This window comes from Spermophilus citellus (assembly GCF_964194105.1).
Source record: "Spermophilus citellus genome assembly, contig: SCAFFOLD_142, whole genome shotgun sequence".
Lineage (NCBI taxonomy): Eukaryota > Metazoa > Chordata > Mammalia > Rodentia > Sciuridae > Spermophilus > Spermophilus citellus.
Window position 1 is genome coordinate 854,405 of NW_027672820.1, and position 57,021 is coordinate 911,425.

At 33.6% G+C, this 57,021-nt stretch overlaps 1 long non-coding RNA gene and 1 pseudogene across 2 annotated transcripts; both read right to left on the bottom strand.

Moving 5' to 3' along the window:
* Nucleotides 1-1,278: 1,278 nt before the first annotated feature.
* LOC308640550 (E3 ubiquitin-protein ligase SHPRH-like) lies at nucleotides 1,279-37,206 on the bottom strand (annotated as a pseudogene). The gene is made up of 20 exons (XR_014024366.1): nucleotides 37,081-37,206; nucleotides 34,864-35,082; nucleotides 32,430-32,508; nucleotides 31,368-31,518; nucleotides 30,589-30,697; nucleotides 29,714-29,970; nucleotides 27,755-28,411; nucleotides 26,184-26,435; nucleotides 25,299-25,377; nucleotides 20,159-20,322; nucleotides 19,800-20,056; nucleotides 18,502-18,623; nucleotides 12,172-12,260; nucleotides 10,204-10,296; nucleotides 6,813-6,920; nucleotides 5,706-5,848; nucleotides 4,741-4,914; nucleotides 4,389-4,451; nucleotides 3,162-3,387; nucleotides 1,279-1,437 (listed from the first exon to the last, which is right to left on the bottom strand). The product of XR_014024366.1 is annotated as an E3 ubiquitin-protein ligase SHPRH-like (transcript).
* A 692-nt stretch (nucleotides 37,207-37,898) lies between these two features.
* LOC308640553 lies at nucleotides 37,899-48,448 on the bottom strand. Its single transcript, XR_014020300.1, has 3 exons — nucleotides 48,239-48,448; nucleotides 44,901-45,095; nucleotides 37,899-38,039 (listed from the first exon to the last, which is right to left on the bottom strand). It is a non-coding gene; the product is annotated as an uncharacterized lncRNA (long non-coding RNA).
* Nucleotides 48,449-57,021: the final 8,573 nt, after the last annotated feature.

Genomic DNA, 57,021 nt, shown 5'->3' on the forward strand with positions numbered 1-57,021 from the left:
TATAAAGGAGTAGAGATAATACCATGCATCTTATCTGATCATAGTGGAATGAAACTGAAAATCAACGATAAAAGAAGTAAGGAAAAATCATGCATCACTTGGAGAATGAACAATAGGTTACTGAATGATCAATGGGTTATAGAAGACATCAAGGAGGAAATTAAAAAATTCTTAGAGATAAATGAAAACACAGACACAACATATCGGAATCTATAGGACTCATTGAAAGCAGTTCTAAGAGGAAAATTCATTGCTTGGAGTTCATTCCTTAAAAAAAAAGAAAAAAACCAACAAATAAACGATATTATACTTCATCTCAAAATCCTAGAAAAAGAAGAGCAAAACAACAGCAAAAGAAGTAGAAGGCAAGAAATAATTAAAACCAGAGCTGAAATTAATGAAATCGAAACAAAAGAAACAATTGAAAATTTGACAAAATTAAAAGTTGGTTCTTTGAAAAAATAAATGAAATCAATAGACCCTTAGCCATGCTAACGAAGAGAAGAAGAGAGAGAACTCAAATTACTAGCATATGGGATGAAAAAGGCAATATCACAACAGACACTTCAGAAATACAAAAGATAATCAGAAATTATTTTGAATCCTTATACTTCAATAAAATAGAAGATAGTGAAGGCATCGATAAATTTCTTAAGTCATATGATCTGCCCAGATTGAGTCAGGAGGATATAGACAACCTAAACAGACCAATATCAATTGAGGAAATAGAAGAAATCATCAAAAGATTACCAACTAAGAAAAGCCCAGGACCGGATGGGTATACAGCAGAGTTTTACAAAACCTTTAAAGAGGAACTAATACCAATACTTTTCAAGCTATTTCAGGAAATAGAAAAAGAGGGAGAACTTCCAAATTCATTCTACGAGGCCAACATCACCCTGATTCCTAAACCACACAAAGACACTTCAAAGAAAGAAAACTACAGACCAATATCTCTAATGAACCTAGATGCAAAAATCCTCAATAAAATTCTGGCGAATCGGATACAAAAACATATCAAAAAAATTGTGCACCATGATCAAGTAGGATTCATCCCTGGGATGCAAGGCTGGTTCAATATACGGAAATCAATAAATGTTAACCATGTATCAAATGTAAAATTGCTAATGTTTGATCATTTTGACCTACAAAGCAACTTCATATTGTACAAACTGAATACAGATTAAATATATACTCAGAGATCACTGCTCTGATTATATCTCTTCTGTGGGTCTTAAGACTATTATGACATCAATTTGTTGTACCCTTTTCTGGGATTTACTCGCACTTTACCTCATGTGGTTCAATGATATGATGAACTGGTGGGTTTGGTTTTGGCTCCCTAGGATCTCGAACTCTTAGTCTTTCTGTAGCCATTGCAAGTTCATCAACAGCGGATACACAATTCCTTAGAGTCATCCAATATTCATGAAGCAACTGAAAGAAAAAAAAAGACGAAGATAGTGCTAAATCATATAATAAGATTGGTTAAAAATATCAAGATGTGCCTTGAGTAGAAAGCCCTCAATGAGACCTTAAGACATCATCATTGCTTCATTAAGTGTCTAAGGATAAAGAAATTCTTTTAGTTATCTAGAATAAGAAAGGATGACTGAATAATCTCCGTGACACTGTTTCTTCAAATTCTTAGGAACAGAATATTCAGATTTCTTGGTAGGACCAAAGGGCTTTATAGATCAAAATTAGACTGATAAAATCTACCTTTTTTTTTAAATTAAAAAATATTTTCATTATATTCACATATTCAAAACAATATCTATATATGGTAATAAGAAAAATAAAATATACAATTGAGTACCTCCCATTCAATTTAAGAAAAAAAAAATAATGCAAGTTCCTTGGAAAGCCTTAAATGTATCACTTTTCCCTTATATATTCCTCCTTCAATACCAAACAATGGAATAATCACTCTTCATTAAGAAGATTATTATTCCTGACTTTCCACCAAAATAATACTACAAATATGTATTCCTGAAATCTGGTTATATACATTTCTCAAATTAATAGAAATGACATCAATCAGTATAAAAATTTTGACATGCTTTTTGAGTAACATTTTGAGGTAAGATCCTGTTTGATGTGTTTAACAGTAGTTCATCCATTTACTTTTTTGTGAAACGGTTTATTCTACAAACTTATGAAGGAAATATACACAAAGATCTGAAGATATGCATGATAAGCAGTCCTCTGGACACAGAACATGAGGCCAAACTGGGCCCAAAGGAAAAAGTACAGCAAGTAGTCAGACACTGTATAATAATGTGTTCTTCCATGGCTTACCATAATTAACCATTAATGTGCTTTGCATTTATAGTAATAATGTGTGAGGAAAATTATTAAACTGATAATTGTTAAAAAAAAAAAACACAACCATTCCCCAACTTTTCAAATGCATGAACAGATATTTCAAATTTCTCTTTCTGTATAAAACTTTTCATTCTGCTTTAAAAATCAAGAACTTTAGATTAAAAAAAATAGATAACATGGAAATATAACATTATAAATAAATGAAACACTTTTCCTTTCCTTACTTACATCACCTGCAAAGTAAGATAATGAGTAGCAAATTCAATACAAAGAATAATTCAAAATTAATGAACTCTAGAATATCAAGTATGGAGTTTTAATATAATGAAATTATTAAAATATGTACACAAAAGACATATTTATACTTTATCCATAAGAATGGTTTGCAACCTTGTAGCTTGAAACACATCTACTATGTTTCCTAATATTCAAGGTTGATGCTGCTGCTGGTTATTCAGAGCAAAGCAAAAACAAAACAAAATGAAACAAAACAAAAAACATAAATCCCACTACTCTAGTTTCACAGAATAGCAGAAGAAGATCAAACCAAGAATAGAATGAAATACTTTTACAGCTAAATAAAAGGTTTCATACAAGTTTTAGTTTAATAATCTAGTAAGAAGAATTTAAGAGTTATTATTCTATATTATAATAATCACATCTTAGGGAAAGAGAAATTATGATTAACCTCCAGTCTCTAAAGCAAACTCAGAAAAACTGAGGAGAAGGAAAAAGAAAAGTAGCACATACTATTATTGTAGAGAAGAATTTTTAAGTTGGGAGCAAGTTTTAGGGTCTAGTTTAAAAGTTATAAATAGTTTTAAATACTGTACCTTATATTCCTTCTTCCATGCTTCAAAGAGATCCATTGAAGTACTTCCTTCATCAATGAATTCAACATCAAATCTATGTGATTTTGCAAAGGATAGTATTGCTTTCATAGAACGTTCTGTCTCACTTATTGCCCAAAGACCTCTGGTGGTGGTAGGTACTCGATCATCCACAAGTCCTTCTTCATCTTCTATCATCTCCTCAAATATTGCAGTCTGACCTTTGACTCTGAAAATATTAAACAAAAACAATAGCAACTATTGTCAATGGGTTGTAAGCATTATAGATCAGTAAAATTGGCAGAACGAATAGGGAAGCAAGGTCTGTAATTTTTCTATAACTCTCAATATCATATCTACAAGATCATGCTTGAATGTCTCTGGAAAAATAATAGCAACTCTAAAAATCCTGGAAGAATCAAGTTTGTCCAGTGTTTCTTGAGAATAACCTGGAATAATAAAAATGTCTCTAAATTTCAGGTTATAAGCTTCCCTCTGAGAATTAAAACATAAACTGACCTACCACTAATGACACAGTAAAAGAAGACACAAAACAAACCAATATGATCTAAAAATATATTGTCAATCACTTTTTTTTTGGGGGGGGGGCAATCAGAACTTATCCTTTCCTTAATTTTCCTGTTTAAAAAGGATAGATGGTTAAATTTGCTAATGCCAGGGCTAGATGTACTAAGGAGCTTAATCCCCAATACAAGAATAAAGGCTCTGCTGAAGAAAGGGTATTAATAATGAGAGTTAACATTTTAATAAGATACTTCCTAACCTATAAAAATGTACTAAGCACTTTGCTAAACAGTTATGTTCATTATATTTAATATTCATAAAATACAATGAAGGAAGAGTTGTGGGTATTTTCATTTCATGAATGAGTCTACTGAGGTCTAGAGAAATAATTTTCTCAAAATAGTGGGCAGGAATTTGAATTCAAATTCATTATACTCCACAGTTTGGAATCTTACCACCCCCCTCATCTGCCCCTCTATTAATTACACATTGCTACATGACATGAATACTAACAAGTAACATCTACCTAGGTAAAACTGAGCATCAACATGCTCAAAGGATCAAATGCTAAAGGTTTACTACATTGATTAAATAAAAGAAAAAATATAAGAAAAGTCATAGTAGAAATATAGCCTTATAACCAAATAGTAAATCTCATAAAATGTTTCAATTTTCTGATGGGTAATAATCAAACAGAAAACTTACGTGTTAGAAAATAGCTTCGATTCATACTCTGTGAACAATTCATCAGCCTTACAAAAGACACAACTGAAAAACAGATTATCAGAGAAATATTCAAAAACATAATAGGCGATCAGATAATTTCTAAAAGAAGCTTGGTATTTGTACTTCAATTTTTCTTTATTATCATTTTGTGCTATTTTAGAAAAAAATTAGATGGCTTTTAGTGCATGGTCCTTATTTTTCTTAATAACACATCTCCTTCTACTTTTGTCTGAATTAAAATGAACAATATTTTTATGATTCATTATTGTCTTAATAAACTCTAGCTTCATGGAACAATGTCATTTACTGTATGATTTCTTTAATTACTTACCAGTTCAGAGGAAGTCTGGTTGGTCGGAGGTGGCAGATTGTTGCAGACTCAATGACATTTCGAGATGGAGGTTTCTCCAGGTTTTTTACAGCTTCTCTTACAAGTTTCTGGAATTTATTCAGCTCTTCCATTTGGGTTGTAAGTAAGAACTGAAGACCTCTGCAGTCATGGAATCTGATTCCCATCACCAGCACCACATCAAACACAAAGACAGAATGAAAGGTCAATTTTCTTAAATTCAGAAAACAGTTGCCAGCAAAGTATTAAGACAATTGTGTGTAACATTTACCCGTCACACTTGGTTGAGATTTCTGTAGGAATATACTCAATGGTATCTACTAATACTCAAGATGTAAGAATGTTAGGTTGTCTATACAAAAGGTGCCAGAAAGGTTCTGCCCACAACAAACACTTCTCCCACATTAGAGGGACACATTTTTTGGATTAAAACCACTGAAGGTGTTTTTGATAAAGAGCAACTTTGGAAAGAATCATTAGATTAATAGGCCAACGTATCTCTGAAGACCTTAAAGAATTGTACGTGTTGACAGGAAGAAAGGGAGGAACAAGTCATTCCATAATATAAAACCGGGGCCACCATGGCACTTGATGCACTGTGAATCACACAGGGAAATCATGACATCAAGAATGAAATTTTCCAAAACAAAATTCTATTTCAGAATTTTGCTTGAATCTGGCTTTGGGTATATCCAAAGAAAATATTTTAAGAAGATTTTTAAAACACTATAAAAAGAGAGCATTTAAAAATGACTAAGATATGGGAAAAAAGGTCTCTATTTTAGACATAACTAATTTTTGTTTAAAATGTACTCCTAACAAAATGTAAAACCAGATGCTATAACCACAATATGTTCTGATATTTAAATGCATCTCCTAACACCAAATGATCTGAACAGCTGGGGTGATTACTCATATAATTATTCTATTTTATACCATTTTCTTACTTTTCTGACATAGAAAGCTTTCCAGTTTGTTGTTTGTAGTTGCTGTTTATTTCATTTCGTACTCGCTGAGCAAGTTCCTCGTCAATAGAAAATTCTATTGCTCTGTGGATTACATTCAGCTACCAAGGAGAATTAGAATGAATCTGTAAAAATCATAATATTGATTAATTAATTTTTTAAAAAATATTCATTATGTTTCCATCCCTGGAAAGGCTGATGTGAAAAATTCAAAGGAAGCAACAATAAATGCTATTCTCGAAGGAATTACAAAAGAGGAGACAAATATGCATAATCTATACACATTGGGTAAATGCCTCTTTTGAATATAGAAACATAACAACTGTTCCTTGACTACCCTGGATGAATGAGAATTTATACAATATACTTGTATAACAAAGCTGAGTTTAAAAAAAACACTTTACCAAAATGAAAATCAAGTATGTATTCTATATAAATGAAAAGGTCAGGGGTCTCTTTCTTAGCATAACAAAGAAAACCTTCATTCTACTCTTTGACCAATTGAACTAGATTCTGCTGAATAAATAATCTACAATGACTGTAGCTAACAAAATTATATGCCTGAATATCAAATAATTATTAGGAAAAATAAAATGTGGAACAACTGATTAAAGAATTGATAAGTAAAAATATATCTGTGTAGACTTCTCTTTTGACTTTGCTACTGATTTTATAATAGTGAAACTTTAGAAAGGAAAAATGGCACATAGTGTATGAGAAAAAGATCTGTGGTTCTAATACTCTAACATCTTAAAAGATTTTGGAAATACACATCTAAGATCAAAATGGGGTTATAGAATTCCTTACTTTCCCTAAAAGATAATGTCTTAGATACCAAGGTAAGAGAAAACCCACTAGAGATTAAAAGAAACAAAACAGAACCTCAAAATAACCGATTTATCTATGTATCAGTTCATTCAACAAAGACATACTAACTGTAAAATAAGGTATATGGAACAGTCAAGGTACAAAGTGCTAGGAGTTCCAAAGTGAATAAGAAAGTTCAAGTTTCTCCCTAAACAAAACATAAACCCAAATGATATCTGAAAACAAACACAAGCAAGAAACACTGCATTTTTGTAAGTGTACTTTTCTTTGGAGCTCTCGTATGGTCTGCTGCACAGGTTGTAAAGCTTGTTGGGCTTCGGCAACTTCTGTATTACACTTGCTCATATAATGCTCTCGTAGCTGTTTGGCCTGTGTTAAAAAAAGAAAATAGATAAAAACTAGGTCTCAAAAAAATAATAACTTACTATGGTGAATTTAATTTTCTTAAAAAAGTCCCAAAAGACTTTTCCCTCAAAAAATATTTTTTTTAATTAGAAAAAAAGGAGAGGGCATTAATATTTCAAAGTATGAGGCAAAGGACACTTTTCAGAATTATTTATCTGTTTTAATATTAAAGTTTCTTAGCTTCTACAGTTTAAAAATAAAACTTGAAAATATACAGTAGCAAAGATATTATGGAACTGAACTGTGTTACTCTCACATTCAAATGTTGAAGGACTAACTCTCAATGTGGTTGCATTTGGAGGAAGGCAAGGAAGTTTAAAGAAGGCCATAAGGCTGGGACCCTAATCCAATATGACCAGTGGTGTTCCTATGTCAAAAGAGAGATATACGAAGGATTTATAAGCCAGAAGAAAAGGTCATGCAAGGATGTAGTGAGAAGGAAGCCTCCTGAAAGCCAAAGAAAGGAGCATCAGGAAAAAAGAATCCCGCCAATATCTTGTTTTTTAACTTCCAATCTTCAGAACTAAGAAAACATAAAATTATGCTGATCAAGTTTTCCAATATGTGGAAAGAACCAATTTTGTAAAAATATTTTTTTAGTTGTAGATGGACTCAATACCTTTATTTTATTTACTTATTTATTTTATGTGGTGCCGAGAATCAAAGCCAGTGCCTCACACGTGCTGGGCAAGCACTCTACCACTGAGCCCCAGTCCCTGCCCAAGAACCAATTTTTTGTTTTGTCAATTTTTTCAATTATTTTTTTTGTTTCAATTTCAGCTCTGATTTTAATTATTTCCTACCTTCTGCTTTTGATGTTGATTTGTTGTTCTTTTTCTAGGGCTTTGAGATGTAATGTTAGGTCATTTACTTGTTGACTTTTTATTATTTTAATAAATGAGCTCAATGCAGAAACTTTCCTTTTAGTACTGGCTTCATAGTGTCCCAGAGGTTTTTTATATTCTATTGGTATTTTCATTTACCTAAGATTTTTAAATTTCATCCTTGATTTATTCTACTATCCATTCATCATTCAATAGTGTATTATTTAGTCTCCGTTTGTTAGAATAGCTTCTATTTTTTATTTTACCATTGGTTTCTAACAACTGAACAAAAAAGGTGAATGACCTCTACAATGAAAACTACAGAACACTAAAGAAAAAAAAAAAATAGAAGATCTTAGAAGACAGATCTCCCATGCTCTTGGATAGGCAGAATTAACACTGTCAAAGTAGCCATGCCATACTACCAAAATGATATACAGATTCAATGCAATTCCTATTAAAATCACAACAACATTCTTCATAGAAATAGAAAAAGCAATCATGAAATTCATTTGGAAAAATAAGGGGCCCAGAATAGCCAAAGCAATCCTCAGTAAGAAAAGTGAAGCAGAAGGCATCACAATACCAGAGCCTAAACTATACTACAGAGCTACAGTAGCAAAAACAGCATGGTATTGGCATCAAAATAGACACGTAAACCAATGGTTAGGGTTAGGGTTTGTCTTCTGTTCTATAACAGAAGACAAAGAGACAAACTCTCACAAATACAATTACCTCATACTAGACAAAGGTACCACAAACATTCACTGAAGAAAAGATAGCCTATAAAACAAATGGTGCTGGGAAAAATGAAAGTGATATGTAACAAAATGAAATTAAACTTAAATTTCTCACTCTGCATGAAACTCAACTCAAAGTGGATCAAAGACAGAGGCACTAGAAGAGAGACCCCATCTATCAGGAGAAAAACTAGGCCCAAATCTTCATCATGTTGGCTTAGAATCTGACTTCCTTAACAAGAACCCTAAAGCACAAGTAGAAAAATTAAGAATCAATAAATGGGATGGATTCAAACTAAAAAGTGTCTTCTCAGAAAAAGAAACAATAATGTGAAGAGAGAGCCTACAGAATGGGAGAAAATCTTTACCACATGCACCTCAGATAAAGCATTAATCTCTAGGATATATAAAGAATCAAAAAACTTAACACCAAAAAACCTAATAACCCAATCAATAATGGGTTAAGGAACTGAACAGACACTTCACAGAAGAAGAAATACAATCAATGAACAAATATCGATGAAAAAATGTTCAACATCTCTAGTAATTAGAGAAATGCAAATCAAAACTACACTATGATTTTACCTCACTCCAGTCAGAATGGCAATCATTAAGATACAGGCAACCATAAGGATGTGGGGAAAAATATACATTCATACATTGCTGATGGGACTGCAAATTGATGCAACTACACTCTGCAAAGCAGTATGGAGATTCCTCAGAAAACCTGGAATGGAACCACCATTTGACTCAGTTATCCAACTTCTTGGCTTATACCCAAAGAACTTAGAATTAGCATACTATAGTGATGTGGCTATGCCAAGTGTTTATAGCAGCTCAGTTCACAATAGCTAAACTATGGAACCAACCTAGATGCCCTTCAATAGATGAATGGATAAAGAAAACGTAATATTCATATATATTTGTGTGTGTGTGTGTGTGTGTGTGTGTGTGTGTGTGTGTGTGTATGAATGAAATCATGGCATTTGCCAGTAAATGGATAGTGTTGGAGAATATCATACTAAGTGAAAAGAGCCAATCAGAAAAAAACCATATGCAGATACTAATTCACAATACAGGAGTGAGGATGGTAGGGAAGAATAGAGTTACTTTAGGTAGAGGGGAGTGAAGGAAGGAAAGGGAATATGAGAATAGGAAGGTTAGTAGAATGAAACAGACACTATTACCTTACATGTGCATGACCACAGTGATTTTACAACATGAACAGTCAGAAAAATGAGAAATTATACCCGATTTATGTATGATAGATCAAAGTCCATAAATGCATTCTACTGTCATGTATAACTAATTAAAATAAATTAAAAAATTACAAGTAAAAAATAAAAAAAACGATAATATACAAAGTAGAGAAAGAACAAAAGTTTTATGTATACTATACTGTAGATGTCATGAGATCAAGTGTTCTTTATTTTTTGTCAATGTTCTTTCTATGACAAGCTTGTAAGAAAATTACCTTGTTACATAATCTGCAAGCAGATAAAGCAGAGAAGAAAAATAATTTGAAATTTTGCCATTCTCTGCCACATGCAGTTACTGTCATAAAATTTTTAACACTGAAGCAAAGGAAAAATGATTTCATTTATTTAAATGTTGCATGCCCTAGGAGTATCAACCAGATAGAGCAGAAAGTTTGAAGAAAAAAAAACTCAAAATACCAATTACCTCTTCTTCAAGCCTTCCATCTCGTAAGGTAGGAGGTATTCCTGGGTGCTTAGCTACCAACAATTCCGTCAAGTTATGGGTAGCATGAAGTCTCTATAAACACACAACAACACATAATGCAGTGTACCTACTATTTATATGGTAAACAGGTACTAATACCACATTAAGATCACATCATCTACTTTCCTTCTAAAAACAATCTGAGTACAATTTTTTTTTTCTGAGAAAAATTCTATCAGTCTTAAATAATAATGTCATTAATTTTATTTAATTAAAAAAAGTCTCAGCTGGGTGAGGTGGCATATGCCTGAGGCTGAGGCAAGAGGATCACAAGTTCAAAGCCAGCCTCAGCAACTTAGTGAGGCCCTAAGCAATTCAGTGAGACCCTGTATCTAAATAAAATTTTAAAAAGGGCTGGGAAATGGCTCAGTGGTTAAACTCCCCCCACCCCTGGATTTAATTCCTGGTACCAAAAAAAAAAGTTTCATGCAGTATAGCTATACATTTAGTAGAATATGTATTGCAAGTATTTTTTTTCCTATTATACATGCATTTGTCTATACATGGAAGTGTAAAATGTTCAGGAGAATAAAAAAGTCAACTGTACTAACTTGGTTCCTTTTCTCCTGAAAAATCATTCTGAATGAGTCTTGCAATTATAGTATGATAAAAATAAGGATAATGAAACACATAAGAAAACAGGGTTGTGACCTGTACATGTTGAGCTTAAGGGCTAAAAAGGAGAAGAGCTGGAAGTGAAGATGTTACAAAGATAAGAAGAAACTACATTATATGTTATACACTTCCCATGATTATATGGAGTCTAGGTCTAGTTAGACAAAGGCTCTGAGAAGAAATAAAAGTGAAGGCAGCTTCTAGCTGCTAAGTTCTCATTTCACTTGGGATGATAGCTAAAGGAAAACTGATTTGGTGCTGGTAATTGGAGACTTTAAAAAGGTTCATTCTGTCTGGCTCAGATTATAGGTGATGGTACAAATTTTTGTTAACTTCTTCCTCACTCTTTACTTTTATTTTTAAATTTTTTTATATATATACTTTTTAGTTGTCAATCGACCTTTATTTTATTTATTGATTCGTGGTGCTGAGAATCGAACCCAGTGACTCACATATGCTAGGCAAGTGCTCTGCCACTGAGCCACAATCCCAGCCCTACTTTTATTTTCTTTATTCAAGAGGAGAATATCTTTATATTTTCTCTTTCTCTTAAGAGGTAAACACACATTCTCAAGGCCCAGGTCCTGCTTTCTGTAATCTTATCCATGTGGAATATAAGTAGACTTTAATTTTTTCTTTCCCCCCTATACTCCACACATTTCTCCAAATGCCTCTCAGTGCATGGAATGTGAACACGTAAGTCCCAAGGTCTTTATTCTGTATGACAAAGAAGTCAATATGCCTAGGACTCAAGCCCAAATTTGCCATGATTAATAAAAGAGGTTTTTATTTCCCAGTTAACTAGATAAACTTGTCTAAGATTCACTGGACAGAACCAATAAAGAGAAATGAATGTAATAACTGAAATTCCAAATCCCCCTAAAAGGCCTCGAAAAATTAAAAGATTACTGGATAAGTTTTTAATATTGTCAGTTCCACTGAGGAGTGTAGCTCCTTTTCTTTCTTTTTTATTCACAAGTAAAGAGCCTGTGAATAAATATGTTGATGCTGATATGTGAAAATGATAAATCTGACCTACTCAGATTTATAATTTGAGCTATTTTTCTGATAGAAGTTATAGATTTTTCAGTCAGATTTCAGTCAAAAATTGGCCCAAGCAGATGGCATAGTAGTGATTCTCAAGCTTTCATATAAACAGAAATCACCTTGGTGCTCATTAAATGAAATGAATTGTGAGCTTCATCTATAATGATTATGACTTAAAACATTCAGAAACTTAATCTGTATAATAAATAAATAGAATATATGTTTGAAACCTTTAATTTTACTCACTTGGAGTGAATCTGTTTTGAGTTTTCCTTTGTGTTCCTCGGACGAACGCAACACTTCTCTGTATAGTTCTGCTGCCAGGGCATACTCACCTAAAGAATTAAAATATATTTAAAACAACAAAGTCACATACTTAATTCCCAGTGTCATCTGGTTATCTATCATCTAAAAACATCTATTTTAAAATATATAGTTTAATAATTATAATTTTGTGTGTGTGTTCTGGGGATTGAACCCAGAGCCTTGAGCATGCTAGGCAAGTGCTTTCCCACTAAGCCACATAACAGTCCTATAACACTTTTTTTTAACTAAAGGAAACTGGCATGAATGATAGTCCCAGTATTAAAAAAGAAAGAAAAACAAATGTATTCACAATGTTTTTAAAAATTACACTGATAAACAAACTCTGGATTAACATTTAATTTAAACAAATAATATTCTTCTTCTTAAGTTAGGGATGCCAATTAAAAGTCAATATGATTTGAAATTGAGGACAAATTTCTAGTAATAATGCATTTATAAACAAATATATCAAATACTATGATCAATCCACACATAATTTTCAGGAAAAACTATCCTCCTCTCGATACTGTTGTTTTCAGTATTAGGTCAAAATAATCTGCAATTAAACTTAAAAATCTTTCCAATTTTGGTCACTTAAGTCTGACATATATGTTAGCTTTCTTTTGTTTATAATCAGCAGCTCATTCAAATAATGAAATTCAAAAAGTATCTATAGAAGGATAGGATGGTAAAATATAGTCCATGGTTATATTTAACCTTCTGTATTTTTATAGGATCTATTAGGTAACAATAATTTTTACACTTCAATTTTTAAAAAATACTTTACGATGAGGAGATCAAATCTTGTGCATACTAGGCAGTTACTCTACCACTGAGCTACATCCCAGACTGATCTTCACAGTTTTAAGCAGTTAAAAAAAATCAAATTGTTAATATTTTGTGATGTATGAAAATTAAGTGCAATTAAATTTCAGGGTCCATGAATAAAGTTTTATTGGACCCCACTATACTCACTCACGTACTGTCCAAGGCTGCTTTTGCACTATAATAGTAAAGCTGAGTTCTCAAAGCCTACAATATTCACAGTCTGGCTCTTTACAGAAAAACTGTTGACATTAAAAGAAAAGATAAAACATTTCTGGTAGCTTGAATAAAAAAGTATAACTTATTTGCTGCTTGGGGATTTAGAATTGGTGAACTAAATACAATTAAAATGAAAATCTAAGTGGCAAAATGATAAAGTAGAAAAAAAGGTGGAAACTCTCCACCTGTTCCAGTTGTTTGCCAAGAATGTTTTTTCCCCTGATTATGACATATACTAGCATTTTTTGCCTAAAACTTTGAACTATTTTTATGTATATCATATATTTAGGATGTCTTCATAGCCACAAGCTTTTCTTTTTTTTTCTGACTTAGGCTTTTTAAAAAAGATTTTTTGTTTTTGTTCTTTTTAGTTACATATGACAATAGAGAGTATTTTGACATATTACATATATATACATGGAGTATAACTTCCCATTCTGTGGTTGTACATGATGTGGAGTTACACTGGTCATGTATTCATATATGAACATAGGCTAGCCACAAGCTTCCTATAGAGATATATATACTTCAATGATTTTTTTTTAGTTGGTTCTCTTTTTTTTGTTGTTGTTAAAGCTGATAAATATGTTTTAATTGTTGTAAAATATACATTGTTAATATAAAGTTTATCATTTTAACATGTTTTAAGTGAATAGTTCAGTGTATTATATACATACAAAGTGCTAAGCAAAACATTTGCTTTTAAGCTATTGCTTTATATCTAGTTCTAGCAGTTACTTAACATAAAGCTTTCCAAAACATTATTTTCATAGTACTGCAGAGTCTACCAATTTCTATTCCCTTCAATGAGCAAGACTATTTTTATAATAGTAAAGTCATATAGTGTAGGAGTAATCATTCTTTCAGTGAGGTTTTAATTTTATTTTTTTTATTTTTTAAGAGTCAATGGGTATACAGATTCAATTAGTATTGATAATATCATTTATGGTATTCTTCCTTCATAATTCTTTCTTCATAATTATACTTTTTAAAGAAGGTATAGTAGCTTTGTAACGTTGTGAACAACCAATAAAAAAAAATAGAAAAAAAAAGAAGGTATAGTGACCAGATTATAATATAATCTGCTAAATTTGAACTATCACTATAATACCTTTTGTTTATTAAAATGATATACTTTCTTTATGAAGAACATACATAACATGTCATACTCAATATATTATACAAATTTAAGTTGATTTTGAAAATATTCATAGCCACATGATGGCACTAACATTTCTTAGTAAACACACTAGAAGATTTCATACTGGTCAAGTTCATTTTCTCTAAAAAATATTTGTAGAAAGCACATTATGGGAATAACATCTGATGTTAAATACGATAGTCAATGAGAACCTAAGAAAATGCATTATATATTACTATGTATGACTGCATATAATACACGCAAATCTTTCTAGAATTTGAAATTGATTTTACATTTTTTTCACATTTTAAAAAGTGAAATCTTCGCTGACATCTCTATATTAGAAAAGTCTAAATCATGTCAGTTAAATATGAAATGCTCTTTTAAAAAAGGTTATTGTTTACAACATACTATTAAGTAATACAAACTAAAAGCAGAAAATTTGTTATAATTCAGTTTATCATAATAAATTCAATGGATATATCCTATGTTAATGAACTTTCTGATAGGGATTTCTCTTAATAATTAGCATTAATATGTTATAATTTCATACAAAGAAAAACAAGGAACTCCAGAGAGAATGCAGTAAAAACTGAAAGGAGTAGTAGTGTCATTTCTGTCTAGCAACAGTACTGTATTTCGAGGAGCAGGATACAACTACATACTGATCTTGCTAAATCCTGACTGTTTGAAATGATCAGATGAAGAACCTTTTTTTTTTTCTTTTTATAGCCCTAAGTTCACAGCAGGGAAAGGCAATAATAAAATCTGAGAGGGAGCCAAGCAAAAAGGCAAAGAGAGGAAATTCATTCACTAAGTTTTTTAATTATAATAACATAGAATAAGGAAAGTAATTTTAAAATGAAGATGGGAAAGCTGAAATTTATTTTTACTACCGTAACAATCTGTAAGTACTATATCATTTGCATTTAAAAAAAATTTGGCTGTGAGTTTCAACCTACTATAGACAGCATAATATTGAAATTTATAAATATTCTTTTTATAAGGAAGGTGAGATGTTAGCATAATAATAAATTATTGCTTGGTTTGAAATAAAAAGTCCAGGGCTCACTCTGTGAGTGATTAACTATAATGCTGAGAAAGCAACTAAGGTTATCTGAATGTTTTCTTAAGTAAAATGAAGATAATACTCTAATCATTGAGCAATTATAAGAATCAAATAGCATATATATGTGTGTGTATGTGTGTGTGTGTGTGTATTAATTAATTGGCAAATATAATGTGTAATATGATTTGCGTGTAGAAAAACAATCACTTCTCAGATGTGATGCCAGATTTTGATGATCTAAAAATATTTTAAACAGTACATTGATTATTCATATATTTTCAAAGATGAGCACACATAACTCCTCATCTGTGATAGTCATGAAATTTGAAAGTTTTAATTATAATTATTCAGGTAACTTGGCACTGGGAAAAGCTAGTATTAGATATAACACATATTTTCCCTATTTTTGACTATTTATTTCAAAGTTGATGTAAAGCAAAGTTTATTGTTTTTCAAAACAATTCTTTTAAAATAATGAATTGCCTTATTTACTCTTTCCCCATGAATTTTAAGGCAGAGATGATTTTAGATAGATGGCTGAAATACCAAATAGCCACAGGACAAAATTAGCAATTGAGCTGGCAATACTGATGATGATAATGATTAAGAATTACTAGAGAAAATACAAACTTGCAGTCACTTGATAAATTTAAGATTTTCTAGTCAATGTCCAAGAAGGAAGATTTGCTACGAAGGTGTATGTGTTAATCTATTAGGTCCAAAGTTTTTAATTCTGCAAATATCTCAATGAAATCAACATAAGTGCTTTCAATTAGGTTGGAAGTCATATTGTAGAGGTTATAGATCCTTTATATTTCACACATATGAATGCTCTAATCGTTCACCTATCACTTTTCTCAAAAGAATATAACTCTAAAATCATTTACTTCAAAAGTTACCATAATGGAATATGTGTTGCTCAATTTAAGTTTTTAGGGGTGTCCCACATCTGGACAATGGGACTTAATGGGTTGAGAACAATACTTTCTGAGAGAGGCAATGTAGGTCATACTATTTATGTTTTACTATATTATCTATATTTTACTGAGTAAACTAAGGTTCAGAAATTTTGAAAAATATGCCCAAGTTCACAGATTACAATTGCAGCAGATAAGAAGCCACATCTTTTTCAATTCTTGTCTAGAGCTGTTTCTATACAGCTTTGGAGAGTCCTTCTAATTCTACCCAAGAATGCAAGATAACAAGAAACATTTATCCAGGTGTGGTGGCACATGCAGCAGCTTGGAAGGCTGAGGCAGGAGGATCACAAATTAGAGGCCAGCCTCAATAATTTAGTAGTGAGGCTCTAGGCAACTTAGGGAGACCCTGTCTCCAAAAAAAAAAACAAAAGGCAGGAGATGTAGCTCAGTGGTAAAATGCCCCTGGGATAAATCCCTAGGACCAAAAGAAAAATAAAGGTAATAATAGACACTTTCACAGCTCTGTTTCCATTATGCAGAAGAACTAATAACTAAGGACAGGCTAATCAAATAGGGTTAGAACATTACCTGTATTCTATAGAAATTACAAATTTCTCTGCATGATTTATTTCTTACTGGGTAAATGAGAGTAATGGTAAATTTTCTCTGTGACTCAATAGACTAGGGTATGAGAACCCTCACATTTAACACAAAAGGTTACTGGTGGAAAGTTGAATGAACTAACATTAATCATGAAATACCTTAAAACAAACTTTAACACTATGCTGAAGTTGTTCTCCATTCATCAGCTGGTGATAAGTCCAAGACACCTGGCCCCTCACTTCTAGTGCCGGGTGGAAATGGCATACAGAACTGAGCCCTAAGAATACTACACACACACACGTATGGTGTACATATATGTATGTGTATATGTATATATGTTGTACACTTATGATACATATATACCTATGGTAAAGTTTAATTTATAAATTAGGAAACATAAAAGATTGATAACTAATAAAAAATAGAACTATAACACTATATAACAAGAATAAATTTTTTTAACGTTTAGTGCTACAAATTTCCATTTAATTACTTATTTGTTACATCTCACAAACCTTGATATTTTATTTTCATTCACTTCAAAATACATCCTAGTCTAGCTTTTGATTTATCTTTACTCTAAGGATTATTCAGAAGTTGTTATTTAGTTTCCGAATATTTAAAGACTTTCTAGTTATTTTTCTCTTACTGATAACTAATTTAATTCCTCTGTGGTCACAGAGTATGCACGAAAGATTTTGAATCCTTGGCTTATTTACTTGTTTTACAGCCCCAAAAATGGCTGACCTTGGTAAGCATTCTATGTATACCCAAAAAGAATATGTGCAACTCTTTGGTTGGGTAAAGTGTTAAATAAGTCTTCATTAGGTCAACTGAATAACAGTTTTGTCTATGTACTTATTTTTTATCTACACTCTGGTAAACGTTTAGAGAAAGATGCTGAAATCCTTAACTACAATTATGGATTTGTCTATTTCTCACTGCAGTTCTATTATATGCATTGTGTCAGTGTGTGCGCATGCGCACATATTGGTCACCTTCTGAACGAATTTAAGATCCAAAACATCTGACACTTTATATACCACCATCATTCCTTGCAGGCATATATTTATGGGAAAAACAAATTTATAAATAAATTTTGAATTTATTTATAAATTTTAAAATCAATATACAATACTCCTATGAATGTGTCAAAATTTAACCAGTCTTCTATTTCTAGACATTTTGATTGTTTTTAATTGTTCACTATAAAAGACTAAGATTATCAACTTATGGCCATATCTTTTTTCATATCTGAATTTCTGTACAAAAAAACAAGAAAAAACTTGCAAAAGTGGAACTGTTCAGACAAAACACTTGTAAATGTTTAAAATTTATGAACCATCCTGCATAACTGCTCTCTGTAACTTAAATGAGAACATTTAAATTACAATCAGTAGTATGTATTTTTTGGGGGGTGGTGGGTTCTGTATAATTAAACTTCCTCAGAAGGTATCTGAAAAATCAGAAATAACAAAGCAATCACCTTCTACCTTTAATAATGTGGATGCCCGCTAAGCCATTGAGGGCACAAACTAGTTGCCGATGTGCTTCTTCACACTCGGTTCCACATTTCTTCTGCAAAGATGTCAGTATCTCTTCCATTGTCATCGTGCTTAAAGAAAAGGCAGATTGTTAAAAGCTAGAAATGAAATCCCAACTATTAATTCAGTGGGAGAGTTACATCATGCAAGATGAATATCACAGGACTCTTACAAAGAGTCTATATGATACCATTACAGCATTTTTCTCTTTAGCTCCATTTTACCATTATAGCTTGTTAATTTAATTATTTTGTACTCTAAAAGCAGACTCTCTTCTATCTGATCCCATCATTCTTTAAAATTTTCCCTATTTAGTCAAGGGAGAAAGGAACTAGAAAAATATTCCTCAAATACAAAATAGAATATGATATATTTGAATGCTAGGCGCCGTGGCATACATCTGTATCCCAGTGGCTCAGAAGTCTGAGACAGGAGGATCATGAGTTGAAAGCCAGCCTCAGCAACTTAGCAAGGCCCTAGGCAATTCAGTGGCACCCTATCTCTAAAATTAATTAATCTCCTTATATCTTTTAGCATGTAATTTAAAAAAATCCTTCAAGAATAAGGTCAAATGTCACTTCCACCAGAAAGCTATTGAATTTTCACCATGCAATAAAATTGTTTCCATAGGGCTTTGTATGTATTTTTTATGATATTTATCATATATGCCTTATATTGAAGATTCTATAATCTTTGATACTTTCCCTATTTGTCTATAATTTACTTAAAGGCAAGAACAAAATCTCATCCTCTTTATGCCAGTGCTAAAAATAGGCCATTTCTGAAGTACAGTCTGATTTGCAAAAATATTGCTGGGGTGACAGAGTATTATGGACAGAAATTCCTTAATGATTTTGGAAGGAAAAAAAATCAAAGAGCTAGCACAATTATAAAGAAACTATTCAATGGCAGTGTAATTCCCTGATGTGGGGAAACTAAGAAATACAATTAAAACAAAAGCCTTTTAAATCTGGAGTACTGCCAAAAGAACTCCAATTAAAAAAACAACAACAACTAAAAAAATCCCAACAATGGTCCTAATTCTAAAATAAATTTTAAAAAACATAAAATCATTTTTATTAGATTCTCATTCAAAAATAAGACTTCATACAGAGAAAAACCACTATATGACTAAAAATAACTTGACAACTCAATTTTAAGTCCCTGAATAAAACTGTGGTAACTGCTTAAATATTGTCTGTTTTACAATCTCATAAACCACAGGATAAGGAAATTGATAATAAAACCTTTTTTGCAGTGGCAAGAACTCTCCACGAACAGCCTGTGGATGGCAGCAGGCCTGTCTGAGCCTCAGCAATGGATACAGAATGGAGGTGACAGTCCTTCTGTCCAGGCTGCTGAGCTTTAGGGCCCAGTCGGAAATCTTCCTGAGTTTTACCAAGGCATCCTGGCAGCACACTTCATGCTGACGGTGGTAGAAATGTCTTTCCACTGGAGAAAAGTGGAGACAGTGTATTTCTTCGGTCTGAGGTGGTATCTGGATCTGTAATGAGGAGTTAAAATAAAAAGACTTTACCTGAAAATTAAACTTTTCATCCCAACTCCATTTTTGTTTAACTAATACCCTTAACTGATGAAAACATACTTGGTCAATCACATCTTTCTTTGCAGACCTCCACAGTATCTTGGCAATAAAGCTGTAGAGGAGCTGAGGATTCTTCTTGCAGTAAGGACGATAGAGGAGGTGAACCCACCAGTGTTTGACACAGTAAGGTTCAATACCAAGAAAGACCACTAAACCAAAAAGATCTAAAAAGAAAAAAGCCAAAATCACACTAAGAATAACTTTTAAATACTTTTTTGTTACTATTTTAAATAAGTACTCTCATAGACATTACAAAGCTCAAAGTATTTTCTATGAATTAAAACACATAGGTGACATAGAGAATACTCTTATCTAAAATTCCTCCTAATCTCAGAGAAAAGCCTAAGACTATAATAAAAATATAGATGAGACTTACTCAGTAATTCATAGCAACATCTATAGAATAAAAATGTTAAATAAAGAAAAATAAATAAACCATAGTACCCTCATAAAACAACTATTGTTCTTTTCTGATCTAGCAAGCCTTCCATTCTGAGCTTTAGTGCATGGTCATTCTTATATATCTCCTGACTGGGCACATTCAATATTGTATTGTATTTTCCCCTACTTAATATATCCTAATAAGCAGTTTTCCACTTATCTATTTGTGATGAATATTTTAACATATAAAAACTGCTTAGGATAAAATATCAGGTGTGTGGCAGGGGAACTAACAAAAATTATGCAATCAATGAGTGCAAATATAAAAATATTTATATAGAAAATACTAAAGGTGGTTTTGTCTTCAAATGAAGAGTATGAGTGAGTGTAATTTGCTTTATGCTTCTGTTCTGTTTTATAAATATGGATAGATAGATACATATATACACACATATATATGTATACATGCACATACATATATTTTTAACAAGGAGCATGTACTCTCTTCAAAGGACATTAAAATTATCTTTAAAAAAAATGCTATAACCCTTCCTATAATATCTTTTTGAAGATAAACAACAAATATTTAAGTTGAATCAAGTTACTTTCATGGTTTTTGGGAATGAGTAACATCTGAAAGAATTGATATATCACCTGTCTATATGCAGAAATCTAGATTTATATTTTAGCTCAAATCAATCCCATTACCCATGTGCTACTCCTTCTTTTTTACTTATTTATTCTAATTTGTTATATATGACAGCAGAATGCATTTCAATTCAGACTACACATATAGAGTACAATTTTTCATGGCTCTGGTTGTACACAAAGTAGAGTCACACCATTCATGTCTTCACACATGTACTTGGGGGTAATGATGTCCATCTCATTCCACCGTCTTTCCTACCTCCGTCTTTCCTACCTCCGTTCAACCTCCCTTTCCCTCCTTCCCCCCCTTTTCCCTATCTAAAGTTCCTCCATTCCTCCCATGCACCCCCACCATACCCATTATGGATCAGCATCCTCCTATCATAGAAAACATTCGGCATTTGGTTTTTTGGGATTGGCTAACTTCACTTAGCATTATATCCTCCAACTCCATCCATTTAGCTGCAAATGCCATGATTTTATTCTTTTTTAATGCTGAGTAATATTCCATTGTGTATATATACCATAGTTTATTTACCCATTCATCTACTGAAGGGCTCTGGGTTGGTTCCACAATTTAGCTATTGTGAATTGTGCTGCTATAAACGTTGATGTGGCTGCATTACTACTGTATATTATTTTTGAGTCCTTTGGGTATAGACCGAGGAGTAGGATAGCTGGGTCAAACTGTGGTTCCATTTCAAATTTTCCAAGGAATCACCATACTGCTTTCCATATTGGTTGTACCAATTTGCAGTCCCACCAGCAATATATGAGTGTGCTTTTCTCCCCACATCCTTACCAACACTTATTGCTGTTTGTATTCTTAATAGCTGCCATTCTGACTGAAACGAGATGAAATCTTAGAGTAGTTTTGGTTTACATTTTTCTAATTGCTAGAGATGTTGCTACTCCTTCTTTGTGGTCTAAAAAAGTGTCTCGGATTCTACTTGCCACGATCAAATTTGCAATCTATTACCCAAATATGCCTTTCTTCTAGTATTATTCAGAAGTAAATATTGTCTCCATCTGTGGATTTACACATCAGAAATCTCAGCATCTCCTTATCTATCATCAAGTCTTGTTTTTTTCCTTATCTACTGCTCATTATTTCTTAAGAACAACCCTAGTCTAAATCCAAAGTGCTAGCATAACTTGTCTAGGTTATTTATTATAGCCAATCAACTGACATCCTAATATTCATTCTGCCAGTCTTCTAAACCATTCTCCACATTGCAACTAGTGTTCTTTTGAAATACAAACTAGCCACAAAAGTCCCTAAACCACTGTGTTGAATTCTTTCAATAGCTCCTCCTTTTCTTAAGAAAAATAAATGAGTAAAGTTCTTTATTATGGCTTACAAAGTTTTCTACCATTCCATCTATACCCACCTACTCAGCATCTTAATACATGTTTCCCCCTGTTTGTATTCTAGCCACATTGATCCTCTTTTGGTCTCCTGCTACCTTATGATCTTCACATATTTTTTCTTCCTGTTCCTCTACAACAGAGAATTCTTCCTTTGCCTCTAAACCTAGCTTATGTTTTGGATCTCAGATCAGTTGTTACTCCCTTCTGCATCCTTAGCACGTGATATCTTCTTTATAAAACCTGTGTTAGTTAGAATTTTGTAATTTTCTCATTGGTGAAAGTTATCTTGATTACAGTTTAATTTTTGTGTAAGTATTTAATAAACATATCTTCCCATCTAAAGTATAAGCTCAATAATATGGGAGACTTTGCCTGTTTATGTTCACCATGATACGTCACAGAAACTAAATGAAATGATAAATGCACTACAAAGAACTTATTCAAAAGTCAACAGTTTCAAAGAAACTAAAATAAATAAATGACTACATAAGTCAAAAATAAAAACAAAAGCAAAAGTGGAAGTAGCTATCATTCACTGAATATTTAACATCTGCCAGGTACTGCGTACTAAGTGCTTTATATTCTTTATTATAATTTGTATGGAAAACACATTATTTTACAAATGAGGACAATAAAGATTTGACTGTTTAATCAATTTGTTTATAAACATATAATTAATAAGTCATGATGTGAACCTAGGTTTAGATATTCCCAAGCTTTGAAGTGTAGGCAGTTTTCTTGCCTACTTGACTTTGCAAGTAGATTGACAGTATTTCAGCTGGCTATCAGCCACACAGTAAAGGCCTGGCAAATTATGGAATGAAAACACTTTACCTTCATTTCCTTGTTCAATATGTGGCCAATTTGAGATTTGTTAAGATTTCTTAGTTATTGCTAATTAATAGATCATTAAGTATAATTTATCTCTATGAGTTTAGGTTTTCAACTGAGGCAGACGTGAAAGGGTGCAATTTTGCTCCCCAAGGGATACGTGGCAACATCTGAAGACATTTGTTATGATTAGATGTAAGGTGTCCCCCAAAAGCTCATGTGTGAGTCAATGCAAAAGGGTTTAGAGGTGGAATGACTGGGTTAAGAGAGCCTTAACCCAATCAGTGTGCAAATACTACTCTAAGCAGGAAGTGGTTGGAGGAGGTGGATTCCTAGGGATGTGTCTTTGGGGTTTATGTTCTGTTGAGCAGAATTTTCTATTCCTCTCTCTCTGATATAACATAGTAAGTCACGGGCAAACTAACAATCTCAATATAACGACTAAAAAAAAAAATACGATTTTTAGAATATATCAAGTTAAAGAAGCTATAGAGTATGAAAGCAAAGAGGAAAGACAAGCAAAATTCCAGAAAGTTTCAAAAAAGCTGCTTTTTTTTAGGTGACTTGGGTCATGAGGATATTTTGGGTATAATTATTTTATTGTGGAAATAAGAGAGTCATGGGTATGTACGTAAGCAAAAACTTTCCAAATTTTACATTTTAAGCAGTTTTATTATGTCATTTATACCTCAATAAAATTCAAAATACTAAAAAAAAAACCCACTTTTTTTTCCAGGTCATAGTAATAGAAGTTTTTTTAGCACAATAAAAAGTTATACAGTTCAAATCAAATGCAACATATGAAACCCTGAATTTTCAGAAAGATAAGTTTGTTTTAGTCAGCCTTTTTGCTGCTGTGACTAAAAGCCCTGACAAGAACAACTTTAGAGGAGGAAAGGTTAATTTGAGGGCTCACTGTTTCAGAGGTCTAAGTCCATAGGTGGAAGACTGTGGCAGAGGGAAGCAGGTCACATGATGACCGGGAAGCATAGAGAGGCTCTGTTTTCCAGATACAAAATATATACCCCAAAGGCACTCCCACAATGATCCACCTCCTTTAGCCACCTCCTACCTGCTTTCAATTACCTCTCAGTTAATTCCATCCTGGGATTAATCCACTGACTGGGTTAAGGCTCTTATAACCCCAGCATTTCCTCTAAACCTTTTTGCATAGTTTCACACATGAGATTTTGGGGAAGACCAAAATCAAAACACTAAACCATAACAAAAATGAATAAATATTACTGGACTCTAGGTATATTTAAATTTTATATTTTTACTACATTTTAATGATAACTTTTTAGGAAATTTCTTATATAAAATAACATTTACTTAAAATTTCAAATTTAAATATTCACAACTTGAATAAAGACTTCAATAATGTGGTGGTTTTCTATGAACAAACAGGAGTGAGATTACAATGTGTGTGTGGAAGGGAAGAAACAGAAGAATGGTTGAGGGGATAATAGTATATGAATATACCATGGCAGTATAAAGCTATTAGTATTTTGTAACTTTTACAATTAGTATAACTTTAATCTCACTACTTATGAATTCAGACAATGAACATTATGGTTCCTATTTTAACAAGGCAGCCAAATGCAATTAATTTTTATCCCTGCTTTCTTTTTGGTCAGATCCTTTCTATTTTCTACCTACCATTATGGAACTCACTTCAGACCAGTATCTATATTTGTAATGTAAGTACAATAGTTGCAATAAAGCAATTTCTTTAAAAACAGAAAAATAACCCAAGTTCTATTTGAAAGATATATGCTTGAAGCTATTAGGAGTGAACTCTAAATACACATTCACTTAAAGTATAGATTTTAACAAAACTTAGGCATGATAATATTTTCCCCCTCAAAAACAGTTTTCAAATATATGTAAAAAGTGTGATATACACTACCCTCCAATCCTCTCTGCACTGGAGTGCCACTGATGCACCACCGATTAATTCCACTCAAACGCTGGGCCATTTCTGCAGCCTGGTGAGAGAGAAATAGGAAAGAAAAAGAAAGGAAAAAAGTCACAGGAACAACGCAGAAGTCAGGCATACATTTACTCATGAACATAGTAAAGCTATACTTCAGGTGGGACACACTGGCTTTTATTTAACAATTATCATGCTCAATGTTGAATGTCATCAATGGGTCATCTTCCAATACAGTTGTTGTCTTGAATGGAAGGTTGCCAGGTGCCACCCTAAACTGCAGGGGTAGTTTAAGTATGCAGAGAATAAAAAATCTTAAGACTAATACATCTCTTACACTACACTCCAAATGTAAACCTCTGTGGTAGGGGAACATTATACATAAATTCAGCTCAGGTTAAAGACTGGTCAAAGGGAGCAGACAAAATAAAGATAAATGATAAAGGTGGAATCAAAACTCTGACCTCTGAAGTAGAATATTTTTGTAAATATCTGATCTCTTGACAAGTGAAACCAAACTGCCAAAGTCAACTTTGGCTTATCAGAACCAGTATGGTAGACTTTCCTGTCAGGAGAAATTCTTTAAAAAGTCCTTAAATACAGTTTAGTTGATTTGCATCAGATTGACATCTTATCCAAATATTTATGAATATTTTCATATAAAGCAATGACTCATGGAGTATTAAAATAATTCCAAAGGTTTCTAGCACATAAGAAAAAGAAATGTAGGATGTTTAACAGCAAACTCTCAACTAATATCAATACTGTGGGTTAACTATACATTAGGATTTAAACTTTTAAGTACACCTAATTCCGTTTCCCTTTCTTCCCCAGTCCTCAAATGATTTTGCAGACTCTTACTTTTACTGCAGGACATTCAACCATCTGGGCTTCATCAAGACAAATCCTCCACCACTCCACAGCTACTAGGGGGCTGGGAATGGCCAAATAGCGCTTCTGGTTCCGTAGGCGACGCCCATCCTCACTATTGCTATGTGGGATATCAACATAGTTTAGTTCTGAACGAAGAACATCATAGGTAATGATAACTATATCCTGCTCTGCCAAAAAATGAGGTTGTAAAAAGCCATGTTTCTTCACTCCTTGATATACCTAAAGAAACAATCAACACCAACACAGTTATTGCAGAAAAACTTGAAGACAAATGAAATGTTCATTTATTCATATCCTTACCAAGCCCTTTCTATTTGCCAAAGATCATACATGCTATGAGACAGATTTGAATACCTGTCTAAAGAAGGACACATTTCAGTGTAGTGGAAGACAAATAACATGAGCAATGTAAAAGGACCTATAACAAAAGTAAATGGGTTAGCATCACAGTGCTATTCTGTGGCTATTCTATTATATAATATTATATAATATATATTAAAATATAATATAATATATACTACATAACTATTCTGTGGCTGAGAAGTTAAAGTCAGAGAAATTAAAATTTGAGGTATACTTTGAAGAATATTTAGGAGTTCTTGCAGGTGGAAAAAGAAAAAGGAATAACATGATAGGTAGGTAGCAGGAAACAAGAGCTGTGTGAGAACATAATGGTATGAAAAAGTAAGAGCTATTATTTACAAAATGCCTTTAATGTTTCAGACACTATGCTAAGCATTATCTTCAAACTTCAATAACAATTCCATTAGTTGTTGTTCTTACTCCCATGCCACACATAGAAACATTAAGTGGTTTACTCAAAACTAAAAGAGGTAAGACTCAATCCAAAGTTTTCCCTATCCACACAGAACAGAGCTTCTCAATGGCAAAAACTGTGCTTTCTTTATTACTGTATTTTCTTCTATGCCTAGATACTGACTGAAATATAAAAAAGCTACAATATTTGCATGGAAAGAACAAAGGTAGAGAAGAGTACTTATTGTTAATAAACAAAATGACTATTTACTATTTGTCTGTACTTTATCATATCATTTAATCTTCATATCAGGTCTGTGACATACCATTTCAGAACTTAGTACAATTTTTGACATATAATAGATGCTCAATAAATATTTTCTGCATAGGTAAAAAAATCTTCAGAGAATGATTCCAGAGCTAAAAAGTCACAGATCAGACAGATAGCTGCAATTACATAATGCTGCCTCTGGGTTGTATTTCTCTCTGAAAGTATAAATGCTTAAACCAACTCTTTTTCATTTATATGGTCAAAAAAATTTTAAAAAGCTTTCACATTTTCATTCTCAAAGTGCTTCTGACTCTGGAGATTCTTAGGTCAGAAAGATAGTCCCCTGTTCTATATTTTATTTTCAGTTTCCTTTTAAAGCTTTGATTTAATATCACTATTATATACCAATAAGTTAATTTCAGGGATAAATTAAAAAAAAAAGATTACAAAAACTGTTACAAAGAACAAAAGTTTACATCTTTCTATCCCTCTTTAGCCCACACTGCCTCACCAAGACTCGAAGAGATGATGACCTCACATGCCGGTTTATCTCTTCCACCCACTGGTGACAGATGGAACTTGGAGAAATGATCAGAGTTGCCCTTGTTGATACTGGATCCATTGCAACAAGGCAGTGGGGGCAGTAAAACGGCTTAAACTTTACATTCTTCTCTTCATAATTCACACATTTTGCATGTTGCCACAGGTGGCATTTCAGGCACTGCACACGAGGTTTACGGTCTACCTCATCAAGTTCACCACAGATGCACTCAAAGCGATAATCAGAGGTATTATAGGGAATCACAATATTAGAATGTGGCATCTCATTATCAGTAAGGTTCAGAGATTGAGCATGGTCCTCTGTTTCTTGTTCTTGCTTGACTTCGGATACACATGTACTTTCAGACATAGTAATATCAGTAATTCCAGATTCACTAGAGGCTGGACGGTGACTTTGTGAATCAGGATTGACGTTAAGCTGACTTTTTTCTTTTTTTGATGGAATAGGCTTTTTCCTCAATTTGGTACAATTTTTCCTGGTTTTATAATAAAAATAGTAAGGATCATCATCATCATCAGAGGTGTTAGATGGCAAATATTCAGAATCTGTGTCCTTATTTCCTGATTTCCTGGATTCTTTCTGAAGTTTCCTTGGACTTCCTACTGTCTGTGAATAAAATATAATTTAATTATCTTATTTGAACACAGCTATATTTTTGAAATTAAACTCACAACTTCATGTACATTCTTTACAAAAAAATTCAGTGGCTAGTCTTTTTTCCTGAGGAGAAATCATTCCTGATAAATGGCTACTAATCTACTTTTCAGTAGTCTGCAGGGAACCAAGGAGGAGGATCTACTCCTGTACAGTACAATTTGCAAGGAATAAAGATCAGAAGAATAAAGAGAGCTATGACTTTTTGATATTAATCTCTTATAATATGTGTATATTTAAGTCGATAAAATGTACATATCCAAACTCAGGCAATTACAAAAGAACCAAGTTCTAAAAAAAGTAAGTTAATCTACTAAACACTAAAATTAAAAAATAAATTCCTTCTACCTTTCCATTTTCTGCCTGTGTCATCTTGCAATTATTTGGTCCCTGGTCTTAACAGGTCTCAGGATAGTAAAAAAAAAAAAATGATGCAATAGCAATGCCTTATAAGGGTGTATAATACATGGTAGGGGGAGTGTGACAAACAGGTAGGTGACAAGATAGTTCTGACACTGCTTGGAGGAAGCTAAGATCAAAGAGGAGTTAGGATACTTAACACAGAATCAATGGTATTAACTAGAGGACTTTTTTTTTTCTTTTTTCTGGTGGCAGCAGGACTGATAAAAGCAGTTAACTCCAGTCTTCTATACCACTTGGGGATAACACTATACACTATCTACTGTAGGAAACAAATTTTTTTCCTACTTTTTCTTTTATAGTAACCAAGCCGATGGCTTATTTTGACTTGTTATCATTAGTCTTTCACTCATTTGTTGGCAAATACTCTGTTTTCCTAAAATCACATTGAAATTGTTGGATCAATGAAATCAACTTTATAACCAAATGCAAAAATTATAAGATGATAACGTGGAAATGAGAATTTCATATAAAAGATTTGAAATGTATACAATGTAATATGTTAATTTTAGGTATCATAAGTATTTTTTAAAGTATGCACAAACATTTTAACCAATGACAGCAGCATGATGAGAAGAGAGAAATGATCCAAAACTCTGTATTATGTTTAATCAACAATTTTATAATTCACATCTACTTGAGTACTTGCGATGTGCTAAGAATTCTCCTCTAGATTTAATGATAACCAAAACCAAGTTTCTACTTTTTTTAACTAGCTTTTTTTTTTAATCTTTAGACTATGAGAGCTTCTTTGTCATTGTCAAGATGAGATTTGTCAACTTATTCTATAAGACATCACACAGACATATATGTATTTAATAAATGCTCTGGTACCTGTTTTTTTGTTTTATCACATATGTCCTCTTCCTTGTAATTCTTTCCCAATGTAAAAGTCCCAGAGAAACCATGGCCTTTAATCTGTTTCACAAGACCTTCAAAAATTAAACACTTCAGCATCCGTTTCAGAAGACTTCTGTTTCGCTGAACATCATATCTATATATAGAACTGACATACTTGTAGATGGAAAGGATTGAAACTCCTTTTTTCCCATTCATTTCTTTCACAGCTGCCAGGATCATTACCCGCGTAGCTAAATGCAAAAGAATATCCTAACTCAGTCAAAATAAATAAAGTGAAATGGGAAATAAAACTCAGTTCAGCTACATTAAGGACTGTGTTAAGAAAAATATAAATCAAAGATTTATTACTATACAGTAATACTCTGAAGAATATATAATAAAAAATTTATCTCAATATACTAAGAAAAAAATCACTGCAACAGAAATAATGTAGGGAAGAATTACTAAGGTTAATTTATTAGTCTTAAAATACAATAATCAATTCAAAATTATAAAAGAACAGAAAGTGTTGACTTTCTCATAATTACTTAGTATATGCTATCATTAGTTAGGGAAACACTCATTTGCTAACAAGAACCTAATATAGCTATCCTTGTGAATAAACAAAGCTGGGTTCAAATTGTATGCTAAAGAAATTTAAGCAAAAGAGACTAAGCAAGAACTACCTGGATCAAGTCGAACAAATTAATATTTTAAGTTTTTTTCTTAAGATACTGACTTGTAATTAAGCCCATTTATACAATGTATAAACAACTATAGAAACAATTATTCATAACAATTACAAGATATCTCTAAGAACTATTATGAAAATCACTTTAAGAAGGCATTTTAAGAAATATCATACTTACGGGGGCAATGAACTTTTTCTTTTGGTTCAAATTCCATATTCTGGGTTTCCATGGTTTTTACTTTTCCTCCAAAACAATGTGATGGGATGAAATAATTCACCACTTTTCCCTGATACAAACAACATTCAGTAGTCACATATTTGCTTCCAGTATTCTGAAGTGTTTATTAAAATTAATACTCCTTCCATTATGAAAATGCAAAACAGCTGAAAATAATTATAAAAGAAAGGGCTAAATACACTATTCATACATATAAACCTTATTTTTTATTTCAGAACCTACAATTAGCCATTATTTTTAAAAATATGTACATATTTCGGGACAAGGACTTAAGAGTTTATTTCATCTAACAATCTATTTACTAAGCTACCCATATCTTTTAACAAAGTTCTAATTATTAAAATCTAAAATTTACATATCTGAGATTTGATTAACTTTTTAAAATAGCAATTTTAAGATATTTAATGTTAATGTGGATCTTTGTAGTAGTAACAAAATATTTAAGGAGTCAGTAGTAGTTTCCTTGCCAACTGCTTGGATGCTTGGTAAGTGATCACATATCCTCTTCCTAGTTGGCCAACATCACTTGAGAAAACCCTGCCAGGTCACAAACATCCCATTCTCTGTGCCCACTTGAAGTTAACTAACCACTAATATAAATCATTAGCCACAGAGCGAACAGAAAGTGTTGATTTGAGTGCCAAGCATATGTTCAACAAATGATGCCTTTTGAGAACATATGTCCCTCACTTTCCAAAGCACTACAGTACTCCTCCTACCTCAGGAAGAGTGAGAGCATCTTGTTTGACATCTTGTCTAGTATGCGTCAGAATAAGAGCCAAAACCTCCACTGTCTTTCCAAGACCCATCTCATCTGCTAAGATTCCACCAAGCAACTGTGGCCCAGAATGTGGGTACTCATGGATGATGCTAAAGAGAAAAAAAAAAAAAAATCAAGCAAAATATATCATAGTAATGTATATAAAATTACACTTTCCTAATTAATGTTCCTAATGAGAACTGCGAGATGCATAAAAGCCTAAGTTTATTGAAGGTGTATTTGAGCATGTAACAATTCAAATTCATAGATCATAAATGTAAGAACTGTAAATAAATAAATAAAAATAATAATAGTAATAAAAACTGCCTGGGCTAACAAATAAGTTCACAGAAACAAAAGTGGTATTGGTAAATACTCATCATTTTTTCTTTTATAATTAAAAGGAAAACATGTCCTTTTGTGACCCTTATGAATCTGTGAATAAAAATAAAGGGCAATATCTACTGACTAATTATGTTAATGATTCCTAAAACTCTTATAAATCGATATATCTCATGACAAATCTAAAAACTGGCCCATAGTAAACAAAATAACTTTTATTAAAATAAAAATATCTCTTTAAATCTTGATAACTAAGTTCCTTATGTCTATTATGTTGTATTCATTTACTGAAAAATGACAAGTACTATTTATTCTACATATATCCTATCTATAAAAATGTCTAATAAGACCTTTTGGGTACTGCCAAAACTGAGAACATATGTTACTATTTCATATAGTTTTACATTTAATTATTTTTATTTTCATTTTTTGGAGGTACCATGGATTGAACTCAGGGGCACTTGGCCACTGCGCCATATCCTGGGCATATTTTGTATTTTATTTAGAAAAAGTGTCTCACTGAGATGTTTAGCACCTCACTTTTGCTGAAGCTGTCTTTGAACTTGCAATCTTCCTGCTTCAGGCTCCTGAGCCACAGGGATTACAGGTGTGTGCCACCATGCCAAGCTAGTTTTACATTTATTTTTAAATCAAGCACACAAATAAAATTTTGCCTTACCAGCCTGTGTAGGGATTATAGAAGAGTTTCAAACCATCAGATGTAACAATCTCTCGCCATAAGTAGTGCAGGGAACTATCTAAAATAAATAAATAAATAAATAAATAAATAAATAATCATAAGAATGAATCTGTTTCTCTTTCTGTTAGTAAGAAGTCCAGATACCCTAGGATACTCATTTTGGAGACCCATGGTGAGAAATCTCAATCAGGAAAAACTACTTAATTAATACATGGGTGAAAAACTAAGGATCCCTCCAAGCCTTTTTTTCTAATAGTATTCTTTAATTTTTTTGTTTTGAGCATAAATCCATATAAGCAAGTAATAAAATGAAAAAGTTAACTGTAGCACATTACACAAGGTTAACAGAAAAAAAACCTAATGTATATAACCAATTCCTATCTTGTATATAACCAATTCCTTATCTTGTATAAATCATTAAAGAAGTTCCATTGTTTTAAAATAACTCAGCAGACATATGCTAGTACACTAGTACATTTATCTGAATCCTACCTGACCTCTTACGTGGGTCAGAGAGTCATAAAAGGATCATTTAAGTAAAAAATATCTAAAACTATAATACATAAAAGTACTCAAGTTTGTTTTCATCAGAATATTCCACCATCTTTCTTCTTAATATTTTAACTTGTTAAAGCCAACTTTCAAGGAGGGAGTGTGCCTCTACCTATTAGTAAAATTCAAGCAATCTTTTCTTGCATTCCTAAGGGATTAACAGATGAAGTAGGAACACAGATGAACAAGTGTTTATACAATGAAAAGATTAAAAGATGAAAAGTTTTAATGAGAATAAGTGACAGAAGAGCTGCTAAATAGTACACATGGATTTAATCAACAAAATGTGGTCTATGGTAAAAAAGAATGAATTATTGATTCACACAGGATGGATATATCTCAACATTATGTCAAAAGAAGCGTATTTCTCCCCAAAATTTATGTTTATTATAATTTCATTCATTGTTTCAAAAATAAGCAGAACTGTGGTCACAGTGGTTGCCTCCTGATGGGGTTGAAGTAGGAAAAATAACTGAGGTTTGAGAAAACTTTCCAGAATGATGGCAATACTTTATATCGGGACTGTCTGATAGAGGTACAATGGGAACTGCACATGTAATTTTTAATTTGTAATTTTATTAATAAATAAAAAGAAGCAACAGGTGGAATAGTTTTAACAGCATATTTTATTTACCCCAATATAACTAAAAAAATGTTTTAACATAATCAATATTAAAATTAAGATATTTTACATTCTTCCTATTTGAAATCTGGTATGAATTTAAACTCAGTACATCTCAATCTGAACAATCATATTTCAACTCTCAAGAGCCATTTGTGGCTTGTGGCTACTTTGGGGACCCTTTAGTTCTTTATTTTAATTGGGTTGCTGGCTATACAGATGTATAGATTTATTAAAACTCATCAAACTATGCCCTTAAGATCAGTACAATTTAATGTATAAAAGTTATACCTTAATAAAACTAATTAAAGAAAAAATATTTTATTTTAGAGAAAAAGTAATATGGTACGTGGGAAACTTTATAGAACTATAATTTCTTCAACAAATAATTAAAAGAAAAAAAAAACAATGATGAGACAAAACCCACATATTAGGAATCTTAACAGAAACCAATTCCGATGTCAGATGTTATTTTTTTTCAGATTTGAACTGGGTGGGTGGGACGTAGAGGACAAGAGAATGGGACCAGAGTAGTGGGAATGAATTGCTATTTGTTGTTCAAAATGAAAAGTTAAAAAAAAATGAAGTTTGTTAAAAAGTATAAATTTAAACACTGGAAGAAATGACAGCTGTTTGACATTAAGTAAAATAAATATATATAGGAAGAATTCTAAATAGTTAATACACTTCCTATAATCAAGTAAAAATCTGATCTTGAGGTAGTGATAAAGTGTGTGTCTCCCATAAACCTATTACTTTCATGAAAATACTTAATAGGTGAAATTTTATTTCTTTCTTTATTTTGTGGGGCAAAGAATAAAATGCAAATCTAAGAAAATTAGAGATGTATCTCTCACATCTACAAATTTGTTTTCTGTCCTAATATTTAACATCAAATTATGAAGTTTCCTGTAGACGAATAGCAAAATTCTCATCTAATCAGATTTTAGAAGCAATTATTAGTTGATAAATCATTTAAATAAATTTCTTGGTTTTTAAAAATTCCAATCAAGATTGTGTTCATTTTGGGAAGAAAAAACTTCCCAAACTTTCCTGAATGAGGAAAGCCACAAATTAACTTTTGCAGATTTCATTTTTGAAGGATTTCTTAAGAAATTATTTTGTTCATAATAATACCCATTCTATCCTATCTTTTCAATGTTCTTTGCTTAATGATTACTGCCAACCCCCACCAATCCCTCTAACCAAGGTGCCTTTTGTTAAGCATCTTATACTTGCCACCAGTAGGAGTGCTTCTGAAATGCTCTTGTTGTAGCATCCAGTTGACAGCCTCTCTCTGGTAGGGTCTCAATACAGGGATTAATGCAGGATGCTGGACATCCACTTGTACAGACAGTGCTTCTTGCTGATGTCCTTGCTTCACAAAGTGATAGAGCTCATCGATGTCCTGTCCCTCTGGCTCACTCTCTGAATCTTCATCATCTTCTTCTAACACATCTGTGTATTCAAAAACAATGTAGTCACAACTTGATTTACCTTTATAACCAAACACAATTTTTATTCTAAAAATATACTATGCACTCACTCAATTCAGGTCTTGTTCAGTGTCTTTTACAACTGGAAATCCCTATTAATTCTTCATTCATCAAAAATCTATCTACTTTTCCCATGGCACTTTCTTTTGTTTCCTCTGGCTGGAATTAAAGTCCTCTGCCCACACAAGATTTTGGATATAACAGTATATCGCAATATTTATGTGTATCTGTCCGTTCACCACTGAGGAAAAAAGGTGGTCTTGTTTTAATAACTCTTCAGACAAGCTAACATATTGGCCCATTTTGGGTATGTAATAACCACCTCAGGAACTGATTGTGAATATCTTCTGAAGTTTACAAAATGATAACTTATTTCACTTTAACATCATTTCAGATTTGAACTGGATTGGTGGGAAGTAGTGGGGAAGAGAATGTGACAGGCCAGGCACGGGGCCTCACACCTGTAACCCAAGGACTTGGGAGGCTAAGGCAAGTGGTCACAAGTTTGAGGCCAGTCTAGAAAATTTAAAAAGACCCTGTCTTAAAATAAAAAATAAATCAAAGAACTGGGGATGTAGCTCAGTGGTGGACAACCCTGAATCCAATCTCCATTATTGTTTAAAAAAAAAAAAAATATATGTATATATATATATATGTTTCCATATGTAAATATTAATTTTTCTATGTATATTAAGTTAAGACAAGAGTTCCCATTCTATTCCTCATGCTAAAAAAGGACAAGCTTTTGGTAGAAGCAGTTGCAAATTAGGAAACAAGTGCTTAAATGTCAATTTGGGAGGAATATCTGATTCATTTGATTCACTCAGTTGGCACAACTGTCCTATTCAAGAAGACTTGTGCTTACTCTAACATGAATAATTCGATAAAAACTCTGTTGATAAATTTATAACTTCTTTCAGCTGATTCCTTATCAAAAATATCATTCTTTCAAGGTGAAGTGAACCGTTTATGTATGAATTGGTTTCAAAGAGGTCTATATAATTCATAGGACATACCTAATATGCTCTAGAACGAAAAGATTATACCAAAAATATACAGCTCACTTTTGTTTTCAGTAAAAAGAACACACTGTATAGGATTTTCAATTATTGTATAATTAGGTAGTTCTACAATCTAGTACTAATATCTAAATTTGAACTGTTCCTTAGAAACCATGTTTCCAAAAATTCAAAATCCATTATTTTTATAAGAATTATAGATTTTTATCGTAACTTTAAAGAATCTACATGTACTTGAAAAAATTCCTGTTAATTCTGAAACCAGAGATTTTTTCCCCACTAAATCTCTAACTTGCAAAATAATTTACTAGTAGCAGAATTATAAAATAATATGCTATAGAATCAACTCATTGACTAAGCTTAGAAACTGATTTCTAGAATACTCCAGTATGTTCTAAATGTTCTAAAATTTCCAACTGAAATAATGTTGCCCTACCAATTCTTCAAAGAGAAATTTGAGCGGTTTTGCAGTAGTGCTGTTGGATGCACCAAATCATCCACACTCTCCCTTGGCCACCAATGGCAGATAATTCTGAAACTGCAATTCTGACCAAGGATACAATGTTCTGCCAAGAAACAGAGTGAAGTCATCTGGTCTTTATGGGAACCAAGCTCTTGATAACTGCAAAGGAGAGGTGGAACAAAGGCTGGCCAAGAATCTCTGGCTGTGATAAAATTTTGCACAAGAAAACAAAAAATCCAACTACCTCAGATCCATTTAGACTACCTTTCCACTTGCATATTATTTTGGCAAACACAGTAAAATAAATTATATCAGCAAGGGCATTTCAAATAAGTAAAATTTTGCCACACAGTGTTTTATGTAGGTCATATAAATTTTTAAAATCATTTTCATTACCTGATTTTCTGGTTGTAATGTATAGGAGCTGAAAGAAAAATCCACAATTCAAAAGCACTATAAAATTTACTTTAAAAATTACCTGGAATAATAAAATTGTATAACTTTTCCATCACTCTCTTCATGAGTTGATTAAACTTTTTCATTCTTGAATTTGCATCACTCAAAAAGTCTAATTTTGCTAGGCCAGCTTCCAGAATATAAATTCCAACCTACACAGAATTGTTAACAAAAAAATAGTTTTACTTGGAATATACCATTCTTTATGAGGACATAAGAAAAAAAAAAACCCTTTTTTTAGTTTCATCACTTTTAAAGGTATTCACAGTATTTGCCCCACACAAGTACTAGTTAAATACCTACCAGATCTCCTCTGGATATTTTCATTTTCAATAATGCAAGTGTCTATTATGCTAGATACACCAGTCTAGCTTTTAAGAAAAAAATACTTCCTTAACATAAACCAAACCTGGGAGAATGTGATGAGAACATCCAATTCTACCTGCCAAGTCATTAATTCCTTTACTTGATGAGCATCAGAATAATCACCAAAGTTTATTAAAAACGCAGACTTCCTTAGAAGGTTCTAACACACATGCTAGAATTCTTATGAAGTTAGGTTTAGAAATCCTTATTACTGGATCAAACACTAAAATGTATCTAATATGGGCAGGTGGGGGTGGTGAACCAAAATGTAAATGTACTACAAATGACCAAAGCAAAAATCAAAATAAAAATTGATTCTGGGAGGGGGGGTTTCTTAAAGCCCACTAATGGATTAAATAAACTCTGAACAGAATATTAACAAATCTCTGTAAACCACTTCTTCCTGTGGGCTGTCACCCAGAATGATGCAATCAGCAAGAGAGGATTCTGCACGTGGGCAGGGCTGCTCATCAGTCAAGGTGAGTGGTTCATTCCTTCTGTCCTCATGCATATTCCAACGAAGCTGTTGCTGCTTTTCTTCATCTACCTTCACTGGAAGAGCGCGTTTCCGTCAGTTGCTCATTTTCACCTTCTCTTGGTTGGTAAATGTGAACTCTAGAAGACAAATGAAACCAGTAGACATATCATGAGAGGATTTTAGTATGTAAGTATTCCCTGATGATAAATTCAACATAAACTCAAAGACCACAAATTTAACATGAAATCTTCAGAGAGAAACAAACAAAAATTTATTAAGTCAAATACAGTTAATGAACATATTAACCATAATCTCATGTATCAAATAAATTCTAATTGTTTTTCAGGTCTTTAATGAATATATTTAGTAAAGACAATTTGTTGTGTAAAATGTGTTCTACAAACACATTTGAGGGAGCTGGGGTTGTGGCTCAGTGGTAGAGCGCTTGGCTAGCATTTATGAGGCACTGGGTTCGATTCTCAGCACCACATATAAATAAAAAAAAATAAAGGTCCACCAACAACTAAAAAATATTTTTAAAAAACCCACATTTGATAAGTAATATGTGAGGGTAAATCTCTCACATAGCTTGGAAATGTTTATTTGAAATAGATTATTAATATTTAAACTCACATCATTGCTACAGAATTTCAATTTTGTTATATGATTCCAAATCATTAACCAAATATCACCTGAACCTAATATAGCTTAAAACCCCTTAAAAATTTATCTTCTTTTCTAAAAGGGAAAAATAAAAATACAAATCTCTATTTCTTTTTACGGATTAGCAGAAAAATAGGATTAGAAGGATAACTGGGAATAAGGTAGTGATGGCAACCAGGAGAAATGAGACAGAAGCAGGAAAAAAAATGGAAGTAAAAGAAGTGGAGGGAGAAGCGCACACATGCTGGTGATTTCAAAAAGAGGAACCAGGGCTAAATGTACACTAGCCTCACTCAAAAGCCAATTCCTATGCCAAATATAAAATCACTCAAATATTAAATAATTAAAGTCATAATGATGGTTAATGCCTATTCCAGCCTAGTAGTTGAGGTGGGGATAGGGAAGATCCATTAAACAAACAAACAAACAAAACCAACTAAAATTTTGCTTTAAGAGCAAAAAAAAAATATTATTTTTGAATTGCTATATGCATGCACAAATAAGTCAAAATAAAACCCATTATTTTGTATAGTTAATATGCACCAATTAAAAAAGTTAAATAAAATATCCTATCAGGTATCTGCTGAGTCTCCACTAAATACTCAGCACTGTGCTGTATTTCAGGGGAGGATATAAAATAAGCACAAATCAAATTATGGACTAATGTGGAACAGAAAAGAAACTGTGTTTTGATTTCTTGATGAACTGAACACACAAAGCAGCCTACCGTCGTCTACTCCTACTAACTCCCATCCCTAACTATGTGCTCCAAATCCCGGAAAGAATGAAAAATGTATTTTAAAGAAACAATTCAAGAACACATTGCCCTGTTTAAAATAAGACAAAACAAAGTGACTAGGAAAATCTTAGCTGACCAGAAACTTTGAGAAGTTTCTAAAAAATAATATAGAAGGAATAAGACTGAAAAATTTAGTGGCAGCAGGAATGTATTAGGGAGCATCATCCAGAGGATTCCCAGGCCCAGGTGGTGGACCTATTAGTGGAACCCAAGTGAATACAGGGTCACAGACACAGACAATCATGGAATATCAACCTTCTCTCTTGTTAAAGTAATGCAGCTGTAATGGGGACATCTATTTTCCAGTGAGAGTATTGCCTAAACTGAAGAGATGTCCTTTTGTTACTGATTATAGGAAAAAAAGGTCGATGGCAATGGACTCTACCTATGGATGGGTTTCATCAGTCCTCACTCTCATTGAACACAGTAGAAAACAAGTTGAAGCAGCTATGTTGGATTCTCCCCTAAAGCAAGCTGCAGAAGCAATGAAAGATGAAGGAGGGAATTTGAAGTGCAAAGACAAGCTCACAAGGATCAATCAAACATTTAGAGACTACCAACAGGAGAAAAAAAACAAAAACAAAAAAGACAAATTTTCACCTAAGAAATAGATGGGACAATGTGAGTCACTTTACAATCTAGATGGTCAATAGCATCATTTCTTAGGGAGAAAACATACTGTTTTCATGAAACAGAAGCAGTAAGTAATAACACCAAAAAGATATGGTTATAAAAAAGGTGTTAAAAATTTTTGGAAAAGCAAATTAAATTGCTAAAATCCGAGAAGGAGAAAAATAAGGGAAAGAGAGGAGGTCAATGATTCAGTAATAGCAGAATGAATATAATTACAGAACAAATGTCAAAATGATCCCTGAAACAAGTAAATTATCTCATAGCGCCTAACTGACTCTTCCTGGTTTACCTGGAAATTTTGCCATTCAATCTCTGAAAGTAGTCAATCCCAGGAAACCCCTCTATCCCAGGCGAAGTAGGATTCTTGATGGCCCTTCTCCCAGCTTATTACAAGGAGACAGTTTCCAGAAACAATAGGAGGAAATCAGAGTCCAGTGGTCTCTTCTGAATTAAGGAAACATTTTAGAATTTGTAAGACAAAACGAGGAAGACCAACCTTGCACATGACTGAGTTACACTCCCCGGTTAGGTGCTAAGGCACTCAGTCACAGAAATGTGGCAGAGCTTTCCCCACCCTTCTTGGGTTTGAAGGTTGGTGTCTCGTGCATGGGTGTGTCTTGCTACAGCCCCATGGGTGAAGCTATGCTCACCTGTTCCTTTGTAATATAACCCCTTGCCCAGTTTAGGATAGAATCTTCCATGGAAGTGCCTTGTATGTGTGTCCCCTTCTCTTACTGTGCCCTTGGATATGGCCTACCCAAATGTCAGTCAACCTGCTGACAGTGGACATCATGAAGATAGACTCAGTCCCCTGAAACCTGACCCCTTGCCTCATTTGAATAGCTTTCCTCAATAAAAGGGGTTAGTGTGTGCTCTCCCTGTCTCTCTTTCTGCGGACCCTTACAGTCAGAGGAGCCGTCACAGCAACTCCAAAGAAAAAGGTATTTGTGTCTCTTGTGTGGTTATTTTGCGCAGCCCAGTCAGCCCAGTTCAACTGGAGTAACCCCTGAGCCTTTTAGTCGCCAGAACAGAAACCCGTCAACAAAATATCAAATAGAAGGTGCACACACAGAGGGCTCTAAAGATACACAGAGGAACCACTTGAGTATGCATGATAATGATTTAATGATTTATATTTGTGGATGAGGGAAACAGTCAAAGATGGAGAAAGGACCACTAGAAATAGGTGGAACAGGGGCTGGGGTTGTGGCTCAGTTCAATCCTCAGGACCACATAAAAAATAAATAAATAAAATAAAGGTATGTGTCTACCTTCAACTGAAAAGTATTCAGAGAAAAAAAGAAACAGGTGGAACAATCCCTGCAGCTCATACATAACTGGGGATAGTTTACAGAAATACCCTTTTCATACAGGAGGTAACATGTAGAATTTTCAGAAGAATTGCCTTATAAGTGGTCCCAAGTTAGCTTTAGACTAACAGCCAGAAACAAAACAAAACAAAAATGAGTTCATTCTGAATCTAGTCTAACAAACTTTAAAAACAACAAACATAAAATTGAACAAAATGTCAAAAAAAAAATCACCAGGCATAAAACAAAACAAAACAAACAGTAAACAACCATGACAAGAAAGAAAAAAAGATCTAGAAATTACACAGATGATACAATTACCAGATATAAACATTCAGTTATTCTAAATATTCTGAATATGTCCAAGAAAGTAGAAGAAAACACGACAATAATGAGGAGAAATGGAAGATATGTAGATGGAAAAATTACATCTGAAATGAAAAGAGGCCAATAACAGAAAGGCATGGGGGAAAAAGCAGAGTGGATTCAAACACAGTAACAGCAGCAAGTAGTGAAAATGAATTAAAGGGATAAACAAACACTAAAAACAACAAACAGAGCACCTGGACCTACTAGAAAATGTTAAAACTGTCTAACACTGATGCAATTGGAATCTAACAGGAAAGGGAGTGAAGGTAAGAAAAATAGTTGAAAAAAACCATGCAAGAAAATTTTCAAAATCTGATAAGAACACAATCAACCCAGAAAACCAAAAGGCTTAATGAAAACCAGTAAGGGCAAATTACAAGAACCTTAAAAACAACAAGCACAAACTACAATAGCAGCAGGGTATACCATAATTAAATTGCTGAAAAGCATCATCTCTCCAGATTAGTCTTATCTCTGCTTTTGATATTTCTCCTAGCCTAGAATCCTAAACCCAGCAAAATATATTTCAAAAATGAAGATGAAAAAAGACAAAAACCAAAAGGATTGATTACCAAAGACCTATACTATAAGATATGTCAGAAGTTGTTTTCAGGCAGAAGAAAAATGATATTAGACAGAAATGTAGGTCTTCATAATAAAACAAAAAGCAGAAATAAAAGTATCTGTAACTATAATTTTTGTTTCCAAATTTAAGATATAACTGACTTTTTAATCTAAAAAATTATTCTAAAAACTTTCCAGCAAACGTAAAAATAGATAAGAGTACAGTAATATAATTATCATATGACATATTATGTTCATGGACTGAAAGACTCAAAATATCAACATATCAATTCCTTAATATTAATCTATTGAATTGGAGTAATACCATTCAGAATGCCAATAAGTTTCTTTGAAAAAAACTGACAAACTGGTTTTACAAATTATACTGAAATGCCCAGCATCTAGGAGAACCAAAAAATTTTGGAACAGAAGAATAAAGTTGAATGAATTACACTTATTTCAAGACTTATATCAACAATAAGTCTTGTGGTAATAGTGTAAAGACAGACATAATACCCATGAATAAAGATAAAATGTTTAGTAACTGACCCCATATGTATGGTCAATTGATTTTTGAGAAAAGTTCAAAGGCAATCAACAGGGAAGGTATATCCCTTTCAATAAATGAGTATCCATATGAAAAAAAAAAAAGTGAACCTAGAGGCTTACTACATAACATATGTAACAGTTAAGTCAAAATAGATGATAAACTAGAATAAATAGCTAAAACTTGAAAACTCCTAGTAGAAAATCAAGTAACATTAAGTCAGGTAAAAATAATAATAATAAAAAGACAATATTTTAAAGAGGACACACACAAAAAAAATCTGAGACTATTAAAAATGATAAATTAAGCTTCATTACAATTAAATACTTTGGCTTTTCGTAAGTTACTGTTATGGAAATAAGACAAGCCACAGATGGGAGATGATATTAGCAAAACAATATCTGATGAAGGATTTATTTACAGAATATATAAGAACTCCTGCAAATAAACAATAAAACAAATTGGAGTAATACCATTTTATCTTAAAAAAGTGGGCAAAAATTTTGAACAGACACTTCACCAAAGATGATCTAGAAGTAGCAAATAAGCACATGAAACTGTTTTCACCATCTTAAGTCATTACAACAATATAAAGTCAATACAAAATCACAATGAGATGCCACTATATATACTAGAATGTTCAAATTTAAAAGACTGAAGATATGAGAAATTGAACTCTCAAATATTTTAATATAACAGTCACTTTGGAAAAGTTTGTCAGAATCTAATAATGTTAAATGAGCTAAAAAATTGGAAACGATCCAAATATCCATCAACTGCTGAAGAGATAACAAACTGTGGCATATTCATTCAATGGAATGCTATTCTATGATAAAAATAAACAAATTGTGATGGGATAAGGCTAGTGGTAGAGCCCTTATCTAGCACATATAAGACTCTAGGTTCAATCTTCAGTAGCCTTAAAGGATAAAACAAACTATGATGTATACAACAGTATGGGTAAAATTTCAAAGCATTAAAGAAGGTAAAGGAAGCTAGTTGTCAAAGACTACATACTGTATGATTCCACTTATATGAAAGTCAAGAAAAGTTAAAATGTAGTGATATAAAGCAGATTAGTGATTACCAGGAGCCAGAAATTGGAAAGAGGTAACTGATAGCAAAGGAGCAGGAGGGAAAGATTTGGATAACAGAAATGTTTTATGAATGGTGGTTATATAAATAGCATATTTATCAAAACTCATCAAATTATAGTCTTAAAATTTTATAATATGTAAATTATATCTTAATAAAGTTGATTTAAAAAGCAAAAAAAAGATGCAGGAATTAAAAATTATCAGAGAATATTAAGAGCAGCTTTTTCCTAATAAACTTAAAAAATCTAGATAAAACAGATAATTTCCTAACAATCTACAATGAACAAATTGGCCCAAGAAATAGAAAATCTGAATAGACCAATAACCATAAAAGAATCAGAAGTAATTATCTTCCTGATCTATCCCCACTTCCTTGCTGACAGAACATTTATTTAGGAACACAGTGGCTCTGTAACTCAAAGAAGGATGGTATCCACAGCAGCTCCAAGGAAGTAGTTTTTGTCTACTATTGGCTAAACCAAGCCCAGCTAAGTAACACAAGCTATGTGTAGAATTCAACTTAAAATAAATAAAAGTATTATTAAAAACTTAGCTCCTCAGTCTCACCAGTCGCACTTCAAGTACCTGGTAGCCGTATGTAATGTAACTACTGGCATAAAACATTCAAATAGCAAAAAGTTTATCAAACAGTGCTAATCTAAGTCAATCATGAAAATGTCATTCACATTAGACAATGCTTAGTTTATGAATGCACAAGTGATGGATTATAATCAGTCTCTGACAATGGTTAATGACTTTTTTACCATCTTCTTTTATCTTGGAGAAATAATACATAGAAAGCCCCTAATTTCCTAAGCATTAATTGTTGTCACATTCTCCTCAGAACACATGCTGAAAATGTGAAACTGAGTCACTCAACTGGAACCCTAGTAAGTTTGGTTATACCAGCTTTATCAGTTAATTACTGCCACCACACACATGCAATATAACGCAACACTCCAAAGTTCAATGCCTTGAAACAGCAAATCATTTTTTCTCACAGATCAATAGGTTACCTGAGGGTGGCTGATGTAAGATAGGTTTCTAGGAGGAGTCTGGCTCTGCTTACGTAGTTTTTATTCTCCTCCTGAGATAGAAGAAGTACCTCAGGAACAATTATATGGCAATGGTTGAGGTGTAAGAACACAAATCCAGTCACACAAGTACTTTTCAAAGTGCTTCATACATCAAAATCACTAAGGTTCCATGACCTAAAACAAATCACATTGATGGATACAAAATTAAGATGTAGGGAAATCTATTGCACTTCTTTACTGGGTGGAATTGTATATGGCAAAGAGCATGGATATGGGTTGAAGGAAACTGGGCCAAAAATGTATCACACACACTTAATAAAGTTAATCAACTTTAGGTATGATTTTCATATAAAATTTTAAGAGTACAATTTGAAGAGTTTTGATAAATGGGTGGTATACAGCTATGTAACCAACATTCACAGAACATATAACACACTATGAAACCAAACTATGAAGGTCCAAAAAACAATGACATCTGCAAAGCAATATAGCTCACAGAAAAAAATGTGAGTTTTGAAATCTTAGATTCTAATTCCAGCTTTGGTATTTACCAACTATGTGTCACTGAAATAGTAAACTAACCTTTCTATGACAGTTTCTCATTTCTAAAATGCGGATGACAGCAAGATTGTAGTTATAAATAAATGAAGTACAAAAGAACAGTAACAGAAGTTTAGCATGTATTCACAATGTGGTAGATGTTATCATTATCATCCTCAGAGTCTTCTAAACTACACTTTACTACAACTGAATTTGGATGGGGACCATAAATCAGTGCTTCTTAAATTTAGCCGCACATTTAGAACTCTTAAAAAAATCCTAGGTTGTAACCCAATCAATTAAATCAGAATGTCTGGGGATTAAGACACAGGCACTATCCTCATTACTGTTTTAGGCTTCCTATTCCACTGAGTTGCCAAAATGGAGAAACCTTATTCGGTATAACTAGTTGCCTGCTGAAATCCATTTCTTTCCTTCCAAAGTATAGACTAGTTGGGATATGGCTGCCCAGCTTAGTAAGGTACCATGACTAGTTCCAGCCAATGGAATATGAATAGAAGCAATGTGTCATTTTTAAAATTTTTGTCTTTTGTGTGCCCACATTTCTTAAAATAAACTTGTATACCAAGAACACATTCCTTCAACTACTAATTCATTCTCTGGTAAGACCCATTCAGTGTCTTTGAAATCATGTATGCCAATATAATTTGTACATTCCTTTACAGGTTTGATTTCAACCTGATTTTCCTAACATTAGAGACTCAGTTATTTATCAACGATAATAATTAAATTGGAGAAAAGTAAATACTAGGCATTTTTGCATGTTCTCCCTTTGTTCAGTTCTCAATGGAGCAAAATTCATGATTTAAAAAAAATATATATATCTGGTTGACTCTTTCCCTAAGGAATCTCTATCCAGAGATAATGTCTTAAACCAAAGATATTTTTTGGTCAAAGATAATCATCAGCTAATAAGTACTGGTGAAATTCTATACATCTGTAACCCAATCCCATTTCCTTTTCCATGTGTCTTCATACCTTTTGAATCAGACCTTTGATTGTTCTACTTTTTCACCCTCCATAAATATTAGTATTTGGGTAAAATGTAATTATGTGAAGTTTTCTGTATGGGTCACACTTTTACTGTCCTGCATTTAAATGCAAAAAGCCTTTTGATGTAAACACCCTCTCACACTTTCCTCCCAGTGGCTGTCCTATATTCTCCAGAAAGCCTTCCTGCCATGTATGACTGAGGAAATTGACTTAAGAGTCTCTCATGCTTGATTCCAATTGCTCCAGGGTTCACTATGAATTTCTTGAAAGTTGACTAAGAATAGTATCTTATTCAGTATTTTACCTCCAAAGCCAGGTCAGTGCCAGGATAAAAATAATATACAAAAACAAGGTGAAGCAAAGATCTCTAACTTCCTATCTTCCTTCATTATAAGGATCTACAGTACTTTATTCACATTTCTTTTTTGAGAAGTCTCTTTAATTCACATTCTATCAGACTTCAGAGAATAGAAAACTATTCTTTGCTATCTCTGTCCCAGAATGAGACAGGAAAAATTAAAAAAAACTGAACAAATTGTATCTTTTAACGAAAATAAGAGGGACTGCTAAAAAAGTAAATAAACTGTTATTAAGAGAACATAACAAATGAGTATTAAATTTAAAAAATTCCCCTCCAAATGATTTATTCCTTCATTCAATGATAAACAAATCCTGAATTACAACAAATCCATAACAGACCATGGCTCAGGCTATCAAGGGCAACTAGAAATATACATTTGCCATTTCACTGCCCAAGGTGTTGGTTTAGGCAAACAAAGTCCAGTTGTTACAAAGGACTTGAAATCTCTTAATAATCCAGTATTACCACAATTTGACAGTACAGATATTATGGATCACTTCTACTCAAGGGAGTGTCATCATTCCTGCTATCGCCCACTGGAAAAACTAAAAATAGCAGTAACAACTTCAAAATTATGTTATTTTGTTCAGTGACAGTCTCAAGTTAATTTAAGTACAAGTAGGAAAACATCAAACATCTAGGGTTTCTGCCTCATGCAAATGCCGAGCTGCTTGAGAAAAGAGCTCACGTTTACTTGCCACGATTTAATAATAATGTATATCTGACAGGGATCGTCAATCATCAGATACAATCACACGTGTCTTCCTTCATGAACCCAGCTAACACAAATGCACAATGTGCAAGAGCGATTTTGAATGCAATGTAATTAATCTAACTCCAAAGGTAACAGAACTTTCAGTCAGACGAACTTGGAAGTCCCTGCCTCCCCTTTAACTCTACAGAATCCCGCACACCAAGAAGCCGGGAGGCTGCCCAGTGCCAGCCTCCAGGGGGCATAGGTAAGTATACGAAGATACCCAGTTATCCTCCCAAAAGAAGCAAAAGAGGTTACAGGAGTTGGAGCGAGGCTGGAAGCAGCCGACCATTCCTAGCAAGCTGGGCAAACAAGCCACCCAGAGGCCGCCGACCGCGACTACCGCCCTCTGGCAGTGAAGCGTGGTCTCGACCCCACACCGCACACCGCAGGCCCCAATCCACGGTGAGAAGAATGGCCACCTTCCTCACGCCCCGCGCCAGCCCCCGAGAAAGCTGCTGCGGTCCGGAGGCCCGCAAGTCTGGGAAGAGGATGGGGTCCGGGAGGCTCGCGCTGCCGTTCCCCTTCAGCCCTTGGCGCTTCCCGAGGTCCGGGACACCCAAGTCCTCTCTCCGTGGCCCTAGGACGCCAGAGACGTCTTCCCTCCGCAACCTATGACCCCTGACCCTCCATCACCCAAGCACCTACCTCGGCTGGTTATCCAAGCCTCTCGAGTCTCTCTGCGCTAGACCCGGGTCCCTCAAATGCTCTTGCAGACCCCCAGCAGGCATTCGCCGCCCACCAAACATCCGCCTAAGGTGGGCACACGCGCGGTATGCTGGGTAGCGTCGGCTTTCAGGGGCGCCCAGAAACCACAGCGCCCGGCTGCCGGGTGCGCGCTGAAGCGTGGGGTCAAAGTGAACGCGCACGTCGGAGAGCCCCGCCCCCTGTGTCCCGCTCTGGCTTCATGCGTCAATTCTGCGCAAGTCCACTCAGTTAAAGCCCATCTAAGGCTACCGCGAGAGTCTCGCGATAGCTCTGCTCAAAGATGTTTGAAATACAGGATTGGCTGGAATCCCGAAGCAGAAGGCGGGGCTTATTAGCAGATGTGGGCGGGGCAAACCCGGGATAGGTGAAATTCGTTTACCTTAATTAATACAGATAAATATGGTAATCATGGGCAATATGTTAAACTAGAGATCCAGTTGTAAATTGTGTAGAGATGTGATTTTAACTATAAAGGTGAATTCAGTATACTACCATTCAATTAAACAAATTCTTCCTTTTAAATTTTCAATGGAATTTTTAATCTTGTCTTTGCTAAGCACCCTGTATATCCTTTGAAAATTTTCTCTATGGAATGGTTTTCAATATTAGAGTCACCAGAGCTCATTCCACATAAAAATAGTTCATTTTTCTTCCTTTTATCTCTGGTAACCCCCAGATGTAAGACATCTGTTCACTTTTGACAACACTGAGTTCTTGCACCTATTAGATGCTATCAATCTAGTGACATTACAGAAATTAGAATCAACTGATTGGACATAGAAGATGGTAATAGTGAACCCCTAGGTGTTCATACAATTCAAATCCTGTAAAAGCATACTGCATATCTACTGAAGGTTCTGTTCCAGACAGCAATAAAGTGAATATTGCAATTAAGAGAGTCTCATAAGTTTTTTTTGGTTTCTTGGTGCATACAAAAATTATATTTACATTATAGTCTTTGTAGTGCAAAATAACATTGTCTAAAAAAAACATAAACACCTTAATTTAAAAATATTTTACTGTTAAAATTGCTAATGATCATCTGAGCCTTCAGTGCAGCATAATCCTTTTTCCTGGTGGAGGGTGTACCTCCATGTTGAAGCTGCTCTAACTGATCAGAGAGGTGGTTGCTGCAGGTTGGAGTGGCTACGGCAATTTCTTAAAATAAGGCAACAATAAAGTTGCTGCATCATTTGACTCTTTCATGAAAGATTTCTCTGCAGTATGCAATGCTGTAGCATTTTATCCACAGAACTTTTTTTCAAAATTGTAGTCAATCCTCCCAAACCCTGCAGCGGCTTAATCAATTAACTTTAAGTAATATTCTGAATCTTTTGTTATTGTAATTTCAACAATGTTCACAGCATCTTCTCCAGAGTAAATTCATCTAAAGAAGCCATTTTCTTCATTTATCCATAAGAAACAATTACTTATGCACAGATGTTTTACCATGAGATTGTAGGATTAGTCACATCTTAGGCATTGCTTGTAATTCTAATCCCCTTGCTATTTCCAGCACATATGCAGATACTTCCTCCACAGAAGTCTTGAACTCCTCAAAGTCATTCATCAGAATTGGAATCAACTTCTTTCAAACTTGTTGATGTTGACTTTTTTTTAACACCGGACCCCATGAATCATAAATGCATGAAAGTCAAAATGACTCCTTGTTCCCTGGGCTGAAGAATGGATCTTGTGTTAGCAGGCATGAAGACATTAATCTCATTGTTCATTTTTTTTAATATTTATTTTTTAGGTGTAGATGGACACAACACAATGCCTTTATTTTTATGTGGTGCTGAGGATTGAACCAGGCTCCCCTCCTCTATCCCCCTCCCCTCGCCCCCCCCCCCCACTGTGCCAGGAAGGCTCTCTGCTGCTGAGCCACAATCCCAGCCCTCATTGTTCATCTTTCGTCAGAGCTCTTGGGTGACCAGTTGTATTGTTAAAGAGCACAAATATTTTGAAAGGAATCTTTTTTTTCAGAGCAGTAAATCTCAATAGTGAACAAACCATGTTGTTAACACATCTCCTATCATCTAGACATTGTTGATCCATTTATAGAGAAAAGGTAGAACAGGTTCAATATTCACATAAGCCCTAGGGTATTTGGAGGAACAAATATGCTTTCGGCTTCAACTTAAAGTCACTGGCTATATTAGTCACTAACAAGACAAATCATTTGTTTAAAAAAAACAGTGCATGATACACACACATAGGTGAAATTCATTGTAATATATATATAATGTTAATCTGACTAATTGAAAAAACTTAATAAATTGAAAAAAGACTGATAGAATAAAGGAAAGAGAACAAGGGGTAGAGAAGGAAGGAAAAGGAAAAGTCCTGGGGATTGAATTGGAGCAAATTAAATTTCATGCTTGTATAATTATGTTAAAATGAACCCCAATATTATGTATAACTAAAATTCCCTAATAAAAACATTTTCAAAAAGCACAGTATCTGTGAAGTGCAATAAATGAAGTTCAATAAAATGAGGTATGACTACAATATAAGGGCAGTTAGACAACTTGTTTCCTTATGTGATCTCATTAACCAAAGTGATTACAGATCCACTTCTTTTTGACAGTAGTTTTAGTCTGCCACACCCCTAATTTAGGACATCTATTTTACAAATGAATGACAGAAGTTGTTCTCTTGGAGGGCTGGTTGAGAGGAAGTAGATAAATTAGTGTAATGCAAATTTAACTTCCTCTGGGGACAGAAACAGGATTAAATGATGACTTATCAATGTAGAACTTTATATTTTGCAAAGCCCTTTCATGTTGATTTTTCCATTTGATTCCTAACAATTGAAGATTTTTTTTCATTTTCATTTTACATAAAAGTGATCTGACACACAGAGAAATTTGGTAATTGACACAGTTTAGCGCTAAGAGAACAAGTGGATCTAGAACACCTCTTGACTTCTCTGTAAAGGATGTCACCTCTTATTTTTGAATCATATTATCTCTCAAATAACAAACGATTTCATCATCAGACTTACTAGGTTATTATGGGCAAATTGAAGGTAAGAGGCATGTGATTATACTATGATGTAGAGCTATGCATAACAACGAATATCTATTTTCTTCTCAACATAAAGGTCATTCATAAAATGACTCAAGAAATTTATTCCATATTTCCTTCCTTTTGATAGACCCAACCTGATCTTTTCTTAAAATTGGGAGCCATCTCGCCACAAAGCCATGAAAAGATAATTTTGGCTTTACTATAAATTACTGCAAATTCTGAACCTGCTTGGAATGCCTGCCTGTGCCTTGAACTCACCCATGCCTGGCTCTCTGACCAGATAGCAGCCCTCTCTGAAACCTTAGTGATGCCTCACAAATATTGGCCTTCCCTGGCCAGATAACGACCCTCTCTGAGGTTCTAATGACCTTCATAAATTCTGATATCGGGGCCAGCAAAAATGTAAACTACCATTAGTGTTATGCTCGTCAGAGTTCTATTATCTGTAACCCCCCTTTGTGTAACTTTCTGGGCTATAAAGCTGGGCTGCAGGAAAGCTGTGGCTGCTTTCTTGTTCCTGCGGTTTTGGGTGGGAGAGGCATCCTGGCCGGTCGAAATAATAAGCTTGCTTTAATTTGATTTTAATTGGAGTCAGTGGTCTTTTCTTGCGTCCTGGTCTAACACTTTGTCTGTTCTCTGGAAATGAAGTAGGTTGCCACCAAGTATGATTGAGAATTGACAGAGATAAATCCTTCCTTTTCATTTCTTTACCTTCAACATGTCCTGGGATTTCTTTCCCTTTCCCTGACAAAATGAAAATCTTAGGTTCAATGTCACTATTCTAGAATTAATTACAAATCATCATGAAAAAAACAATATTGAAAGGTAATAATTAAACCTATCAGGGGCCTGAGGGAAAGCTGCATTACTTTGAACATGAAAATTTGTGTTCAGTCATATTCCTCCTGCCCCCATAATAGATCCTGCTCATAATCCTGCAAAGCATGTCTGACCCCTAATCCCATTCTTTTTTATCTGTTTGACCTGAAAAAACCCCTTCCAGAATAGCAGATAACTCCTGCTAGCACCAATTTTCTAAGACCATATTTCTTCATCACCCTCTCTGTTAGCATTATATGCATTTTAGCAGTGACTTGGACATTGTAATTCTTGTTTCAAGGAAATGGATCTCAGATCTAATTTTGCCCTTGACCCCAAGAACAGACCTGAACAATACACCAATGCTAAAGTCTGTGCATGGCACTGCCCTTTACTGCATGGAAGTTTTGGAAAGGTTCTTTATTTCCTGGCATGTTTAATTTTAGTCCAATCCTACTATAACTAAGTTTCCTTAAGATTCTAGATTTGTTCTGAAAAATGTTATATCACTGTTTTTATACTTAAAATTGTTTGATAGTGACCCTTTAAATATTCATACTATTTTTACTTTTGGGTCTCAAAATTGCATAATAAATATTACTCAGAGTTATAGCATCAAAAGATTCATTTACGATTTTCCTATTCCTTAATGCTCTGAGGCTGTACTGACAAAAGTAGTTGTAAGAAACATGCCCCAAGGAAAAAAAGTAATGGTTGGGTATCATTAAGAAAAAATAACAATGTCTGAGTCCACCGCTGAAATGTGTATAGTGCTAACAGAAAGTGTGATGAAGAAATATGGTCTTAGAAAATTGGTGCTAGCAGGGGTTATCTGTAAAAGGAGTGGTACCAGGTCAAACAAATAAAAAAGAATGGTACCAGGGGTCAGACATGCTATGCAGAATTATAAGCAGGATCTATTAAGAGTCAGGAAGTACATGAACTGAACAAAAATCTTGATGTTCAAAACTACACAGCTTTTTCCTCATGCTAACCCCTGTTAGGTTTAATTATTAAATTTCAACTTCCCTTTTTTCTTGGTGATTTGCAGATCAGATTTATTTCAAAGTATGAAGTTTTGTTCTACCTCCCTTGCTGCAAGCTCAACCTGCAAACTGAAAACTCAAGCTGTGTCCTTTCTGCCTCTCATCGTTTGTGAAGCAAAGTTTGTAATCTACACAAAATGTTACACTGGAAATGAATTTATAGCGTATGCAGAAGGGAATTCATTGTTTTTCTTAAGTGTTTGTGTTGGATGTGAATAAAGCAATGCTTTAGGTAAAACCAATGAGAAGTTTGAGGTGTAAGGAAATATGAGAGATTATATTCAGTGCTTAGCAAGAAAGATAACATGAGGTGTATCACTGCCCCTCCTCCATCACAGTTCCTCTCATCTTCCATATCCAACCATTACTTTTTCTCATGGGGCATGTTTTTTCCAACTACTTTGTCAGTATGGCCTCAAGGCCTTAAAGAACAGGAATACTGTTGATCAATCTTTTGATGCTTATAATTCTGAGTCAGATTTATTTTGCAATTTTGAGACCTACATGTAAAATATTGTTTGGATATTCCAAGGGTCACTATCATTCATTTTATGTACAAAAATAGTGACATAATACTTTCAGAATGAATCCAAAACCTCAAAGAAGCTTAGCTATAATAGTATTAGCCTAAAATGACATTTGCTAGGTCATGAAGAACCTTTTCAAAACTTACATCCAGTAGAGGGCAAAATTGGATTTGAGCTCCATTTCCTTGAAACCCTGTTAAATTTCCAAACTCTTCACTGGATCTTTAAATAAACTTAAATCCTACACAATAGTAGTATGTGATTATCAATTATGTTTATAGGCCACAACAACTCCATTTTGGATGTGAGCTCTTGGGAGTTAATTTTATATTTATAGTGCTAGAGATTGAACCCAGGTGTGCTCTACCACTGAGGTACATCCCCGCCTTTTTTATTTTCAGACAGGGTCTTGCTAAATTACATAGGGTCTGGCTAAATTGCTAAGATGAACTTGAATTTGCAATCCTCCCACCTAGGCCTCCCAAGTTATGGGATTACAAGCAGGTGCCACTGTGCCCAGTTCAGGGAGTTAATTTTCAAAAATAAATATGAAACTATTAGAAGAAATGCTATAGGACTGGAATGGGCAAGATTTTTTTTGCACAAGACCTCGAAAGCACAGGAAACAAAAGCACAAACAGATGAATGGGATTACATCAAACTACGAAGTTTCTGCATAGTAAACAATCAACAAAGTAAAGAGACAAGCTACAGAGTGGGAGAAAATATTTGTAAATTGCACATCTGACAAGAGGTTCATATCCAGAATATATAAGGAACTAAAGCATTCAACATGAAAAATTTAAGTAACCACAAAGAGCTACCACTTAAGAAAGCCAAATTAAGAAGGTCAAGGTTTGCATGTTTTTCTCTCATATGTGGAGTGGAAGCTAGAAAAGAAAAAGGAAAATAAAGGTTGGGGGGAGTGGGTCTCATGAAAATAGAAGGGAGATCAGTAAAATAGATGAAAGGGATGAGAGGGAAAGAGAAGGGGGAGGGAATGGAGAAACATGGGAGAATATTGGCCAAATGAAGTTATTGTATTGTGTGCACATACACATGTGTGACAACAAATCCCACCATTGTGCACAACTATAATGCACCGAAAAAAATATAAAAAAACTTTCTTAATAAAAAACATTGTGTCATTTCAAATTATTAAATGACAGCATTAACATTTTATTTCTTCTTTAGTTGGACTTTCTAGAAATAACTAAATCTTTTGAGTAAACTGTTGAAAAGAAAGGAATGACTATTATAAAAGACATAAAAGATAACACGAGAGGTGGTAAGCATGTGGAAGAAAAGGAACCCTTGCATATTGTTGGTGGAATGCAAATTAGTACAGCCATTATGGAAAACAGTATGGAGGTTTTTTAAAAAAATTAAAAATAGACTGACCATCTTATCCACCAATCCCATTCCCAGATGGATATCCCAAAACAATGAAATCAGTACATCAAAGAGTCATCTGCACTCTCACATAACCTAAGAGTCCATAAATTGATGATGGATAAAGAAAGTGGAATAAATATACAGAATGGATACTGCTCAGCCATAAAAAGGAGGAAACTGTTATCTGCAGCAACATAGATAGAGTTGGAGGACATTATGTTAGGTGACATAAGCCAGGAATAGAAAGACAAGTATCACATGATTTTATTTATATGTGGAATTTAAAAAGTTGATGTCATAAAAGTAGAGTAGGAGGGTAGTTACCAGATGTCAGGGAGAGTAAGAGGGAATAGAGGATTGAGAAGAAGTTGATTAGTGGGTGGTAGTTTGCAGTTAGATAGGAGAAGGAAGGTCTGGTATACTACTAAACAGTAGGATGACTACAGATAATGATAATTTTATTATATACTTCAGAAAGCTAAAAAAAAGACCTTGCATATTTTCACCATAAATAAAGGATAAATGTTTGAGGAGATTTAATTTAATTTAAATATCGCACAATGTACACCTATATGAAAATATCCATGATACTCTAAAAATGTATAATTACTGGAATAGATTCTCCAGTCCACACAGCTGGGTGTACCAGGGGTGGATCTGGGAAATATGTCCAGTATTTGTCTATTCTCACATATAATATGGAAAGTAAATTATCTGTAAAAGCTAGTCACATCTGTGCAGTAGCATTATGGTGATCCAAGGTTTAGATTGCTGGAATTTTTCTGAAATTTGCCAGAAGGTTCCCACCCTTAGCCTAATGGACCCCAAACAGTCTCATTCTTTGAGTGCACAGGACACAGAGAAGCCACATATATTGGTCACATCATAATTCCAGGACTACTTACACACAGGGTATTGCTCTACCTCATAAGTCTCCTCACAGCCAGATGCCCATCCTTCACTGCAGCTCTTTCTTAGTGCTTCTGCCCACGTTCCTTGCTATTTATTGACTGATAATGGAAAAAATAAAATAAACCAAATCTCCAACCATCTCAGGTAACTAGTGAAAACAATTCAGAGACAAATGTTTGGAATCACTTGAATAGGTCGTCTCTTTTTTACATCTTAATGGTTAGAAATCAAGATCATTGCTGTAATTTGGATCTTGACTGTCCCTCAAAGACTCATGTGTTAAAGACTTGCTCTTCAGCATGGTGCTATTAGGAAGTAGAACCTTCGGGAGGTGCGGCCATAGGGAGAAGTTAGGCCATAGGAAAGGTGCCCTTGAAGGTGTGCTGTCTCTTTCTTTTTGCTTCTTGGCCACATGAGGTGAACAAGCCTCCTTCACTACATGCCCCATGCACTATGCCTCTGCAGGCCAAAAGTAGCATGGCCAAGTGACCACAGATTAGAACCTTTGAAACTGTGAATCAAAATAAACCCTTCCTCCTTTTAATTTGATTATTTTAGATATTTTGTCACAGTAATAGAAAACTGATGAACACATTTTTATAACTCAAACCTTTATTTCCAGCAGCCATAAGATTATACATACATATATTGTGGTTCCATTCCTGGAAATCCACTCATATTTTTAAAATATCAAAATTATTACGAAAATAAGATGCAAATTTATGTTTCAAAAAACATACCTTAGGTATACTAAACAAAAACTCTTATTTGAAAAGATACATTGTAAATTATATTTTAAGTAATTTTCAACATTGACTAAAATGCCCAAAGTTTCTTAACATATGAGTTCAAGGAAGTTAGAACTGAAGATGTCAGTTAAAAAAAAAAAAAGTCAACTTCTAGCCACATCCCCAGTCCTTTTTATTTTTTGTTTTGAAACAGGGTCTCACTAAGTTGCTCAGGGCTTCAGTAAGTTGAAAAACTTTTAGGG